Below are 72,089 nucleotides of genomic sequence, written 5' to 3' on the forward strand. Positions count from 1 at the left end.
TTGCCAGGCCTGGAACGCTTCCTGTCCTCACCTACCTCCTCTGCCTCGTGGAAGCCCCTTGTTTCTTCTAGGCGTAGCTTACGTGGTCCTTGCAGCGGAGGAGGCCTTTGCTAATTGCTCCTCTTGCCCCCACAATCACTTCTGTAGAGGTTCTCTTTGGGGTTCATGTCCCCCACCCAAGCCTCTACTTCACCTCAGGAGAATGTGAGCGCGTGCCAATAGGGACTGTTTCCTAGGGTGTGTCTTTGCATGCCTTGCGCCTGCACGGTATCTAGTATATAAGTAATGGAAATGAAGACTAGCTGAAGTACAAACTCTGCTCTCTTCTCGTGCTCACAAGCCTGGTTAGGACCGTGCGAGACACAAAAACTCCAAGATCAGACTGGTTTATTTCACAAGCCTCTAAGGGACACTTACTCTGTGAAAAGCTCTTGGCATGAAGCAGCTGGGTGGCTCAGTGGATGGAGAGCCAGGCCTGCAGACGGGAGGTCCTGGGTTCAAAGCTGGCCCCAGACCTCCTAGCTGTGGGTCAGTCACTGAACCCCCATTGCCTAGCCCTTGCCGCTCTTCTGCCTGGGAGCTGGTGCTTCATGTTGATTCTAAGACAGAAGGTAAAGATTTTTAAAAAGAAAAAGAAAAACCCTGGGCCTCACAGGCAGCAGGAGAGACAAAAGGATGAATCAAATACGGTCCCTGCCCTGGAGTCGCCCACAGACTGAATACATCCACACTCCCAAGCATCTACGCAGGTTATACGCAGGTTATCGTTCGGAGGGGGCGCTTTTAATTTTCTGGAAACTCAGCTATAAAACAGCCACAAACTCCCCTACAGTCTGGTGGGACAGGGAGAATCATGGAATGCATTGCTGCGAATGCCAGCGCCCGGAACGAACGTATTTCTAGCCTGATAAGCAGTCAAAGATCAGCTAGGTTCACTTTAAACACACACACATGTACACACACAAAACGACGTAAAATTCTTATAGGAAGTTTTCTCCAAATTATTTCTACCAACTTCCCTCTGCAAATAAGGAAGGTACAATCTATGGAACAGATGTTCTGAAAATGTACAGTTTCTTTTATTTTGTCTTCAGTTTTTTTAAATGTAAATGTATTTCTTTGTTAGTTTATTTATAAATTTATTTAATTTAATTAATTTATTTGCTAGTCTTAAAATATCCTGGTAACTTCCCCCCCTTCTGCTTTCTGTCCCCCCATTAGAGAAGGCACCATTTGACAAAGATATAAAAACACATAAAACTTTGTCTGGCTTATTTCTATTTATCAGTTCTTTCTCCAGAGGCAGACAGGCACAAGTCATTCTTGAAATGATATTTCCATGTTGGTTCTGCTCACTTTAGTCTTCACAGCTTCATATTTTCCAAAATTAACCTGTTCAGTATTTCTTATAGCACTGTAGCATTCTGTCACCATCATATACACAGCCAGTTTAGTCATTCCCTGACTGGTGGACATCCCTTCTATTTCCAGCTGTAATGCAATCAACCAACAAGCATTTTATTAAGCCATTATCATGTGCAAGGACCTGTGCTAAGGTTCAGGGATAGAAAGACAGGCGTGAAAGCAATCCCTATCCCTGCAGAACTTTCAGGCTAGTCCGGGGAGATGTTCATATGTTGTATAATTTAAATAGATTTGAAAGAGATAAGAGATCATTTGGAGGGAAGACTATCCACTGAGGGGGAGGAATGAGGAGGGGTTTCATGTAGTGTAAGTGATGCAGTTACAGTGTAAGACCTGGATTCAGGGAGACTAAGATCAAATCCAGCCTCAGATATTGGCCAAATGCGCTATTCTGGTCAGGTTACTCTATTACTGTCTGCCTCAGTTTCTCCAATTGTAAAATAGGTATAATAACAGCATCTCTCTCCTAAGGTTGTTATGAGGACTAAATGATGTAAAGCAGTTACTATAATGTGCACTGTGCCCAGCACACAGTAGGTGCTATAGGAAAAAATTTTAGCTCGTTTTATTATTATAATGTAGAATAAGAGTTCTTAGCCTACGGGTTATATAGATAGATTTCAGGAGATCTATGAACTTGAATGGAGAAAAAAAATTACATTTTAATTTCATTCTAAGTGGTTTTCTTTGTAATCTTACATCTTTTATTTTATACATTTAACGGATTCCAGAAGGGGTCCATAGGCTTGACCAGACTCTTAAAGGAGATCCGTGACACAGAAAAGCTTAAGAACCCTTGAGCTGAAATGCAATGATCCGGGACAATTCTGAGGGACTTGTGGCAAGGACTGCCGTCTATCTGTAGAGGAAAAGTCAGAATGCAGATCAAAGCCCACGCTTTTTCACTTTAGTTTACTTGGGTTTTGTTTAGGGATTTTGGTTTTCTATGAGTTCTCTCTTACAAAAGTGAATAATATGAAAATATGTTTTGCATAATTATACATGTATAACCCAAATCTAGTGGCTTGCCAGTTCCAGGAAGGGGAAGGAAGGGAGACAATTCAGATCATATAATTTTGGAAAATTTATGTGGAAATTTACTAAATGTAATTGGTAAAATAAAATACCTTTACCAAAAACAAAAAAGAAAAGAAAGAATTCATGAACTTATCTTTGAAGTCGACTAAAGCTTTTGAGGGACTGCGGAGAGCAGGGAGTGCATTCCAAGGAAGGGGGACAGTCAGTGGAAAGGTATGTAGATAGGAGGGTGGAGAAAACAAGAAAGCCCAATTTGTCTACACAGTGGAGGGGGGAGGTTAAGGGGGCAGTCTGTGAATGTGTGTGTGTGCATGTGTATAAAAAGGAGAAGTTTTAAGAAGATCAGAAAGATAAATAGGGTCCAGGTAGTGAAAGGCTTTAAATGTCAAACCAAGGGGCTTTAGAAACCATCTAATCCAACGCTCTCATTTTACAGATGAGAAAACTGAGGTTCAGCAACTTACCTAAAGTCAGACAGGAAGTAAGTGACAGAGGGAGATTTGAACCCAGAATCAGTGTTCTGTCCACGGTACCATATCGCCCCTCTTCATATATCCAAAACACAGCAATAGTATCCTTGTTGTTATTCTGGAATTTTTCATTCATGTCTGGCATCATGACCCTACTTGGTGTTTTCTTGGCAAATCCTGGAGTGGTTTGCCATTTCCTTGTGTAGCTCATTTTACAGATGAAGAAAATGAGGCAAAGGGGGTTAAGTGACTTGGGAAAGGTCATACAGCTAGGAAGTATCTGAGGCCAGGTTGGAACTCACAAAGATAAATCCTCCTGATTCTAAGCCCAGGGCTCTATCCACTGAGCAACCATGTTGCTCTAAGGGATTATAGCATCATAGAGTTGGGGCTGCAGGAGAATCCCTCTTATAGGCCAGGAAACAGAGACCCAGAGTGTTTGACTGACTTGGCAAAGGAACAGTTTGTAAGTACGGGAAGCAAATATTCCAAAGTGAGGTCTAGAGGATAGCATGCTGGGCTTGGAGGCAGGAGGACCTGGGTTAAAATCTTTTTTTTCCTTATATTTACTGGCTCGGTGACCATGGGCAAGTCACTTACCCTCCCTGATCCTCAGTTTCCTCATCTGAAAAATGGAGTAAAAATAACACCTACGTTATGATGATCATATGAAATAACAAACATTTGGTGCTTCGCAAAAACCTTAAAGCGCTTTATAAATGCAGGCTATTGTGAAGCCGCTAGCAAGCCCCAGAGAGAGAATGACTGATCTGGAATCAGAAAGACCAAGGTTCAAATCTTGCCTCAGATACCTATTAGCTTGTATGGCCCCTGGGCTAGTCACTTGACCTCCGTCTCCCTCTACGTCCTCATCTCTCTTGCCTTGCCCCTAGACTTTGATGACTGGAAGAGAGAATGAGGCTTTGGGCAGCTGTGCCTCATTTAAATCCAATTCATGTTCAAGGCCAAAGACATCTCCCAGTGGTGTCATTGGTCCTCTCGAATACGAAGGACAACGACCGAAAGGGGGACGATAATAGCGCCTCCCTCCCAGGACTGTGGTAAGGATGGAATGAGACAGGACGTGTGAAGTACTTTGCAAACCCCAAAGCGCTACATTAATGCTAGAATTGTGCTTCCCACCAGTTTTAGAAAAAGCCCAGGAAAACTGGAATGTGTTCAGAAGATCATAACCAGGAAATTTCATGAAAATCACAGAAAAATCCACTTGTAGATGCGTCAAAGGAATTGGAAAGTGCTTAGCGTGGAGAAGAAAGTAAGCTCAAGGGCTCAGTGGTTGGAGTGCTGAGCCTGGAGTCAAAGATGAACTGAGTTGAAATCTGCCCTTAGATACTTACTAGCTGTGGGACCTTGGACAAATCACTTACCCCTGTTTGCCTCAATTTCCTTATCTGTAAAATTAACTGGAGAAGGAAATGGCAAACCACTCCAGCTTCTTTGCTAAGAAAACCCCAAATGGGGTCTGTAAATGTTGTATATGACTGAATGACTGGACAAATAGGATGGAGAAGAGAAAACTAAGGAGAGACATTACTTCTACATTCAAGGATTCAATTGAATTCAATATTTGCAGGGCCATCTTGTGGAGGAGTGATCAGTCCCACATTCTCAGTCTTCGAAGGCAGAACCAGGAGTACTGACTAGAAGTTATAGGGAGGCAGATTTAGGCAGATTTCCTCATTTTTAGAGTGGTCTAAATAAGATCTCTCAAACTCTTCAAGATGACAGCCAGGGATCTTGTAATAGAAAAGATTCCTTTTTGGCCCTAGAATGGCCTGGAGGGGCTCAGAGGTCCAGCCCAGCTCTTACATTCTGAGATTCTGTGCCCTTCATTACAGATTCTAGATGCCATTGGTTTTGTCCTACATTAAAGCTTTTCCAAGAGCAAGCAAACATTTTTTAAATTTTATAAAACGAGGGGTAACTCCTTCTGGGTTCCCCCCTTTTATTCTCCCCTGACTACCCTGGTGCCCTTTTACTATGGGCAGATTACTGATAAAGCCTAAAGTAATTTCCTCCCACTGCAGCTGTTTTGAAGGCCTCTGGAAGGAATCTAATTCCAGATACTTCTTGCCTTTTCCTTTGTAATCTTTCCTCCCCAGCACCATCCATTAACCCTTCTTCCTTGTTTAGATCATAGTGGCATAGATGGAAACTCATATTGTCTTTGTGTTTCCTTGCTAGATGTATACGTATGAATATATTGTTGGTATTATTATTAATATTAGGTCATGCCATTTAGGTCATAATATTATTAATATTATTAAATTATAATTATTTTAAAATATTTAAATAAGTAAAAATCATTTTTTATTTTAAAATTAATTAAAATAAAATATAATTATAATAATTATTATAACACTAATATTAATTTATGACTTTCCATTCCATAGTTAATTATTTTTTAATATATCAGGCATTGTTATTATTCAGTCAAGTTTGACTATTTGTGGAGTTTTCTTGGCAAAGATACTGGAATAGTTTGCCATTTCCTTATCCACTGGATTAAGGCAAACATGGTTAAGTGGCTTGCCCAGGATCACACAGCTCATTAATGAGTGACTGATGTCAGATTTGAACTTGGGACTTCCTGACTCCAAGCCCAGCTCTCAATCCACCGAAACATCTAGCTGCCTCTATCAGGCATTTATTGGGTATTAGGGAGTGTTAATAAACACATTAAAAAGTTAAATGCCCTCCCTCCAGTTTTTTTTAATTAAAAAAATGATTTGGGTACAGAGCCAGTGGTTAAACAGTTATTGTAAATTGGTTTATGTCCCAGAATATTCGCTTAATATCAGGAAAGATAGCATTTCATGAAACTGTCATGCCTTTTGAAAACTTTTGTATCAATTTGAACTTACTTTAATTCAATCCAACAGACATATTAAACATTTACAATAATAAGCATCATCATATAGCTAACATTTACATAGTGCTTACTATGTGACAGGCTCTGTGTGAAGTGCTTTATAATTATTATCTCATTTCATCCTCACAATGACCCCAAGAGGTAAATACTATGATTTTCCCCATTTTATAAATGAAGAAATTGAGGCAGCTGTGGATTAGGTGATTTGCTCAGGGTCACACAAGCATAGTATCTGAGGCTGGATATGAATTCAGAATTTCCTTCAGGCTCTGCCCCACTGAGGGAAGAAAAGAAAAATCAGTTTCTGCCTTTAAGGAACTTACATTCTATTGGAAATTAACAAAGATAATGATGATGACAACATGATAACAATCACACTTCCTGATCATAGAAAGCATTCGTTTTGGGCTCTCACATCAAGGCCAGGATCACTGAGCAGTCTGTATTCACTCTTAATGATTAGGTATATATACATATGTGTATATATACATGTATACATATGTATATATATATGCGAAAGATTATATAATCCCAAAATCTCAGAACTATAAGAGATTGTAATGATTCCAAGTTCCACCTCTTCCTGAATAAGAATCCTCTCCGTAGTATCTCCAATAAATGGCCAATTAACTTTGACTTGAAGCCCTCCGCTTAGGTAGAGCCATCTTCCCAAGGGAGTTTACCCTCTTCTGGGATGGCTTCAGGGATCAGAATTTTTTTTCCTTATTTCAAACACCAATTAGCTTCTTTGCATCTTTCAGCCTGTGGGGGCCCAGAACACATCTGATCTCTCTCCCAAGATAGGTCTCCAATCACTTGGGATCAGCTGACGCCCCTCTCATCTAGACAAAACATCTTCAGCCCCTTCAACAGATCCTTAGATGGCGTGAGAAGGAGGAGCAAGGGTGGGAAATCTTATTGTGGAGCAAATGGTAGGACGTATGCTATTCAACAGTGTGGTGGAGCTCTGTTCTGCTGAGAGACGTCTGGCTGCTCCCTCTCCTTCCAAGGTTCTGTCACTGAGGTGGCTTCTGAGCCTAAACAATCTCTCAATAATAATTTGGACTGAGTAGTATGGTAGAGGAAAGACAACATGGCCTGCCACTGAGCTGTTTACCAGCTGTCTTGACTGTGAGCCAGTCATTGAAGTTGTGGGCCCCAGTTTCACCATCTGTAAAATGCTGTTGTTGTTGAGGTTCGTTCGTTTCAGTCACGCCTGACTCTTTGTGACCCCATTTGGGGTTTTCTTGGCAAAGAGGCTGGAGTGGTTTACCATTGCCTTCTCCTGTTCATTTTCCAAATGAGGAAACTGAGGCAAAAAGGCTTAACAGACCCAGCTAGTCTAAGACTAGATCCAAGACTAGATCTGAACTTGGGTCTTCCTGAGTGCCGGCCTGGCACATTCTCTGCTGTGCCACCTCACTGCCCCATGTAAAATGAAAGGGATTGGGAAAAAACTCTCAAAGGCCATTTCTTACTCTCTTGTTTTCATGCCTTTTGCCTCCTGGCTTTCTTGACTTCATTTAAGTCTTAAATAAAAATACCACTTTCTACAAGAAGCCTCTCTTGGTGCCTTTTAATGGTGGTGCCTTCCCTGTGAGATAATCTACAAAATATCTCGTAAGATGCCTGTATCTCATTTGTTTCTAGTTGTTAACAGGTTTTCTCCCCCTGAAGATTGGGGCTCCTTGAGATCAGGAACTGTTTTTGTTTGTTTCTGTCTTTCTTGGTATATCCATGCTTAGCACAGTTCCTGGCACATGGTAAGTTTTTAATAAATAATTGTTGCCTGGACTTGTAGAACAACAGTATGACTAAACGCAATGTTTTACTTCATATATTTTTTAAATGATCTCTGTACATAAAGTTCCTGGAACTCCAGCTGATCACAGAACACCAAATGTAAACTTAGACGTGTAGTCATAAGGACACAAGGTTCTTGAAGGGTCGCCAATATTATTTAGCACTCAGTTTGTTCAATGGCGTGTAGGCTTTCTCCTCCTGAATACAGGTTATAGTTGTTCAAGGACAAATTGCCTTCAAGGGAATTGTCAAACAGCATAAACACCACTGACAGGCCAGCACACGTACTAAGTGGCTTCTGGACAGCAAAGCCCCTCCTAAGAGATGCCATCCATGGCCAAGAAGAGTGGGGCCATCTCAGAGGGATCCTGTGACTTCCTACTCATACCATACTGGGTTTCTTCCCTCTTCCAGAGGAATGGAAGGACCCTTCTCTAATTTTGCCTCAATTTTTTTTTTTGCCTATCAACAATGGATGGTGATGAGCCCTCTTCTAGAGACATTCACTTTTTGCAGCACAAGATCTTCAGAGGAATTAGGTTTTCAGCTTTATTAATAAGAGTGCCTGTTCTTCTAGTACTTTGAAGTTTACAAAGGGTTTTGCAAACATTTGATAACACCCTCACAGCAACCCTGTAAGGTCCACAGATAAGGAAACTAAGTCTCAAAAAGATTCAATAACTTGCCTAGGGTCACACAAAAGTAAGTGTCTGGAATGAGATTTGAACCCAGATCTTCCTGATTCAACGTTCTATCTCTATCTCCTCTGTGTAGCAATATTTTATTTTTTAATTTAATTTAATTTTTAAATTTTTTTTCATGTTTACATGATTCTTCTTGTCTTCCTCCCTCCTCCTGGAATTAATAAGCAATTCTACTGGGAAAAATCTATTTCCCTATTATTCATTTTTACAATAGAGTAATCTTTTAAAACCAAAACCCCAAGTCCTATACCTATATAAACAAGTGATAAATCTTATGTTTTCTTCTGGATTTTGTGTAGCAATATTTTAGAGACATTTTCTTGAGCCATTAGAATAACTCCTCACGCATCTTTTTCTCAATGTTATCCCCAGTCACTTGGCTCAAAATTTGAGTTTTTTTAGTCTATGCTGGCCCCAAGGATTCAAAGAATTTTAAATTATCAGGCAGCCTAATAAATAAAATTTCAGGTGTTCCTTATTCAGCCCTCCCTTGAATATCCCGAGGCATCTTTTAATTAATGATAGCTAATTAAGAGATTAGACTGTGAGCAGTCTATCTGCCCACAGGTGAACAGGTCACGTATGCCAGAAAAGAACACTTGTCTCCTTCTTGTAATGAAAATATTCCTTGGGATTCCCAAGAACAAAGAAAGTGCAAAAAATAGCAGACTAGATGGTATCTCTGACCCAGATCCCAGACACAGGAATGCACAGTAATTATCCCTAATATTTAGGAATTAATCCAGTATATGAAAAATAAATTCTCACTCTAGGAAATAGGAATGAGAAGGAAGAGCATTCCAGGCAAGGGGAATAGCCAGCGAAAATGCCTGGAGCTGTAAGATGGAATATCATGAATGAATAGGGAGGCTAGTGTCACTGAATTTCAGATTAAACAGAGAGGAGTGAGGTATAAGAAGATCAGAATGGAGAACAGTTACAGGTTTTATGCTGAGTCCTGGAAGTGATACCACTAGAGTTTAATGAATAGGGGGGCAACATAGACCTGTGCTTTAGAAAGACCACTTTGGCAGTTGATTGGAGGATAGACTGGAGTTGGGAGAGAAAAGTCTTCAGCCTCTAGAATTGTTGTCAATAGCCATCATAGCTTAAGGGACTTTCTATACTAACAGTTAAAGGAAGGGCATTTACACCCTATCCACACTGGACAATTACGCCCATTGGAAATGGGACTCTAGGAAACAATATCACACATACCTTAATCAGAAAATATCCATTAATCAAGGAAGATAATAGACAATACGGTGGGATAGAACGAAAACCTCTGATTTCATTGGCATAGGGCACTGGTGTCAAATGCAAATAAAAGCAGATCCCTGCTCAGAAAACTCAGAAAAACATAAATTAACATAATCTATATTGTGTTTTAATTTTGTTAAATATTTCCCAATTATATTTTAGTCTGGTTCAGGAAGCACTCTTAAAAGTTTTGTGGGCAGAGAACTCCCAGATAAGGAAATTCTATTAACACGCGGCAACTTCTCTGCAACTCATAGACTTTGAGATTTGCCTAGAAAACTAAGAAGTCACGTCACTTGCTCAGTCACACAACTGGCATATGTCAGCGGCAGTCTTTCTGACTCTAGAGACAACTCTTTATGTATTCCCCAGAGGACAGTGTCTCTCAGTAAGCCATGTAGTAAGTGAAGTGAAATGTTTTTCATTTTCCTTGATTTTGTTTAAAATTCCAGAATATTTCTCTTTCAAATCATTTTCTAGCCCTCTTTCCAGATTTGCATTTTCTGAGTAATCTAAAGAGATTGTCTTGTTGCATTCCTATGATATTCTGGAATAAGGACACTTTGGATAAAAAGCATTTGTTTCTATTGCTGAGTGTTTTGTTGTTTTTCCATTAGGGAGGAAGTAATTTGGTGAGCAGTCCCAGAATTCTAACCCCAGGCTCCAATGGTGCCTTTATCCCCATGGACCTTCTTCCTTAGGTGGAGGAAAAGGATCAGTGGAAACCGGCAAAGCAGATATCAGAGCTACTCTCTCCCTTCTCCATTTGGACAGCTGGTAGGATCAGAAATGATTGGAGAAGGGTGGTAACAATCTTATTCTTATAAAACAAATATTCCATCTCAGTCACCAGAACTTCCAGAACTTTTCCTTTTGCTTTCAGTCAGAATTTTGTTTAGCTCAGATTTTTAAAAATACAGTTTGGGTTGTTTTTTTGTTTTGTTTTGTTCTGTTCTGTTTTTGGTCAAGGGTAACATTTGCAGAGAGGTTGAAGAAAATTCCTGAGCACTTTTACTTCCTGGCATTTCTTAATGTCAGGCTTCTCCTCCCATGAGAGTTATATCTTGATAAGGTGTGGGATAGTGTCAGATCTTAGAAAAAGGACTTTATGAAGCAATATGTTGTGATGGGAAGAGCACAGGGTCAGACAGCCTGGCTCCTTGTCTTATAACCTGCTATGGCTGATTATGTGACCTTGGACAAGTCCTTTAGCTTTATTAGGTTTCAGTTTCCACATCTACAAAATGAGAAGGAAGGAATAAAATTCTTTTTGGCACGAACATTCTGTGCTACAAGTTTCATTTTCAATTTTTGTGAAAAAAAAATTTCTGTCTGATTTATTCTAGGATTATTTATCTGCAGAACTGTTTAATGACAATAGAGGACCAAGGCATTATTATTATTGCATCTCTCTTGGTGCTTAGCAGCATTACCTGAACATAAATGCTTAATGAATGTTTGTTGAATGAATCAGTGAATACCTATCATATTCCCAACACAATTTCGGGGGCTACAGGGAACACAGAAGTAATAGGAAGGCCCTGCTCTAATATATTAGTCTACCCAACTACAGTTTATGAGCAAGTGAGTGAAAATTGTTACTACCTATTACCCAAGGAATGAACACCTTGGGAGACAATATCTTGAACTTGAAGGAAGCACTGGATATGGGTTGGCAAAGAGAAAATGGAAATAAATTAGAAATGGGAGAGAGAAGAAGAGGGAGGGAGACATCTCAAGAGCAAAGAGCTGAATGTAGAAATGAACTTTAAGTAAAGAGACTGACTTACTACTACTGCAATCTTCTACACCTTTTATGCTTTCTCTAAGGCCAAATTTAATCATCTCTTTGACCTTTTTTCTTTTCCTTCTTCTCCTACTCCATTTAAAAGATACTTATTATGGCTTCAGTCATTTGCAGGGTGCTATCACTTTGTGGATTGGCTTAAAGGAAGGGTCAATAGTCAATAGTGATTGACCTTTCCCATGTTCATAGAATATAAGGCTTTGGCACTAGTTTCTGCCATTACATTATACTGTTTCTTTACATCTCCCTCCTGCCCTACTTTCCATATAAAGAGGAAAAGCCTGATTTCCTTATCAGTGTTCCCCATTCCTCCTCCCTTAATAAATTACCTTGGCCTTCATGTAGAGCACTCATGGACTAGGTGGCAGATTTCTTGTTCCCGGGTACTTGAAATAAAGCTTTATTTATCTTAACCTTTTGTGCAATGTACTTACATTCACTGCCTTTCCTTCCTTATCATTATTTGCATTTCTTCCATAGCATTTCCAAACTCACAGTTCATTCCATGTGGCACATGTTGCTTCTAACAGTAAATTAACCTGGGTCTTGTGTCCCTCTATTGTTCCTCCATTCCCTCACCTGAAGTTCCTTTTCAGGAATTGCAAATTGAGTTTAGTCTTTTTTTTAAATGGCATTTGCTGTCGCTCAGTTGTTGTCAGACTCTTCATGACCCATTTGGGATTTTCTTGGCAAAGACACTAGAGAAGTCTGCCATTTCCTTTTCCAGATCATTTTACAGATGAAGAAACTGAGACAAATAGGGTTGTGACTTGCCCAGTATGTATCTGAGGTCACATTTGAACTCAGATCTTCCTGACTCCAGACCCAATACTCCATTCACTGCACCATCTAGCTTCCCATTCTATAATATGGTAGTGATCAATGGTGAAAATTTGATTTCTTACTCAATATTTCTCAGTAGATTTTATCACTTTTCATTTCACTGATTCAATTCAATAAACATTTATTAGGCACCTTCTGTGTTCCAGGCATTGTGCACAAACATTTCATTCACCTTTCTCATCTCCTCTGAAAAAAGAAAGATAACTGAGATTGAAGTGGCATTAAAAGAGCTGCTGATCAGGCAGAGACATCTTGAAAGTTTAATATCTTCATAAGACATTGCTCATATCTGAACTAAATCATCTAATCAGAATGGATTAGATATCCAGGGTGCCAAGAGGGGTTGGAGACCCCAAAACTTGCATATCTACAAGTGTGTTTCCATTTTCCAGTGTGTTTAGTCTAAATACAGTCAGAGAGCTGTTTCTGTTTAATGGTGTTATTCCCCCATCATATGTTTTCCTAAGAATTAAGGTGGATCTATTTCCCTCCCTGATTTATGGACTCCAAAGAGGCTTTCCTATTTCTCCCTTTATTTTTCTTCAACTACAGCTTCCAGATATAAGCCATGGTCTATAATACTAATAATCTCAATGTCCCCATTGTGGAAGGCACGTCCTATCCTGTCATGCCCTAGTCTGGTGCATTCTCTCCTCCTTCTGCCTGTTCACCCCTGCAGGGGACCTTTTCTGCATTCCCAGAGCCATGTTTACTCAGTACAAGTTTGTGCCAGTTGACACAGAGTCAAGAAACTTCTTACACAGAGGCCTGCTCTGTAGAGACTGGTGGAATAGGCTAGACTTAAAAGGCTCTCTTGCACAGTTTCCCCATGAATATGAAGATTTGAGAAGGGAATGTTGGCTATAAAAGACCTCTTCTTCCTTCTCCCAACTACCACGTGAATTAGCAAAGTGATAACAGGTGGGCAGGTAAGGATGCTAGAAGTGACATATGCAGTCTTTTACTTTCTTGTGTCTAGTACTAACAGTAGCCAAGAAGGAATCTCCAGGTGTTTTTTTTTTTTTTTCCGGGGAGGGGGAGTGGAGGGTTGTCATAAAACTGCTACATAAGTTCTCCATCTTGTCCTCAATGTCTAATTTCTTTCAAGCACTGCCTATTGACCTTGACTACCTTCTTCCAAACTCTGCCTGTTGGCCTTGACTACCTTCTTCCAAACTCTGCCTGTTGGCCTTGACTACCTTCTTCCAAACTCTGCCTGTTGGCCTTGACTAGCTTCTTCCAAACTCTGCCTGTTGGCCTTGACTAGTTTCTTCCAAACTCTGCCTATTGGCCTTAACTAGCTTCTTCCAAGCTCCTAGCTTTCTGCCTGTTGGCCTTGACTAGCTTCTTCCAAACTCTGCCTGTTGACCTTAACTAGCTTCTTCCAAGCTCCTAGCTTTCTGCCTGTTGGCCTTGACTAGCTTCTTCCAAACTCTGCCTGTTGGCCTTGACTACCTTCTTCCAAGCTCCTAGCTTTCTGCCTGTTGGCCTTGACTACCTTCTTCCAAACTCTGCCTGTTGGCCTTGACTACCTTCTTCCAAGCTCCTAGAGTTCTGCCTGTTGGCCTTGACTACCTTCTTCCAAACTCTGCCTGTTGGCCTTGACTACCTTCTTCCAAGCTCCTAGCTTTCTGCCTGTTGGCCTTGACTAGCTTCTTCCAAACTCTGCCTGTTGACCTTAACTAGCTTCTTCCAAGCTCCTAGCTTTCTGCCTGTTGGCCTTGACTACCTTCTTCCAAACTCTGCCTGTTGGCCTTGACTACCTTCTTCCAAGCTCCTAGCTTTCTGCCTGTTGGCCTTGACTACCTTCTTCCAAACTCTGCCTGTTGGCCTTGACTACCTTCTTCCAAGCTCCTAGTTTTCTGCCTGTTGGCCTTGACTACCTTCTTCCAAACTCTGCCTGTTGGCCTTGACTACCTTCTTCCAAGCTCCTAGCTTTCTGCCTGTTGGCCTTGACTACCTTCTTCCAAACTCTGCCTGTTGGCCTTGACTACCTTCTTCCAAGCTCCTAGTTTTCTGCCTGTTGGCCTTGACTACCTTCTTCCAAACTCTGCCTGTTGGCCTTAACTAGCTTCTTCCAAGCTCCTAGCTTTCTGCCTGTTGGCCTTGACTACCTTCTTCCAAACTCTGCCTGTTGGCCTTAACTACCTTCTTCCAAGCTCCTAGCTTTCTGCCTGTTGGCTTTGACTAGCTTCTTCCAAACTCTACCTATTGGCCTTGACTAGCTTTCTGCCTGTTGGCCCTGGACAGTGACATATTAAAGACAAATGTACCTTATTGAAGGCAACTGGGCTCAGAGATCCCCATAATGAACTTGGGACCTTAAGTTTGTTTTCCTTCAGCAAGCTCCATTAAACATGATGCTAAAGTTACTTTATATGGAATGCCATGAAAAGGTAGTCATTATTCAGCCGGGGTATCAGAGAGGCGAGTAGAGTTCATTCACTATTAGACAGTATCTATTAGATTATAATCGTCTCTATCTCCCTTCTCACCCTTTCCATCTCCTGTTTCTCCATGTGTACACACACCAATACAATCACCTTACTTTTAGTCTTACCATTTTGATATATGTCCTTCTACTGATTTGCAATCCTCCTATAACTTAGAAGACAGTTCTCAGGCTTTCTCCGTATCCCCAGTTACCAGGTGGGGGCCAGCTTTCTGGAGATGAATCTTTGCAACCTTGAACTAGGCCAATCCTCCAAAAAGAGACAAAGTCCATCGTTATTGTCATACCCAAAGCCTTTCCAGCTTCATAAAATCTGCCAAAGCTTTTGCTTTGCCAGAGTCACCTCAGCACCAAGATGAAGTATGAGACATTATATAAGTCCCTCTTCTACTCATTAATGCTTTTCCCAGCTGTGCAAGTACTGAAGAAATCATGAATCCATGAAGCATTGATAATATATGTATTTATATGCATATATATAATTTTCATTCCAGGTTATGGAATGGTTAAACCATGGTTAAACCATGAAGGTTAAAAGAATATATATTTACATATAATATACAATAATTCATCAAATAAATAATAGACCAATTTGCACATATGTATATGTGTATTAATTACACACACATATATGTTAATTATTTCATATTTATCCTGAATATAGCTTGCTTTGTATATATTTGTTTGCATGTTATCTCCCTATTAAATTGAAAAATAATCTATCAGTCTTTGTTTTGGCCCATTTGTAGAAGACAAATAAAGAGATTATATTTGGCTATATATTCCCTACCCAAATACACCAAACCATTTAGTGATATTCAAAACCAAAATGTAAGTAATCTTTTCTAAAAGGGCTTATAATGAAGACCATGGCAAGTTTCCCATATCTTATGGTAAGCCTATTTTTTTTAATCAAAGAATTCAATCAAGGACAATTATGACACATCTAAACTTTGAGGACTTCAATAACTTTTAAAATTAGTGCCCTGGTAGTCGCTGTCTACTTTATTTATAGGATCTAAGAGTTGAAAGGAACTACAGAAGTTACAAGTTCAAACCCTGTATGAGTAGGAACCTAGAAAGTAGTAATGTAACCCCTTAAAAGTCTCCAAGAATGGTGAATATGCTACCTTCCAAAGTAGCTCACCCACATTTGGACAGTTCTCAATTGTTAGGAAGTTGTTTTTCTTTTCCTTATCTAGTTGAAATCTGCTTCCCTACAATTTCCACACATTGCTCCTAGTTCTGCCCTCCAGTGCCAAGCAAAACAAGTCTAAAGTGACAGCCTTTCAAATATTAGAAGACAGCTTTCACTTCCCCCTTCTGTCTTCTCTGCTTCCTCCAGTCTAAACATTCCCAGTACTTTCAAACAATTCTTCTGTGACATGCTTCCCAGGCCCCTCACTGTGTTAGACTCCTTCCTTTTGGATGTGTCCATTCAGCTTGGTGCTGACCTTCTTGAAATGTGGCCCCTGTAGCTGAACTGAATAATGGTCCATTTATTGCAGAAGAGAACTGTCATATCCTTTTTTCTAGATGCTAAACTACATTAACCCCTTTGAGCAACATGTGCCTCCTTGGCCATCATATCATATTTTTTCTAGTCAAATTTTCCTACATTCTGCATTTATATAAATAATTTGTTCAACCCACATGTAGAATTTTAAATTTTTTCCTTATTAAATGTTATTCCACCTTGTGCTATTGTCAAGTCCCAATTCTATCTCTGATGGTGTTAAATATATATTCCAGCTTCTCCACCTTATCTCTAAATTTAAATAGTCCATCTATGCCTTAGTCCAAAAAAAATGGTCCAAAGAGGATCCATGACCTATGCCCTATGAGAGACTTCCCAGTCTGTTAGCCAATATTTTGTTCTGCTTACAAATCCTTCATTTATTTTCTGGATCTAATTATTTCTTGGAATTAATGGTCTGTGCCATTATACACAGACTCTGGCAGTACTATCCACTGCTGTGGCCTCTGCCTCTGATTGGCTGGTTCCTCCCAGAACTTTCATTTTAAAGAGGATGCCCAGTCAAACCAAGTCTTCCTCTCCAGGCTGTAATCCTGACTCTCCTGGACTTTCTTTACAATTATCCCTCCTTCAATTTGGAACTATGCCCAAATGGTGCTAAAAGGCTGTCTTCCCTTTGATCCAACCATACCACTGCTGAGCTTGTACCCCAAAGAGATAATAAGGAAAAAGACTTGTGCAAGAATATTCATAGCTGTGCTCTTTGTGGTGGCCAAACATTGGAAAATGAAGGGATGCCCTTCAATTGGGGAATGGCTGAACAAATTGTGGTATAGGTTGGTGATGGAGTACTATTGTGCTAAAGGGAATAATAAAGTGGAGTAATTCCATGGAGACTGGAACAACCTCCAGGAAGTGATGCAGAGTGAGAGGAGCAGAACCAGGAAAACATTGTACACAGAGACTGATACAGTGTGGTACAATTGAATGTAATGGACTCCTCCATTAGTGGCAATGCAGTGATCCTGAACAACCCGGAGGGATCTATGAGAAAGAACACTATCCACATCCAGAGGAAGAACTGTGGGAGCAGAAACACAGAAGAAAAACAACTGCTTGATTACATGGGTTAATGGGGATATGATTGGGGATGTAGACTCTAAAGGAACATCCTAGTGCAAATATCATGGAAATAGGCCTTGATCAATGACACAAGTAAAACCCAGTGGAATTGTGTATCAGCTATGAGAAGGAGTGAGGAGAAATGAAGGGAAAGAAATATGATTCTTGTAACCAAGGAAAAATATTCTAAATTGACTAATTAAATAAAATTTTCAAAAAAATAACCATTATCCCCGCTTTAGGCTTCCCTTACCCTTTATAGCTTCTTTTAATATGATATCTTCCCCCAAGAGAAAGTAAACTCCTTCAAGGCAGGACTTTTATTTTTCTGTTTGTATCCTTAGGACTTAGCGCAATGCATGGCAAATAGTATGTTCTTAAACAATGCTTTTTAATGTAACATACCCCTGCTACAATATTATCTCTGTCTTTCCTTCCTTTAATCGTCACTGCAAACAAATGCTCAGTATTTGGTAGTATTCCTCAAAGGTATCAACCTTTCTGATGTACAATACTATTTTGACATTTCTTTTACCTGATATTTTCCTTTTAAATAAAGTATGTCCTCTTATTGCCGTATTCTAATCCTGAGTTGTATTCCACACAGCTCAAGGATACCCATGAGCTTGAATTTACCTCCTTGTATCAAGAGCTCCAGTTCACTTAGATCTGTTTTGCTCTAGTCAGAATAGACAACTTCAATATTTTGATCTTGACAAAAATGAAGTTTTACAAAATTTGGCAGAGCTCATTGAATCCTCTGAATATAGGAACAGTTCTCTGTTAATGGACAGATTTTGATATACTATTGATAACATGTATTAATTACTCAACTATTAAATTCTTCATTAGTAACTATATATACTCTTCATTTCTTTCTGCCTGCTTTGTTTTTACTATAGAATTATTTGGTGATATCTTTGGCACCTGGTCTTCTATAGAGAAAGAAAATAATTAAAAATTCTTGTAAAGGGCCTAAAGATATAAGGCTGCTCAGGGTTCCTAGACCACATAATAATAGAAAGAAATTCATGCAATAATATGTTTTTTGTTAAAGATAGAAAAGTGTCATCATCAAGTCAGAAAGATGACAGTTCCTGTATTTTTAAATATTTTTGTTTTATTTTATATTTTACATTATCGCAACTTCCTCTTTATTATATGATCACCCCTCTTTCCTTCCTCTCCTCTCATCTCATATTGTCCCCTTTACACTGAGCCTGGCTGCTAGGGAAGCTTGAGTCAGCAAGCTAAAGGCTTCATGCTGAAAACACCTGGGCATATGCCCTTGGCATGTGGATGGAAGAATGTTGGAAGAGGAGGAGATATCAGAAGTAGCTGTGCTCCCCATCATCAGTTAACCTCACTTGCTCCCTGGGACAGGAACAGAATGTCCCTGCAAAAAGACAAGAGCTTTCTCACCAGAGAGGAAACCAGAAGCCTCCCTGTTTCAGGAATTTAAGAGACGTAAAAGGCAGAGAAGATCTGGCCTACCTTGGCCCCAGAGGGCATAAATGTGTCTTGAATCTTGAGCCAGAAGGCCAGTGGCCTGTCATCCTTGGTGGTGTGGTTCAGGAGTAGTGAGGGGGAGATGAGGAAACATGGCAGAAGTATGGGCAGGCTAGAAAGGAAGAAATGGAAAAATGTGTTCCTTCTGTCATCATGACCCCTTCTCATCATGAACCCACAGAACCCATTTTCCCATAAAAACAATGTCATAAATGGTAGTTAAGATCCTGAACCAACCCACAGAAGTCTATTTAACCCAGCAGTTCTCAGCCTGTGGGTCGCGACCCCAGTGGGGGTCAAACGACCAAAACACAGGGGTCTCCTAAAGCCATTGGAAAATACATATTCTGATGGCTTTTGCCACTGAGAAATCCCCCTACTTTACAGCAAGATCTCAGAAAGAACGGGGACCCTGCTGCTTGCACATTGTACTAATATTAGTTACCTATCAGCAGCCCTCCCCTTATGAGGGGCGATGGATTTACCCTGTTGCCTGGAGACCGGACTCAAACAGAGACCCAGAGAGAGCATCCGGGCGCTGGCTCTGGAGGGGTTAAGAACGAGTCCTGGAGTGGATAACGGAGCCGATAATGGAGCCGAGTAACCCCAGCAAAGTGAAGCCTCAGCTCAAGCTGAAGGGAGATGACAGGAAGAAGAAGGCAGTGTCTGCAGACCCCCTCCCCAGGCAGGACTTAGCTCCTGCCCCAGCGCTCAGGCTGCCTCCTGCTGGATTAATATTTCTCAACATATAATTAAATATTGTTTTTGTGATTAATCACTGTTTAAATTATGTTTGATTTGTAGCCATGAGAATACATAATGCCATTCTGGATCATAACTGTAGCAAAATTACAGTTTTGAAGTAGTCACCAAAATAATTTTTTGGTTTGGGGTCACTGCAACATGAGGAACTGTATTGCGGGGTCATGGCATTAGAAAGGTTGAGAACCACTGAGTTAACCCATAATGTGGCTGCAGTAATGTTATAGCTCAACTACATTATGGGTTAAACAGACATTTGTGTGCTGGGCTGGGAAGCTAACCATTATTTCTAAAATTGTTTTTAATAGGAAAATGAGTCCCACATTTCAAAGTGAAAAGTGAAAACAACCTATGTAGAAATTAGAGACTGTCTATACCTCCTTTATATTCTGTATTGTATCTAACATAAAGCTGGGCATATAATAGTTTCTAAATAAATATTTATTGAATGGAATTAAATGAGTTTGAACAAAAGAACAACAATTCGATCTTTTAAAGAAAAAAAGGAAAAAGCATTATAAAAGAGAAATATTGTTCATGATGATCTGCAGGGGTCCAGCAACTGAAGCGTTTACTCTAATCCAGGCTAAGATTTGTATCAAGACATTTTTCTTTCTTTATTTCCTTATTTCTTTATTTCTTACAACCTACTTCTTTCCAAAAGGCAGAACTTCCAAAAATGTGTGGTCTTTGACAATTTGGCCTTCTATAGGGCATGGTCTAGTGAATTCTTGATATTCCAATATTTTGTCCTTTTAAAATATTGTCAGGAATCAGAAAATAAATAAGAAAGGATTCTGGGCAGCCAAACTAGATATCACAAAGTATTCAATGAACTAGAGAGGTCCCTAGACCCTCACATGTTCTGTTACTCAGCAAAATTCTAATAGGTTTAGTTATCTTATTTCTAAATTCAATACAGGTTAGAATCAGACCATTTGACCTGGAAGGAGAAGTTTCTTTAAGCAGGCATACAATAGCAGTAACTGACAACTGATTATTTAACAAAAATGGAGAAAATAAAAACCATAAAGAACAAATAGCAGTCTAAAGCCATGTCATATGAGGCAAATCACCATATATTCAACATTCAGTAGGCCTAAAGGGCATCACTGTATTAAAACACATAATAATTTACTTATGATGATAACCGTAAGAAGTCAAAACAGGGCTAAAAATGTTCAGTATTCTCTGTTTAAGAAACCAGGGGAGTGTTCTACACGTCTTCAAAAGATTTCCAAACACAATGTTTCCAACATTTGATGATATAGTTCTCACCTATCTGAGAATGCTACTATCCTGATTGTCTCCAATCACAAAATTGAAGTTATTAATTTTGTGTCCTTAATGTTTTATATACAAATGGTTCCTCTTTGTTAAGAAGCAATGATGAGATGTGGATATGGATTCAAACCTTGTGCAGTCATGAAGCATAGTGGTCTAGAATTGGTGTAATTTAGAAAATGAATAAAGCTTCCTACTATTACCTTCAGCCATATCTGAGGGCTTAATAGGTGAATGAATGAATGAATAAATAAATGAAAATTTATTAAGGACTTACTATGTATTAGGCATTCTATTAGATATTGTGAATATAAATACAAGAGTGAGATGACCTCTTCCCTGAAGGGGTTTATAGTCTAATAAGAGAACAGCAAATGTATTGGAGAGTAGTTGACCAGGGACTGAAATTTCAGGCTGGTAGTTCTGATTTGAATATTAGCAGAAGGTAGGAAAGGGGGAGAGAGGTGTGGAAGAGGGCCTGTAGGGCAGAGGGCAAGATGACTGGAGGGGATGTCTTGGGCTTGTTAGGTAGCATGGACAAGATAAATTTATATTCGTTTACCAATCAGATGGTCATTAGTCAACTCATCCCCAGAGGAGGTCCAATAAATATTCTATAATTAAAAAGCAATTGTAGGGGACATTAGATGGCTGAGTGGATTAAGAACCAGGCCTAGAGACAGGAGGTCCTGAGTTCAAAAATGGCCTCTGACACTTCCTAGCTGTGTGACCCTGGGCAAGTCACTTAACCCTCGTTGCTTAACCCATACTACTCTTCTGTTTTTGGAACCAATACACAGTATTGATTCTAAGATGGAAGGTAAGGGTTTGGGGTTGTTGGGTTTTTTTTAAGCAATTATAAAACCAAATAGTGAAATTTGGCAGGATTATAATATAGTTCAAAATACTCTCTCTCTCTGTTGCTAGTTAATAGAAGCTGGCGTATATAGTATTCATGGTTTGTTAAAGTGATTTATATACTTCTTTTATTTGTTCCTTACAATTTGGCAGAGTCAGTAGCTTCAAAGACAAGAAGGACTGACATATTCTGGCTCTGTGATCCAACAAGTCCCTTAACTTCTCAGTGCTCTGGAAAGCTAAAACTTTATGTTTCCCTGAAAGTGCCAATCTGCATTATTAGAAGGATTTTCTCCTTCCAGTGAAATCATAGTCTCTAATCCCACACTTTCTCACTGTTCTGCAAGATAAGTGCTGGTAGTGAATCAGTGATGAAGCATGCTGTCTTTTAATAGACTGATGATGAACTTGGGGTGCATTGAATATTTTTTTGAAACTGCTTTGCTTGACTGTGCCTATTAGTTTCAAGAGTTTTGTTTCTCGTTTTTCTTTGTACAATGGGGAAAAAAAAAGATGAGGAGAGAAGGTAAATTGTGTTAAATATAAAAAGAAATTTAAGGTAGGTATTATTATTATCCCAATTTAACAGATAAGAAAAATGAAGTTCAAAAAAGTTTAAAAATTACTCTTCCAGGATCATACAACTAGCTAATAAGTGGCTGAAATGGAATTCTAAGCCAGATCTCCCTAATTCTGTATCCAGTGCTCTCCCTAGCCAACAAGTAAAGTCAGTTGACAAACCTTTATTAAGCACTTCTTTGCTTCAGGCACTATGCTAGACCCTAGGGATACCAAGAAAGACAAAAACAAAAGCAAAAACCCCAAATGAAAAACATCAATTCTTGCTCTTGAAGAGCACACAACCTCATGGGTTAGACAGCATGCAAACCGCTACATACAAGACAAACTGGAGATAATATCAGAGGGGAAAAGCCCAGGATTAAGGAGGCCTGGGAAAGGTTTTTGGCAAAAAGTGAGAAATTAACTACAGCTTGACAGAAGCCAGGAGGCAGAGATTAGGAGGGAGAGCATTCCAGGCATGGGGGGATGCCAGTGAAAAGCTCCAAGTAGGGATTTAGTGTTGTGTTTGAGAAACAGCAAAGAGGCCAATGCCCCTGGATCTTTGAGCATGTGAAGGAGAGAAAGGTGTAAGAAGACTGGCAGTGTAGGAAGGGGTCAAGTTATTAAAGGGCTTTAAAAGCCAGGGGTATTCTATTTGAAGATAAGATGTGGCACCAGATTAGAATTGGGGGAGGATGGGGAAGGAAGTGAGAGTAAGTGAGGAGTCAAGGAGGACACAGAAGTTTAAAGTTTCGGAGGATGAGTTCCCATAGGAACATGGGGGCAGCTAGGCGATTTACTGGCTTAAGAACCAGACCTAGAAAAGGGAGATCCTGGGTTCAACTCTGGCCTCAGACACTTCCTAACAATGTGACCCTGAGTAAGTTGCTTACCCCCCATTGCCTAGCCCTTTCCACTCTTCTGCTTTGGAACCAGTACCTAACGTTCATTCTAAGAGGGGTTTTTTTTTTAATATTAATGAAGAATTTAGGAAAAGAAGAGAGTTTAGAGGAAAAGATAATGAGTTCAGTTTTGAATATGTTGAGTTTGACACGTATACAAGATATTTGGTTTAAGATGACCAATAATGCATTTGGAAATACAAGACTGGTCAGAAGAGAGGTTAGTGTTGGACAAATATACAAGTATCTCTTGCACATTGAGGGGTTTTAGGGTGCAGTGTGGTACGATACCATCTCCCCCATCTCAAAAAAAATTTAGCCCTCCCTTTTTACTGAAGAAGTCTGATTTTTTTTCTTTTTCTTTTATGGGGTGTTTATAGTACCTTATATACCAGTGATAGTGAACCTTTTAGAGATGGAGTCTCTACTCCATCTGGGTCCCACCCCCAGACCTAGTGGCCCCACCCCAGACAGCATGCCATGCCCCCACCCTTACCCCACTCAGGGGAGGGAAGAAATGCTTCTATTGGGCTGCTGGGGGGAGTGGAAGGAGAAGAGAAGAATGTCCTCTGCCAGTACAGAGAGGGCAAGGGGAATGGCACGATTACTGTGCTTCCCTCCAGCTCTGCTGCCTGTGAGCTACCCACCTTACCCCCTGTGCACTCCCATTGGCTGCTAGGCAGAGGCATGGGGGATGTGAAAAAAAGTCATCAGGCACAGTGGAGTGGGGGTGGGGAGTAGCTTCCACTCCAGTCCCTCTGCCTTTCTAGTAATGAACTGGAGGGAAGGGAGGATGGCCACATCACCACAGAGAGCGCTCTGCATGCCATCCTTGGGACCCATGCCATAGGTTCACCATCACTGTTATATACCTTTATAACTTACTAAACTTTTAAAGATATCTCTACATTTCTAGCCTTTGTGTGTTACCTGCTGGCTTTCATATTCTTTTTACAAACTGACTTATTACTTATTTTCATTTTGAAAAAGAAATTGCATATATGTATGGTATTAAAACATAAAATATTTTAATATTATATAATTCTACACAAATATTTTCTGTATTTGTGAGGCTTGGAATTCATCTGCTGGCCTTTGCATGTCATTTGCAGCTTCTGCAAAACTTCCCAAAATTTCTGATTTAATTTCTTATGCTGATGCATGATATATTAAAATCTAGATGAGAAAAGTCACAGTGTGGAAGGAATAACTATAAATGAGACTTATCAGCACAGAGATAGAAATTGAAATCATGGTTTTGAGTGATAATATATGTATAACCCAGTGGAATTGCTTGTCAACTCCAGGAGGAGGGAGGGAAAAGGAAAGGGAAACAACATGAATCATGTAACAATGGAAAATTTTTTTAAAGAAATTTTAAAAAAGAAAGAAATTGAAACCATGGGAGTTAATGAGATCATCATGTGAAATAGTATAGAGCAGTGTTGGCAAACCTATGCCACATGTGCCAGATCATGCTAGAAGGGTTCCTACCTTCCCCCTCTCCACACATACCTGAGGACATTTCTTACATGATCCACACCCCTCTGCCCAGCAGGCCAATGGGGGAGCTCTTCCTCCCTCCCCTGTAAGGCAGGGGCTCACATGCAGTGTGAGGGTTGTAATTTGGGCTCTCATTCTCTTAAAGGTTCGCTATCACTGGTGTAGAGGGTCAGAAGCCAGATTGCAGAGAGTTGAGAGGAAGAAGAAAGAAAGCAGAGGTATCTCTTGTGAATGGCCTTCAAGGAACTTAATCCCCCTAGGAGCTCCTGGAGAGAACTGCTGTTTTTTGGCTTTTTGCCTTTCTTTGTATCTTTAGTGCTTAGCACAATGCCTTCAAACATAGTTGGTGCTTAAAAAAGGTTTGCTGACTCACTGGTCTTGAAAATAATATAGGACAATAGCTAAAAGAGACAAATAGATCAAGTAAGGGTTTTTTGAGGAAAGGGAGAGAAGGACTTTTTGTAGACAAGAAACAGCCAGTGGATAGGGTGAGATGAAGACTGGTTGAGAGAATGGAGAGGATAGAGGAGGCAATCTATAGAATATAGGATAGAATTCATATTCCTCTCTTAGTTTGAACCACTAACTAGAGGCAATCAGAATTTTTATTTGGCTTTTAAAAAGTGGCTTGCCCTTGTTCTTCTGTAATTCTTGGTTGATTTAAAGGTGAAAGAGCAAGACAGTGAAAAAAGTCAAATCAGACAGCAAGCTGTATGAAGGACACCACAGAAAGAAAGATACAACAGGTTCATTTGATAAATGGAAGTTGTGATCCCCCAATCCCCTTTGCCTAAAAGGACTTTGTGAACTCTCGAGTATCAGTATTAAAAGGAATCTGAGAAATCCTCTTCCTTTTGTAAATAGCTTAACTATTTCTTGCCAGCAGTCTGGTGTATACCATTTGTTGCCAATCACTGCTTTTTTGGCACGTTTGTTGAGGATGTATCTCAGGATTGCCAAAAGCAGATAGTAGTAGTGGCAGTAGCAGTAGGCAGCTATTTATAGTACTATTAATATTTATATTTATATTTAAAGTGCTATTTATATAGTGCTTTACGGTTTACAAATGCTTTCCATATGTTAACTCAGAAGGTAATATGAGTAAGCTCTGGTCTCTTGTATTTTTCTCCCAGATAAGGTCTGAACTCTTGAAACTCAGTCTCAGTTTTCCTTGTCTCTATTCATTGTAATTGCTGACTGAAATGCCCAGCTTCAGCATTTGAGGATTACTAAATTCCTCCTCATGAAGAATGCAGTATAGCCACCTGGGCTAAACAGATGACCTAACCAAAAGTTCCCAGAGATGCAAAGCCACAGAGAGGTTGGGCTATGTCAGGACTCAAAGGAGGAGATGCATCCTGCACATCCTCCTCAAAGCCTCCATCGGAAGCCAGGTGCTTCTAGGGGCTAGCATCAGATGGAGACTTGGAAGGAGACAGATTGCTTTTAATAGGGACCACATGAAGTAAGGCAAGACACGTGTGACCAAAGGAGTTCAAAATCCAAGGCAGAAGAGGAGCCAGGGGTCCCCATCCTCACTTAGATCTGGAGAGAATTCTTCATTACCCCAAAGATTTTTCCTCTAAATGATAGGTTCCAACAAAAAAAATATGTAACAAGGAGCACCCAAAACCCATGCCCTCCCTGTTATTCTTATGTGGTCATGTTTAAGAGAGAAGGTGGGACCCATCAACCAATCAATCAAAAGACTTTTATTGTGTCTACTAAATGCCAAGCACTGTGCTAAGCATAAAAGGGAAAATTACAAGAATTGTCTGCTTCTTATGCAAACTCATTCTGTGTTTCTATCATGTTAATAAAACTTGTCCTATAGCTAGTGGTGTTCTAGTAAATGTTTAACAACCGGCTCTTCAGGGGAAAAAACACCTGTGACTTGTTTAAATTTAACCTGCATTATTAAATTTTCTCCATCACTTTCCTAAGTAAAAACATCTCTAGGGAGGCTATGATTCACCCCTTTATAGGGAACAGAAGAGCAGTGACTAAGCATTTAGTCCTTCATTATTCTATCTCCATAAGAATGTTGGGCTAGAATTATATCTTTCTTACAATACATAGAATTTTTGCAATTTAGGGATACAGAGGTTTTTTTGAGGGGCAGTGGGTTGTGTTTTATTTTTATCACTCCCTCCATAGAAATGAACATATTCTATTCCTCGGTTATTTTTTGATACCCAAGTCTTTCACATCTGGCACAGCTCTGGAGACCCAAGATTCCCTCCATCAATATGTGTAGGTCACTTCAGTTGCTCTTTATTGGCATCTAACATCTACTGAACCCATGAGAAGTAACCCAAATCTTTTCTTAAAGCAGAAACACAAGAGTTCTTAACTTTCCTCATCTGTAAAAGGGGTTTGCATTTGGATTATCTTTAAGAGCCTTTCCAGCTGCAACATCTAGGATTCTGTCTCAAAGGATATAGAAATGAGATTCCTAGAGATCATACCTTAACCCAGAGGAAAGCCTGAGCAATTTCGGACTCTTTTCGGTCTTAGAGAAAATATTTGGAGTTGAAGACTTCCTGACACCCTTCAATCACATCATTATATAAATAACTACTTATTCTTCCTAAGCCATAACCCGCTTTGGATATACATCAGAGAGTTCATGGACTTGAATTAGAAAAAAATGTACATCTTTATTTTTACTAACCTCTAAAATTAAGCATTTCCTTTAATTAATTAAAAGCATTATTCTGAGGTCAGTTGGGTGGCTCCATAGATTGAGAGCCAAGCCTAGAAATGGGAAGTCTTGGATTCAAAAATGGCCTCAGACACTTCCTAGCTGTGTGACCCTGGTCAAGTCACTTAACCCCCATTGCCTAGCCCTTACTGTTCTTCTGCCTTAGAACCAATACACAAATTGATTCTAAGACAGAAAGTAAGGGTTTTAAAAAACAAAAACAAAGAACATTATTTTGTGGAGGAGTTCAAAGACTTCCCCAGACAGCCTAAAGATTCTATGTAAAAAACAAGATTAAGAACTCCTGCCTCAGAGTAAGGCTGAGCCTTTTTATGCTATAAATCGCTTTGCTGATTACGGGCTTGTCTAGTTCCTAGTCTCTCCTCGGCAGTATTCTTTATAACCACCAGGAAGTGAATTCAGCCCAGTCAGCTTGGTTATTTTTTTAGCAGCTCTGATAAGAGGAGTAAGGGTTGGGGAGATGGTTAGAGAGGGAAAGGAATGAGGTTAAAACTATTGATTAATGAAGTTTGGGAATTATCAGCAATTTTCCTTTACTTGTGCTCTCTCTGTCCTCCATTTCCTGGTGTTAGTTAGGAGCTGGCTCTAAATCTTAGCAGGGATTACGACTAAACCCTTCAATATATGCTGAAAACACTTGAGATCAAAACCAGAAACACATTTTTGCCTCAGTTTTTTTAAACTATTAACAGTGACTGCAATGGCTAGAGCCACTAACGTGTCTTTGGGCAGCTCACTTCCCAATGAGAGCCTCAACCCTCAGCTGTCATACAAGGAGGATTTCTAAAGTGTCTTCCATATTCTGAGGCTGCCAGTTAGTAAAAAGTACAGCAGGCTGCCTGCTTCAGGCCGGCCGAGTCACCTTTAGGAGAATTTTACCCCTGAATTTTGGAATGGGTCCAGCCTGCCCATATACAATGAATGCAATGATGCAGTTCAAAGGATTGATATTGGTCTGCAAATATCCTCCTTCACCCAAGGCTCAGCTTTATCCCCTGCATGTCCCGAGTTATCAGAACTCTGGAAAGTATCGCCTCCCATTTGGCTCTGGCATTTTTTCAGAAAACAAAAACAAAAACAGCTGTCTCCTCCCTCCTAGCCCAGTCTTTTCCCTCTAAGAGGCGGCCTATATTCACACCTACATGGGAACATAGGCAGGGACATAGAACCCTATAAGGTCCCAAATTGAAAGAGAGAGATAATCATGGAATCAAGCAGGAGATGACGAAACCAATAAATGAAGAAATTAAATAAAACATGAAATCCCACCAGAAATACATTCAACCAACATATACGTAGAGAAAAATGGCTTTGGAGACTAAAAATAGACTGGAAATTTTATGAAAGGAGGTGCTGAATGAGAAGGGAATCAGAGAGAAGAAGGCCATGGACAGAGTTAATAAGAAGATGGCTTGGGAAACTGGTAGAGAAATTTGTAGAATGAGGTATAGGGAGAGCCTTGTGACTCACTTGTGAAAAATAATATAGTCATTGTTGCTTCAGAGGACAAAACTGTGACTCAATGGCTCCCCCAGCTTCTACTTTACTCACCTTTTAAAAATATTTACCCACATATTCTCTGCCATTGGGTTTAAGGACTTGCAATGAACGTCTTCTTGAAGAGGATTTCTGTTTGCCTCCCTATGTTCTAGCCATTCTATTTCTTTCTAATAAAACATACTTTTCCATGGCCATATTCCAACCACAAGTGCCATCCCGTCAATCTCAGTGATCTTTGTGAGACCCCACTAGCAATCTGGGGTTATGACATCAAGTTTATCTTGTTTATTCCTTGTACTTTTTGAAGTGGACTATAGGTAAGGTGGCGACTTCAGCTCTTCATCCTTTTTCCTTATCTTTTCATCTGAATTACTGAGCAACTTCACTGATATTTCTTTTTTTAGCATGAAAGCTACAGTATTTTTTAAATCTAAGGATTTTGTAACTTTCTTAATGTCCCTCAAATTTCAGTTTAAATACAAAGTTAATAAAGAAGTACTTCAGAAGTATAAATGATCCAAACTACCAGAAGACTAGAAAAATCCTATGTAGCCCAGTCATATAAGATGAAATAAATATAATTATAAAGGAACTACCAAAGGAAAAAAATCCTAGTTCTAGAGATACATAGGAAAATTCTATCAATATTTTAAAGGTTAGTGCCCATACTTCACAAATTATTTTTTAAAAAAGAGAGAAACAAAATACCCTAAAGGAATCCTTTTACAAAACAAATATAGTCCTAAAAACTAAACCAGGAAAAGATAAAACAGAAAGAAAACTATACGCCAACACCATTAATGAACATTGACTCAAAATTTGAAAAGAATATGCTTTTAGACTTCAATGATTTACTAAAGGAATCACTCATTATGATCAAGTGAGATTTAAATCAAGGATGTAAGAAATGTTCAATATTAGTAAAACAATCAACAAACATCCAAGACCATATGTTCATTTCAATGGATGCAGAAAATGCCTCTGACAAAATACAACTCTCTTTTAAGCTGAAATCCCTTTTATGATATTGAAAAAGCATCTATTTCAAACCAAAAGCAAGCATCAGATGTAATGGAGATACATTCAGACCACTGAGGGCAAGGATGCTCTCCCTCCACCCACCCACCCCCAATTATATATTTTTTTCTGGGAATTCTAACAATAACAATAAGAGAAGAGAAAAGAATTAAAGGAATAAGGGTAGTTAGGAGATAAAACTATTCCTATTTGCTAATGATATTATGGTTTGCAGACAAAAGCTTCAGAAAAGTTGCACTCTATAAAAATAAGCCTTCAAAAATCAATGATACTTCTATATAACAATAACAAAACACAGAAATAATAATAGTAAGGGAAATATCATCCTATAAAAAGCAAATGCAAAAAAAATCTGAAGATCAACCTACTAAAACACACTAGAGACTTGTATAGATTGAGTTACAAAATGTTCCTTAAAGAAATAAAGAACAATTTAAATAACTGGAAGACTATTCAGTGTTCCTGACTAGGCCATGCCAATATTTTTAGTGTTATATCATTTAGTGCAAATTACCAAGCAAATGCTTTACCGAACTTGGTAAAATAATAACAAAATTCATTTGAAAAAGCAAAAGATCTAGAACAATGATGGCAAACCTTTTAGAGACCACATGCTGTATCTGTCCCCACCCCCACCAGGTGCTAGGCGTGTCCCCCCTCCCTCCCTTAACCCCACACAGGGAAGGAGAGTCTACACACCCATTGAGCTGCTGGGCAGAGGAGTGGGAATGTGAAAAAAATGTCATCAGGCATGGTAGAGAGGGGGAGGGGAGCAGCTCCACCTGAGTGCATCTGCCTTTCTAGTAATGAACTCAGGAGTAGGAGGAATGAGGAAGAGAGCAGTGTGTGTGCCCACAAAGAGTGCTGAGCATATTATCTTTGGCATATGTGCCATAGGTTTCCCATCACTGATCTAGGATATCAAGGAAATTATAAAAAGAAATAGGAATGAAGAGGGAATTCCAGACTTTAGTAGCAGCATAGCTATAAATTATAAATAAGAAAGATTCTTATTAATTGGGGAATGTATAAATTGTGGTATACAGCTATAATGGGATATTTCTATATAAGAAATAATATGTATGATGAATACAGATAAACATGGGAAGATCTATATGAACTGATAACAAAGTAAAAAAAAAAGCTGAGCCAAGAAAACAATATATACAGTAACTACAATGAAAATAGAAAGAATGATAGCACACCAAAAAATCAAAAGTAAATGTCACAATTATACAGATCAGGCAGGAGTCAAATGAAGAGATATAAATGAAGAGCCACAACCCACACCTTCAGGGAGGTGGGAGATCCACAGATATGATGCATTATGCGTGTTTTTAGAGTTTTTCCAATGTATTATCAGTGTTGCTAATTTGTTTCTCTTCCAAAAAGAAATTCTATTTGTTATATGAGATGGCTCTCTGGGAGGAGAAGAAGAAGGGAGACAGAAATTTGGAATAATCAATGCTGTAAGAAACAAAGATATCAATAAAATTTATTTTAAAATGAAAACCAAAGGACTCACAAGATATATTGCCCCCTTTCCAAGAGCCCATCACTTTGAAATGTTAAGCCATAGTCCTGAAAATTAAATGTTATGATCAACAGGGAAATGGTAAAACTAATCAGAAATACATTCAACCAACACATACTTGAGGAAGCTAGACCAGTTGTTTATTTTGGGGTCTTTTTTTCCCCTTCCCAAGTCTAGAAGCTCAAATAGAAGATTCTACCTAGAATCTTTTCTAGACCAACTCTGTTACAATATTCTATCTTCCATCTCTTGTCTTTGCACTGATAGTCCTCCATGTTGAACTGAACTCCCAATTCAAGATGTTACTGGGGGTATATCTTCCCTTTTCAAATCTCATTTCCTTCAAATGTCTACTCAAGTGATGCCTTCTACATGAACTATCTCTCCCACAAAAAATAAGCACTACTTTATATTTATTTTATGGGGCAACAAGGAGGTACAGTGGATAGCATGCCAGGCCTACAGTCAGGAAGACCAAATTATTGACCTCAAATTCTTCATCTGTCTAAGAAACTTGAAAGGGAAATGATAAGCCATTCCAGTATCTTTGCTAAGAAAACCTCAAACGGGATCAGGAAGAGGACGTGACTCAACGACTGAATAACAACTAGGATTGAGAAGAGAAAACTTCCAGGAAATATTATACTGATATGCAAGAATTTGAAGGGCCCTCTTATGGAAGAGTGATCAGTGGAATCATGAAGAGTCAGACATGACTGAAAACAACTAAAACAACTGAGCAACAAAGAAATTTGTTTCCCACATTTTATATCTGCTTATTTACATACATCTTGACTTCCCTCAAAACGCAAACAGTTTGAGGACAGAAACTATTACATTCTTGTCTTTATAACCCAGGCAGCTAGTAGAGTGCTTAATAAATGCTTATTGATTGATTGGTTGTCTATTGAAATCTTATCAATGCTTTAAGGTTCAGCTTCTGTTTCTTTAAAACTACCCAGGTCTCTTTAGCTTGAGATGCTCTCTCCATCCTTGGAACTCTAATAGCATTTTGTCTTTACCTCTATTCTAAAACTTATTCACATTCAGTCTTTGTTATCATTATTATTAATGCTATTATATTTATTGCTATTACAAATATTACTATTATATTTATTTCTGTTCCTGTTTTAAACAGTATTAATGATATTAAATAATAATTATAATTGCTATTGTTTACTTGTGTAACCATTTAAAATAGTGTACTAAATAGTAATTATAATTGCTATTACATTTATTTGTATAACTATTTTAAAGAGTTCAATAATATCAAATATTTATTTGATAAATAAAATGGTATAATAACTATCCAACCAGAGGATATGTAATATGTGAAAATAACACAGAACTAATTGGTAAATAGACCTTAGGTCTAATAAGTAAATCTGTCACTGATTTACTATGTCATTCAATCAAATGAACTAGAATTTATTAAGAATCCACTACTGAATATTATGCGACATCTGGCAATTCTGCCTCTCTGGGCTACAGTTTCCTGTTTACAAAATGTGGGTTTTGAAGATGATTTTAAAGAGTCTTCCCAACCCTAGTAATCTGTGCCTGGAAAAATAGTGGCACTATCATAAAAAGTTAAGGAAAAGGAAGTCCAGAGGAAAAGCTGGTTTGTGAAGGTGTGGAGATGCTGAGGAGATGTGGAGCTCAGTTTTTAATATCCCCAACATTTTTATATCTACTTCTCAGCTCCCACCCTCTCCAAAATGTGAATTTACATGATCCAGTCCCATTGATTGGTCCCAAAGCACAGGTCATGAAACTCTGGTTCCTTAATCAGAGGGCAACACGCATTATCCGTAGTTGCATCATCCAGTTGAAACCCAATTCTTTTCTCATTTAATGGAAAAATACATTTCAAGATGAAGATATCAAGAAGGCCAGAAAGAAGAAATGGCAAGCAGGACAGCTTTGAAAGCTACAAGTTGGATTTAAATACTTTAAAAGAAAATACATAATAGATATCTGCAGTTTCACATACAAAATAAAATACATTTTCTAGCATTGCCTTTTCATTGGTGAATATACCCAATAAGCAATATTGTCACACTTCCCAGACTTTGCCCTCAGACATTCAAAGAGCAATCAACTCTTGGGGAGTTATCAAATCATTATATTTGAACAGGAGTCTGGTGATCTCCCAGGTCAGGTAGGGCATTTGGGCACTGAAACCAGCAAAGATTTCAGCAATAAAGGTGCCACCCACCTTTTACCAAAAATCCAAACTGTCTCCAAACAAATGGCTTGTGCTTAAGAGTCAGGGAATATGATAGCCCCTTTCACATCAGCCTGGTGCTATTTCTGGCCATCCACATTAGGATGTGAAAAGTCATCATGATTCCAGCAATCTGGGGTGAGGGAAATTAGGAAAGTTTCATAAGAGATGCCTGCAAATATTGGGGGGGGTTACATAATTTTTTTTAAAAGTTGTATTGATACCTTTTGATTTTTATTGTTCTTTGTAAACACACACACACACACACACACACACACACACACACACACTTTTAAATCCTCCTTTTTAACAAAGGAAAACACTTCAGCCTAACTGAGCTGAACATTTCTTGGCCCAACGACCTATAACAATAGGCTCTAGGAGACCCCAATTCTCCATCCAGAAAAGAGCAAATAGATTTCATTATCTCTTTTCCAGGACCAAGAGGGGCCATTACCATTCATCTGAGTTCAACATCCTTTGAATGTTGCTTTCATCTCCATTTGTAGAATGTCCCTTATTCTCCTGGTTCCGCTTACTACACTATATCAGTTCACACAAGTCTTTGTGACTGTGTCCTTTACTCTCCTGGTTCTACTTACTACACTGTATTAGTTCACATAAGTCTTCTTATCTTTCTCCAAATGTTTCATATTAGGTGTTTATATTCACTCCCCAACCAATGGAGACCTCTTTTTTTTTGTATTTTATTTTATTTTTTTATTTGAATTAATTTATTTAGTCAATTTAGAACATTATTACTTGGTTACAATAATCACATTATTTCCCTCCCTCCCCTCCACCCACCCTCCTGGCAGACAACGCGCAATTTCATTGGTATTACTTATGTCCTTGATCAGAACCTATTTCCATGTCATTGGTGTTTGCACTAGGATGTTCATTTAGAGTCTACATCCCCAACCATATCCCCTCGATCCATGTAATCAAGCAGTTGTTTTTCTTCTGTGTTTCTGCTCCCACAGTGTTTCCTCTGAATGTGGATAGTGTTTCTTCTCATAGATCCCTCCGGGTTGTTCAGGATCACTGCACTGCCACTAATGGAGGAGTCCATTACATTCAATTGTACCACAGTGTATCAGTCTCTGTGTACAATGTTCTCCTGGTTCTGCTCCTTTCACTCTCCATCAATTCCTGGAGGTCTTTCCAGTTTACATGGAATTCTTCCACTTTATTATTCCTTTGAGCACAAAAGTATTCCATCACCAACATATACCACAATTTGTTCAGTCATTCCCCAAATGAAGGGCAGCCCCTCATTTTCCAAATTTTGGCCACCACAAGGAGCATAGCTATGAATATTCTTGTACATGTCTTTTTCCTTATTATCTCTTTGGGGTACAAACCCAGCAGTGCTTTGACTGGATCAAAGGACAGACAGTCTTTTAGTGCCCTTTGGGTATAGTTACAAATTGCCCTCCAGAATGGTTGGATCAATTCACAACTCCAACAGCAATGCATTAATGTCCAAACTTTGCCACATCCCCTCCAGCAGTCATTACTTTCCTTTGCTGTCATGTTAGCCAATCTGCTGGGTGTGAGGTGATAACTTCAGAGTTGTTTTGATTTGTATCTCTCTGATTATAAGAGATTTAGAATAATTCTTCAAGTGCTTATTAATAGTTTTGATTTCTTTAACTGAAAATTGCCTATTTGTGTCCCTTGTCCATTTATCAATTGGAGAATGGCTTGATTTATTGTACAATTGGTTTAGTTCTTTACAAATTTGAGTAATTAGACTTTTGTCAGAGGTTTTTGTTATGAAGAATGTTTCCCTATGAAGAATGTTTCCCAATTTGTTACCTCCCTTCTAATTTTGGATGCATTAGTTTTGTTTGTACAAAAACTTTTTAATTTGATGTAATCAAAATTATTGATTTTACATGTTGTGATTTTTTTCTAGCTCTTGCTTGGTTTTAAAGTCTTTCCTTTTCCAAAGATCTGACATGTATACTATTCTGTGTTCACTTAATTTGCTTATAATTTCAATGGAGATGTCTTTTATTTCGAGGGGCATCTTTGCTCCCATGAAAATTGCCTATAGATCCTAAAAGCAGTTTGTTTTATTGAAGAAAAGTTTGCTTTTCCTTTCTCAATTATTTTTGCCTACATGTACTAGTAGCTCCATGGTCCAGACAGCTACTGTTTACATTGTTTATCATGGGTTTGTTTTTTCCCTAGTCCAGGTGCCCTTTTGTTTTCCTTTCTATACCCACACCTTGTGTGACCTAGGCAATTGGGTAGTGGGATAAGCTTTGGATACCACAATTTTTTTACATTGTGCTTTTGAAAAGTAGTAGCTTATATGGCTATTCATTGAGGGGGGTTAAGCAGAATTGGCATTATTCTGTTTTCTCTTATAGTGAGGAGTGAGGGAAAGAGGAACAGATTGAGAATCTGCTCATTTTCAGGGAAGATTCCTCTGCAACTTTCATTTCCCATATTTTTTGTCTTTTTACTCTAGCTTACTGGAACTCCATCCTTTCTTAATGCCTTGGAGATGGTAATAGATGAGGAAGGGAGAAATTCACACTGTCTGGTCAGGGTTTTGTGGGTTATTTAATCAATAGAGCCCAGTCAGTATTGATTCTCATTTCCAAAGGGGCCACCAGAAAGAGAACTCTGACTGGTCCTTAGCTTTGGGTTCAATAATAGCTTAGGAAACAGCTCAGAGAGCATTTTGACTTTCAGACCTTCCAAGAGCTCTGCACAGTTCAATTTTGCCTGGAACATGTCTTTAGTTTAAATTGAGGCATGTGCTAATTAAAACCTCCCAATCCCTAAGGAAAATATTGTAACAATAAGAATTGTTTTTAATAGAGACAAAAAACTGGGGAGCTTGGGTCATGGTTGGGATGGGAAGGGGAGGTTTTTCTGGGTTGGTTGATTTATTTAATATCTGAAGCAGATCTCTCCATTTGGCCTTGGCCTCTCTAAAGATCTTAATAAGTAGGTAGCTGGAGGGGACTAGTGTCTTTGAAAAGAGTCCTACTCTCAACTCAGGCCCATCTGCCCTGAGTGCCTCTGCCTGTGACTAATGCCCAGCTGGATTCGAGCCCAGTCTTGACCCTGTCAGACTAATGCAGGATACTAGTCATTGTCCTTTAAATTGTAGAATGCATTGGCCATTTGAATTGGATAATTAAGAGAATTATTGCTGGAAGGAAGTTTAGAATCCAACACCATTCTCTACCTGAATTTCTTGATAAGAAAACGGGACCAGAGGTTAAATGATTTCTCCAAGTTATTGGACTATTAATACAACTATTAAATGGTAAAGGCAAGACTCAAAGATCATAGGATCCTGGATTTAAAGTTGAATTTTAGACATTGAATCAAACATTTTACAATTGAATAAACTGAGTCTGAGAGCCATACAGGTAGAAAGTGCTGAGACAGAATTCAAACCCAGGTCTTCTCCTGACTCCAGGTTCAGTCTCCAAGTCCCATCTCCAAGTCTCCTAATTCCTAGTCTTCTATTTTTCCTACTATAACACTGTGCCTCCTAAAGCAAAGTTTGTTTCACTTTTAAATAGGATTATTTGATTTCCTATGTAGTATTCAGCTGCTGATTATTTCTTTTAAATATCATTTAGATTCAGCATATCCTAGCAAAATGAACCTGGGCATGTCAGAAACCCTCAATGTTCTAGACTGCTTGTGTCAAACCCAAATAGAAATAGATCTCCCTGTGGGCTATGTATTGACTTAGAAAACCACAAAATCATATTATCTACATTTTATTATATTTTTATTCATTTTGTTGAATATTTCCCAGTTACGTTTTAATCCAATTTGGGCCAAATGGATAGCATGTTTCATGCTATCCGAGTGTCAACTCGGTCTTAAAGAAGGTGCCAACATCCACTGAGAGAGGGAATCCCTCTCCCCATAATTCCTTATATCAGTGAAATCCCAGGTTTTAGTCCCTAACTTTGCCATTTTAAAATGGACTCTACAAAAGATTATTCAGTCCTTTTCAGTTGTGTCCAATTTTCATGACTCCATTTGGGGTTTTCTTGGCAATGATACTGGAGTAGTTGCAAATTTCTTTCTCCAGTCCATTTGACAGATGAAGAAACTGAGACAAACAGGGTTAAGTAACTTGTCCAGGGTAACATAGCTATTAAATGTCAGAGGCCAGATTCGAACTTGGAAAGATGAGTCTTCCTGCCTCCAGGTCCAGCACTCTATCTACTATTCCACCTACCTAAAAGGATTAGACTCTGTTAAATTATGAAATATTTGAAAGTACAATATAATGAAGGAATTGAGCACTGGAATGGGAATGAGGAAGACCTGAGTTTAGAATCCTATTACAGACACTAACTGAAGAATCCTGGGTAAGTCTCTGGTTTAAAGCTGGAAGAGACCTTATTAGGGACCATCTAGTTTTACCCTGCCATCCTCCGTTGCATATAGAAAGTAACCAAAGCCCAGAGAGAAGTTATGTGAATTACTGAAGTGTAATTCTAACCCAAGGTCCTCTGACTGTGTATTAACACACTTTCCACTGGACTTCTGACTTTAGAGAAGGGATCCCAGCTTAAGGAAGAGATGGCCGCAGTATCTTCTGACTAAGAACCCTTCCAAGGTGAAAATCCTGGGACTGAGAACCAGTAGACCCTTGACAGAATGTTGTGTTTCTGTTCAAGAGTCCTGTTCTACAAGATGTCCTTTTTTTCCCTTTTCCTCTCTCATGTAACATGACCCTCTTAGGTTACAGAACAGATACATGCTGAAGGACCGGAGAAGACTGGTTCATTCATTTATCCAACAAAGATTTATTTATATAGTTATGTCTTGGGGGGAGGAGTTCTGTGGGAAGTGGAGAGAAGAGGCACTTGAGAAGGATCTGAGAGAAGTTCCTGATGATGCCGATTTCTTCTGGCAGGACTGTTAATAATAGCTGACATTTTCATAACACTTTACACTTTCAAAGCACTCCTAAGTCACTAACTCATTTAATCCTCCCAACCCAGTGAGAGAGGTAGCAAGTGCTAGGATCACCAAGGGCACCCACACAATGATCTGGTACAATCTCTAGCTTTACAAATAAGGAAACTGAGATCTCAATAGGGTTCAGCCCCCCAGAATTTGTTGGGGTTTTTTGAGGTCTAAGGTTGTCATTATATTTTTTAAATGAATTAATTGATTTTTAAATATTTTTATTTATTTTATATATAATTTAAATATTTTTAATTTAAATTTTATTTATTTAAATTTGAATTTTAATATTTAAATATAAATGATTCATGTTCTCTCCCTCTCTTCTTCCTTCTCCTCTCCTGGAGCTGACAAGCAATTCCACTGGGTTGCACATATGTGATAACATATGTGATACCTAAGCCCCCCAGAATTTGAACTGAAGCCTTTGACTCCAAGTTGGTCTTTCTTTCCCCAGTACAAAATTGCCTCTTGCCTCCTATGCCTCGTTTTAAGGGCAAGGAGGCTATGATGTAGAAAACCTTAAGTCACTTGCCTAAACCACCTACGTATTGAGTGGCAGGACTAAGTCCCTGACTTAGCTTTTCATCAGCCTTCCACCTGCAAAGATGAGAATGTTTGGTGTCACCAAAGCAAATGTTATGATTTCCTTTTAGGGTTGTTGTTGAGTCTTTTCGGTTGTGTCCCAACTCTTTGTGAACCCACTTGAGGTCTTCTTGATGAAGATTCTAGAGTGGTTTGCAATTTCCTTCTCCAGCTCATCGTACAGATAAGAAAACGGAGGCAAACAGGGTTAAGACTTGCCCAGGATTACAGGGCTTGTGTCTGAGGCCAGATTTAAATTCAAGAAATGAGTCTTCCTGACTTCAGGTCTGACTGGCTATCCCCGAGGCCCCCTAGCTGCCTGCGCTCATAGGGGTCCCGCAGGGAATCAGATGAACTAGTTAGGGACTAGTACCCCAGGGCACCCAGGGAACACTGAAGGACTGTTTAAGACAACTCCCCCTACACACTGGGGAGAGATGAATCGTTTTGAGGGAGTAAGGGAGGGGGCAGGAGGAGGCTGAGGAAGGACAGGGTTGATCATTCACATGAAACTAAATTATTAGATTTCCAACCTGCCCTCTGGGAAAGTGAGGAATGAATGACTCCTCAGTGTTTTGGAAAAATTCAAATCCCAAGCAGTCAGAATTGAGATTTCCAACTGGAGCAGGTACAAAGTGTGAAGCTTTCCTCAGGTCATGGGACTTTTAGTTCATTCAGGGGGCCAGTAGGTCTTTGTGGTCTCATCTGGAAAGAGTCACTAACTCACTGTGTCACCTTGGCAAGTCAGCTGATTACCCCGTGTCTTAGCACCCAGCCCAGCTGCAGGAGGGGTTGAAAGCAGGACCTCACTGAAACCAGATGCTGCCTCTGTGCAGGGCTTTCAGCAGTAAATAATATCTTATATACTTTGTTCCTGGCAGCAGACACTAAAGTTTCATGGAGTATGAACTGTTATAACCCCCTGTTTTCACTTGCTTCTAAATTTCTGGAAATTTCTCCTTTGGGCTTGAATTTTTCCGTGCTTGGTCTCAGCCCAAAGCTTTTTGGAAAGTTTGATTAAAATCCACTCAGCTGTTTTTGCTGAGTTACAGAAGAATATGGGAGAATGTAGTGTTTTTCTGATCCTAAAAGCAACTTCAGATGCTCCTTGCCCTTATAGGCTTCAAAATGGTGGAAACAAAATGTTTCCAAATTTGACACAGTTTACTCTGGAAATTCATGGCATTTAATGATGCAAGGGACCTTTTTGATCATCCAGTCCATCTCTTTGCCTTCAAGTAGGACCACGCAGAAACCACACGAGAGAGGAAAGGTCCTATCTCATTTTAAAGACTTCTCATGGGAAGATGCCACACCCCCCCCTCAGGAATCCCTCCCAGGTTACTAGTAAGCAACCTCAGTTACTATAATTCCTTCAGCCTTTTTTGGCACCTGGCTGTGTGTTTTCAGGCCCTCATCCAAACCATACTTCATGTCTGGATGTAGGCATGCACCTCTTCTGCATTTGGAATCAAGGTTGACCATGAATGCTGATACTTGAAGATCCGCCAACAGCCCATACACTTTTGATCCAGAGGTGTGGTTATTCTAGTTGGAAATTTTCCATGTTGTGGTTGGGCCTCGAGTTATCTTTTATTTTAGAGAATGTACAGAAGTTCTTAAGGAGTAATCCCAAACCAACTCAAATAATTCTTTCCTTGGAGTTTCCATCTACCAAGGTTTAGACTCTAAGTGGACGACAGACTCCTGCACATGGAAGACTTAATTCAAGCAGTTGTCAGCAACTATTAATTAGGCTCTCCTGGGGCATCCTGAGGTTCTGTGAGTTGGTGATTGAGCATTGTGGGTGTCTCAGTGTGAGGTCTGGCTCAAGGGAGCATGTTTACGATGCTGTGGTTATTGAGTGAGAAAAGTAGAAAGGGGGTTGAAAAAAACAGGGGTTGGATCACGTCCATGATATGGGAAAGAAGGGGAGATGGGAAGAGGAAGAATCATCGGGGAATAAATATCTGGGAGAAAAAGTATTCCAGCGCAGACCTTCTGAGCCAATTCTTTGCTTAGAGTAGATACAAGGAAGGCCTCTATGTGTGCAAACTTGTGGCTCATCCTTGGATCTATGGAAAGTGGGCAGAAGCTGAGGCTCTTGCTTGTATAGACTGGCCACAGAAGGTATGGCATGAAGGGGTATTAACATTTGGGAACTGTGATGAAAAAGCTTTGGCAGCTCTGGATATCAGATGGGCACCGTTCTTTATAGTGGTCTTTTATTATAGTGGTTATAGCGGTGTACACACGGAAGAAGAGTGTGCCCAGGAAGTGCAAATAAAACCACAGTTTTTAAAGGAGCATAATAAGGGTCTGCCTGTGTGGGTTCCTATCATTATTGCTGTATCACTAAAGGACTTATTGGCTCAGTTAGAGCATTAATAAGGCCACCATCAAACATCCAGTAACTTTCTGGGTTGGTTGGCTTAACTTCCTCCAAGAGCTGTAGACTGGACTCTTCACCCATCCCGCGCTCTCCGAAATAGTTGCTTTTGGTCAAGAAGAGACAGTCAGGAGAATATGGATTTCAGAAAGTGTCTTACCACTACTGTTGGGAAAACAATTCAGTGTGTATTTATTGTTCATTGGGGATCATAAGCTCCTAGCTTTAAAGATAGAAGGGAATTAGGATTAGCTGTTAGGGGTCTGGGAAGCTGAGAAATGGGTTATTTACAGTGAAAAGAGGACAGCCATGGCATGATACTAATCACAAAATCATATTTTATTTTATCCTCATCTTTCCCTGATTTTCCCCAGTTCCTGATAGCAACAAGACTTGATGGAAAGACTACTGGGCTGAGAATCAAAAGACTCAAAGCTGAGTCTCTATGGACATTGCCTTTCTGTTTAAGTGATGCTGAGCAGGTCACTTATCCTTGAGAGGTTAAACCTCAGTTCTCGCCTCTTAAGATGGAGGTCACACTGGCCCTGTTCATCTCACCAGCTTATCATGAGGAAAGTGTTTGAGGGGAATATAAAATTGGGAGCTATTATTGACATAGTAGCCCAACACTGTAAAGGCCTGAAGGAAGCTTCTAGGCAGGTTTCCCTCCCTTTGGTTTTTTCAGTTACTTTTGTGGTTGTTGTTATTCAGTCATTTCGATCAGCTCCAACATTTCCTGACCCCCTTTGGGTTTCTCTCGGCAAAGTTACTGGAGTGGTTGGCCATTTCCTTTTCCAGTTCATTTTACAGATGAGGACACTGAGGCAAATGGAATTCAGTGACTTTCCCAGGGCCACACAGCTAGTGTCTGAGGCCAGATTTTATCTAGATTAGTCTTCCTGCCTCCAGAGCTCTATCCACTACACCACCCAGCTGCCCTAGGTTACTTTAGCAAATGGTGGTTATGCACTTACTGTTAAGTGCTTGCTTCATCCTTGTTTCTGTACTTTAAAGGGCTATGATCTTATCAGTGTGAATATTCCTTTCACAAATGAAGTCTACATCTCCTTAAAGAATGAGTTGCTAGTGGGGGCAGCTGGGTAGCTCAGTGGATTAAGAGCCAGTCCTAGAGACGGGAGGTCCTAGGTTCAAATCTGGCCTCAGCCACTTCCTAGCTGTGTGACCTTGGGCAAGTCACTTAACCCCCATTGCCTAGCCCTTACCAATACACAGTATTGACTCCAAGATGGAAGGTAAGGGTTTAAAAAAAAAAAAGAATGAGTTGCTAGTCCCTGAATGTTGCTGTGACTGAAAACTCTGTCATCCTGGGGGCAGCAAATTAGAGTGGGACCATGGGTCCATACCACAAGCCTCTTCAGCTTGTTCATAGCTCCCAAAGCCTGGGCTTTGTTAACACAGCCTTGAGGAGCTCATGGTAACCTTCAGCCCTTGCTGAGGGATCAGAATAGTGTGTTAGAGCAGCTGGGCGAGCAGGAAGAATCTAGACAAGGTTTATGTTCTCAGTGAGTTTACAGGCTGTCAGTGAGGCTGTGTCATGAGCACAAAGAACAATAAATAATACAGAATACTAGATGTAAATGCATTAGAAAGATGCAAAATTAGATGGAGTAAAGAAAGATTAGTGGAGAAACTCCTGTCCACCCAAACTCAGACAGTTTGACAGCAATGTGACTCCCATCCTTAATAGTCAAAGAAAGACAAGATTTCTGATAGACCGAGAGATCTGTGAATCAATAACATAATGAAGTTTGCAGGGGAAAATCTTCAAAGAAAAAGTTAGGAAGAAGGTTCTCAAATATTTGTTCATAGACTCCTTTGGCAGTCTGATAAAGTTTCCTCCTTAGAATAATGTTTTTAATGCAAAAAATAATTTATATTGAATTATAAAAATAATAAGTATAGTTGAAAGATATATTTGCATATTAATATGATATATAAATATATAATTATATCATAATATCTGCGTATATACTATATGTGCTATCTTTATGTATATATATACTATCTATAGTATTTATGGTATGTATGTATCTATAGTATATCTATCTATCTAGATATATTCAGCCCTAAATATATTTATATCTAGTTAGATAGATGGACAGATGAACAGACAGATGGATGGGTGGTTGGATAGATAGATAGATAGATAGATAGATAGATAGATAGATAGATAGATAGATAGATAGATAGATAGATGGATAGATAGATGGATAGATAGATGGATAGATAGATAGATAGATAGATAGATAGATAGATAGATAGATAGATAGATAGGTGGATAGATAGATAGGTGGATAGATAGATAGATAGATAGATAGATAGATAGATAGATAGATAGATAGATAGATAGATGGATAGATAGATGGATAGATAGATGGATAGATAGATAGATAGATAGATAGGTGGATAGATAGATAGGTGGATAGATAGATAGATAGATAGATAGATAGATAGATAGATAGATAGATAGATAGATGGACAGATAGATAGGTAGGTAGGTAGATGGTGTGTGTGTGTGTGTATTCCCAACCAAATTCATAGATGCTGAAATCTCCAGGTCTCAAACCCCGACATTAGAGTGTTTGAGAAGAATTCAGAGATCTCCAATCAATCAGAAAAGAGTTTCCCTCTCCACACTTAGCTCATTCCATTATTGTTCCTTGGGAAAATCACCTCAGGCTTGGGCAGGAGGGTGATTCCACTGACTAGATGGATGAGAGAGGCTTTATCAGGATATTTCTGCCTCAGCTATAGTTCTCAAAGCTGCCCCACTAGTGAGACCAAGACTGTCTTTTCCAATTTACTTTGGACAGATTATCTCACCACTCTTCTCCATGGTAGGATTTTGGTATTTTGGCTTCTTCATCTTCCAGATTAAATGTTCATATTCAGGAGTAGCTAGATGGTTCAGTGGCTATAAAGCCAGGTCTGGAGAGGAGAGGTCCCGGGTTAAAATCTGGTCTCAGATACTTCCTAGCTATGTGATCCTGGGCAAGTCACTTAATCCCAATTGCCTGGCCCTTGCCGTTCTTCTGCTTTGGAACCAGTATTTCATATTGACTCTAAGACAAAAGGTATAGGATTTTTAAAAAGTGTTTATATTCAACTGAAAGAGTCTTCCTTTAATCACTGCCATGAAGCTCTCCTTCCTTCCAGATTTTGAAGCTGTATCATCCATGGAAAGGCATGATCTGTCTCTAGAACCATGAAATCATAGAATATTTAAGTCAGGAGGAATCTTAGGAATCATTTGGTCCATTGCCTTCATTTATTAGGAGATCTGCCCCACTGTTTCCCATCCAGCACAGTGTCTTGCTTTTAGAGATCATACTTCCTTATCAGAATCATCTCCCGCAGATGAAGAAAACAGTTCTCTGTTTGCTCTTGTTAATGATTTTCATCTGCCCCTGGTCTGTTTCTGCTCACCGAGTAGATTTTGCTTGGTTAAAGTAGAGAACTAAAGATTTAAAACTTTTAAGTGCATCATTTTCACATGGCTTAAAGAGAGTGGTTTCTTTTTAAGTAAAATGTCTTCCCTTCTTCGGATTTGTTGAGGAAATCATTTATAGATGAGGAGGAAAAATTGATGTCTCCTTTTAGCCAACATATGTGCCAGGCATTGGGCTGAGTACTTTATAACTTATTATCTCATTTAATATTCACCACAACCCTGGGAGGTAAGTGTTATTATTATCTCTATTTTACAGATGAGGAAATTAAGGCAAAAACAGGTTATATGACTTGCCCAGGGTCTTACAACTAGGAAGTATGTGAGATTGAATTTGAACTCAGCTCTTTCTGATTCTAGACCTGGCACTCTATGCAGTGAGCAATCCTAACTACAGAAGATAGCACTAAACGTATTCAGAATTTAATTACACAATCGGCTTTGTCCATTCTAAGCTGTCAAAACTTTGCAAAAACAATTTCTCTTTGGAAGTCTGTCTGGGGAGGTAAGAAAAGAAATGTCAGCATGACTGCCATCTTTATCATTTTAGACACTTGATTGTAGCCAGGTCTGAGAAATCGTCGCCTTTATCAGAAGATATTTTCAAAGGGGAAAGGTCCAAGCCCCATGTTATTCCCTGAGCTTGACACTGGGCATTATGAATTTCCAAAAAGCATTTACTATAGAGGGAGGGTGGATGGAACATTTACAAAAAAATTCCAGGGCCAAAATAAACATCCTATTATTCCCTAGTTTTCTATTGTGCAAAGGAAAACATCCCTGCCATTATTGTACTAAGGGGACCCATATTACCAGCTCTGGAAGGAGAAGCCAGTGACTGATGAAGGCACATTGTGACAAGGGTGGTGCAAAGTTTACAGCCAAAATTCTATCAACACAAGGAAAAAAACACATTTATAGGTTTTTTCTTGTCTCCTTTTTAAAAATTTAATTTAAAAAACTTATAATAACTGGAAGGCGGCATGGCATAGTGGAAAGAATGCTGGATATATCCGCATTCATATCCTGACTCAACCTTACAGAGATGGAGTTAGAAATCTCTAGCCATTCTATTGTTGTTCAATCAATTCTGTCATGTCTGATGCTTCATGACCCTATGGGGATGAGGTGGGGAGATTCTTGTCTCAGTTTCCCCATCTGTCAAATGAATCAGAGAAGGAAATGGCCAACCTGCGGTATCTTTGCCAAGAAAACCCCAACAAGAGTCATAAAGAGTTGGATATGACTGAACAACAATTCAAAGGTTTTTTTAAATAATTTAAGCAATTTACCTATGATCAGTTAACTAATAACTAGCAGTGGAAGAATCTGAATCCAGGTCTCTACTCCAATGCTAGCCTTCATTCTACCATACCACTGATAATAATATTTACACTATCTCACAGGATTTCTTAGAGGAAAACATCAAAATAGAAGCTATTTCTGTTTGGGGGTCAGACTTCCTTGTACCAAGGCAGGAGGAGACTTGCTCTGCAATTTATACTCTCAGAGCAGAAGTTCTGAGTTTTTCTTGGGTCATGGACCTGCTGAAGAGGGCAGCTGTGTGGCTCAGTGGATAGAGAGCCAGGCCTGGAGTGGGGAAGACCTGGATTCAAATCCTGCCTCAGATCCTTCTTACTGTGTGACCCTGGGCAAGTCACTTAACCCCAATTGTCTAGCCTTTACTACTTCTCTGTCTTGGAGCTGATATTTAGTATTGATCCCAAGATGGAAGACGAGTTTAAAAAAGAAAGATGCCTATGATGACGAAGGGCATCAATTACCTTGAAATATGTTTTAAATAGAATCATCAAAAATAGCCTCTAAAAGTTCCTGGGCCCGGTGGAAGACCCCCTGGGTTGGCATTCCTCCAGGCAGGTGCGTGGGACACGTGGCAGCCGGCTCTGTCCCCTGCCTGCCTCTCCTCCCATAGCAGAGGGTCCTCCTGAAAACACTGTTGAAGGCTACGGAGGACTCCTTGGATTCTTCTATTGGATCCTGTGAGGTCAGGCGGCCAGTAATGAGCAGAGATTGGACTTGAACCCAGGTCTCTGGCTCCAAGGCCACGGCGCTCAAGAGTACTGAAACAGAAAAAACAGTAACACCTCATTGCTTCACATTTTCCTGCTCTGGCCACGTCCTCTTTTTAAGCCCTCCCCTTCCATCTTGGAGTCCACACCGCATAGAGGTTCCAAGGCAGAAGAGCAATGGAGGCTGGGCAATGGGGGCGAAGGAAGGGCCTGCGGCCAGAACTGAACCCAGGCCTGGATGTCCATCCACTGAGCCACCCAGCTGGCCCACTTGGTTTGCATCTTGGTCAAAGCAACTGAGCACCGCATCCAAACGCACTCAGAGTAAATTTCAGAACATTCTAATTTAAACAACATCAGGCCTTCCCCCATTTGGTCTTCTTTTCTCCGTCCCTTCCTTCCCTTTCTTGGCCAATAAGAACTTAGGTGATAACGTGTGGAGGCCGGTTGTATGGAGGAAAGGGCCCGGATGGGGTGCTGTAGGGAGGACCTGGCCTCCGCGCGGGCGGCCAGAGGCAGAGGGGTAGTAAGACGGACAGAAAGCTCGGTCTAGAGGGGGAGACGCGCGTTCAGATCTAGCCCCAAACGTGCTGCGTGGCCTTCAACGAGTCATTTCGCCGCTGCCTCCTAATGTAACACAGAGACGAGCTGGAGCCCCTCCTAGATCAAACGTAGTCATGTTTTCATAGTGCCTAGAGAAGGGCCTGGCCTCCCTCCTGCCTGCCTTGTCTGTCAAGGGAAGGGTCTGGACTCTGGCTCCCCCCCCCCCACACTTTTATACATGGTGTCTCCATCCTCCACCCATGGCATCCTGACCCCCGGGCCAAACGGCAGCTTCTGCCCTGATAGGACAGGAACCAAATTAAAATAAAGCAAGTGACGTCAAATTCATTCATTGAAATGAATCAGAATCCCCTCCTCCCCAGCGCTCTGCAGGCCAGCCTAGACGGGCCTCTTCTCCTGCCTCCGCGGCTCACCTGGAGAGCGTCCTCCAACCGAGGACGCGCTGGTGAGCTCTTGGCTGCTTCCATCCACCCCAAGACGCGTGCACCAGAGGGAAAAGGTTAAATGTCTGCCAGCGATAATTACTTAAACCCTGACGGGGACCCAGAGCCTGCAGAGGGGAGGATCCAAGGAAAGGAAAAAAGGCTCCCTTCAAGGACCTTACATTCTCATTAATATAACAATGCACCATTTAGAGATAATCTAATGATAGAGAAGATACGACCATCTATTATAATGTAATATATAATAATAATATAATCCATTACAATGCTACCTAGAGCTTTAGAGTTTGCAGAGCCCTTCCCAGATACCGTCTCATTTTTTCCTCACATCTAGCCTAAGAGAGAGGTGCTATTATTATCCCCGTTTTATAGATGAGGAAAATGAGGTAAAGCAGCCTGCGTAGAGTCACACAGCCAAAAAGTTTGTGAGTCACATTTGAACTCACATCTTCCTGACCATCTAGTAACACGGTAACCGTGGGGCAGCGAGGTGGTGCAGAAGGTCGAGTACCGGACAATTGCAAACTGTGTGACCCTGAGCAAGTCACTTCACGCTGTGTGCCTCAGTTTCCTCCTCTTTAAATGAGTCAGAGATGGAAATGGCCAACCACTCTGGTGTCTTTACCAAGAAAACCCCACATGGCATCATGAAGAGTCAGACAGGAATGGAAACAACTGAACAGCAACCACAAAGTGACGTCATGTACATTATGCCAGAGAGCGACGTGGGGAAAGCAAAGCCTGGAGGTTGGGAAGACAAGGAGATGCCCCGACCCTCCCTCCCTCCGCTGTGCCGCATGCCCTCCCGACCCACCCAGGGATCCTTCGGGGGGCGGCAGGCACCCGAGTGCAGGTATCCATGTGGAATCGAGCCGTGTTTCCCCAGACTCGGGGGCCGCCAATTCCGTGGCCCGGGACACCTGGGGAGGCAGCAAGTGGCAGAGCGTGGACAGAGAAGCCGGAGGCGTGTGGCTTCTTAGCCTCAGTGGGCACACGAGGAATAGATTGCCAGAGGCGCTGAGCAGAAGGCTGCCTCGGGCGCTGGTAAGCTGTGTGACAGGGGAAGCCTCATTCACCTCTGAGCCTCATTTCACTGAACGGACACTTCTGCAGTCATTTTTAGGCTTGTCTGACCTTCTGACCCCATGTGGGTCCTTTTTGGAAAGATACCAGAGTGGTTTGCCTTCCTTCTCTAGCTCATTTTACAGGTGAGGAAACTGAGGCAAAAAGATGTTTAATGACCTCATTTGGAGTTTTCTTGGCAGAGGTACTAGAGTGGTTTGCCATTTCCTCCTCCGGTTCATTTTACAGTTGAGGAAACTGAGGCACACAGGGTGAAGTGGCTTGCCCAGCGTCTAAGATCGGATTTGAACTCATGAATATGTGAGATTTCCTCAATTCCGAGTCCTCTTGCTGTATTCACTACACCAACTAGCTGCGCTGTGGACTGACACAGCGCGGTCCTTGTCAAGCTCTGCCTTGTATGCTATTGATTCGGCCTCCTCGCGATCGCAGCATCTAGAACTAGAAAGGGCCTCCGTGAAACTGAGAAGTTAGCACACTCTGCAGGTGTGTTCATGGACCGGCTCCACATCCCCTTGTCCCCCAGGAACTTGGCTTGTCCTGTCCAGCCTCCCCCCGGTGCATGGCAAGCTTCACGGGGTGGTGGGGAGGCTCGGAGAAGACAATTCATGCAAAGCATTCTGGGTAAAAATGTGCGCTATTATGACTGTGGCTGGTCCGTCCGTGCTTCGTTAGCCAGATGGGGGCTGTGAGGAATGTTTCAGACTAAATGGAGCATCGCGCGATCCGGTCTGGCATCTCGGACGTTCTTGGAGCTCTGTTGAGCTGCCTCCGCGCAGATCTGCGTGTAGCTGACCGAGCAGATCTTCAAGAGGACGTGCCTCCTCTCTGCATAAGCAGCTCCCTCGCTGTTGGCCTCTCCGAAAAGCTCTTCTCGGGGAAGCTCCATGGCCAGGCTGCTCAGTAGAGTGCGTGTCGGCACGGCGCTCCTCGGGACTTGGCATAAATCGTGATCGGGCTGCATGGCTTCCCAGGGCTTCCGCTGCTGGTTAATGGCAGAGGCTACAGAATAGAGTCAGGCATAAGTTACTGTCCCCAGCTCCGTTTCCCAAATCCCTAAATGGCTGTTTTGATTTCTCATCTTTCTAAACAAGGAAGGGATGATGAAATAGAAGATTTCTGGGTACCGCGTTATGCTTCTCTAGCCTTGCCAGGCTCAAACTCCTTGGGAAATCTGTGTTAAAGAGTCATTAACTCGCATGCAAAGTAAACACGAGGCAAAGTTCTTTTAAAGAGAATTCACCACATCTTAAGAGCACCAGTTTTAGAAAAACGATACACCGTGTTTAAAATGCCATGAATTCATGAGTTTTTCAAGTAATTTTTTTCTGATGTGCTTTGATTTTATATCGCCCCATCTATCCAAATATGTCCCTACTTTCTTCCCTTCTGAGAGATATCCATCATACTCTCCACTGCCGTAGAAGGAACTGACAGTCTGACTGTAGATTGAAGCATACTATTCTTCACTTTATTTCTTCCATGAGCTTTTCTCTAGCATAAGCAAAAAAGTGTCTTGTTTCACAACACGACAAATGTGGAAATATGCATTGTATGCTAACACATGTGTGACATATCATATTACCCTTCCTCTTGGAGAATGGGAAGGGGGAGGAAGGAAGGAGGAAAAGAATATGGATTACATGTCAGAAGACGATTATTAAAGATTATATTAAGGGAGGCAGCTGGGTGGCTCGGTGGGTTGCAAGTCAAGCCTGGAAACAGAAGGTCCTGGGTTCAAATATGATCTTAGACCTTGCTGTGTGACCCTGGGCAAGTCACTTCAGCCCAATTGCTGAGCCTTTAACACTCTTCTGCCTTGAAACCAACACTTAGTATTGATTCTTAGGCAGAAAGTAAGGACTAAAAAAAAAAAAGCCCTGCTTTCAGGAGAAAGTCTGGTGTTGTTAAAATCACTACGGAATTTTCCCCGACTTCCCTGACTGTATCATATTGTACTTGTCATTTCTTATAGCATAATTATATTCTTTTATATCTATATTCTATAATTTGTTCAACCATTCATCAATTGATGCACACACCCTCTTTGTTTTCGGTTCTATGCTAAAACAAAAGTTCTGAACTCTTTTTTTCCATCTGGGCACTGTCCCACTGTCTGATCTCTGAGGTGTATCCTCAGTAGTGGCGTATTGCTGCACCAAAGGATAAACAATATTTAGTGACTCTGGGGATATAGTTCCAAAATACTTTCCAGAATAGTTGGCCCCATTCACAGCTCCATCAACAATGCATTAGAGTTCCTGTTCTTCCCCAGCCCCTCCAGCCATTGTCATTTCCCTTGTTTTTCATCTTAGCCAGTCTGTTGGCTGTACAATAGAACCTCAGAGTTGATTTATTTTTTATTTCTCTAAGTATTTTGGAGCATTTTTTTGCATATTGTTGTTGATGATTTGGATTTCTTCGCTTTAAAGTCTTTGTTCATTTATCTAGTAGGGTTATATATTTGTAACACTTATTTATCTGTCTTGCATATTAGTCCTGTAGCAGACAAGTGCTGTAAAATTTTGTTCATATGATGTATTGACCTTTCTTGCTTTTGTTTGTACAAAACCTTTTCAGTTTGACTGAATCAAAATTGTTCCTTTCATGTCTTGAGACCAACTCTGATCCCTGTTGGATCAAGAACTATTCCCTATGTACAACTTTAAGGAGCATCTTCTTCCATTTTCCTCAGATATATTTAGATAAAATCTTTTGGATGTTATTGTAGTATATGTCAGTTCATTAGTTATTAATCATTTTTAAGTAGTCTTTTTTAGGAAGTCTGTGATTTTTCCCTCAAGCTTTTAAGGTATCCCCATCTTACAGTTGTCTTGAGAGGCTATCCCTCAAAAATGTGTCACTGGGGTCAGTGAGGTGGCTCAGTGGAGTGAAAGTCAGGCCTAGAGACAGGAGATCCTGGGTTCAAATCTGGATACTTCCCAACTGTGTGACCCTGGGCAAGTCATTTACTTTCTGCCTTGGAACCAATACATAGTATTGATTTTAAGACAGAAGGAAAGGGTTTTTAAAAAACTGCCACTATCTATGTGGAGCTTCTGTGTCTGTCACCATCATTGTCCATAAGATTTTACCCACAGATCTATATCCTAAACCAGTGGGGTCATGGACTCTTACATCTTTTCCCTTTGGCAAGGAGATGAAATATTTGCTGAATAGGCACCAATTGACTTATAATGGTCTATCTTCCTTAAGAAATGGTGAAAAAATGCTCATTAATGATCATGATTAACCATTAGCATTTATATAATGCCTGTTATGTGGCAGGCATTCTGTTCTGTGCTTTACAAATTTTATGTCATTTAGTCCTCACAACAACCCTGGGAAGTAGATGCTATCATTATCCTCATTTTACAGTTTGAGGAAATGGAAGCAAAGAGATAAATGGGTTTCTAGTGAGTGTCTGAAACTGGATTTGAACTCACATCTTTTTGACTTCAGGTAAGGGTTTAAAATATATATATATACACATATATCCGTTCTTTGTCATAATTATTAAGAACATGATTAATAAATTAATTGTATAACAAAGTATTTTGGGACACTTTCTAAAACCAAGTTGTCCAGTGGACTACTAATGTTACCATCTTTTTGATGTCATTAATTCGGTGATAAACTTAATTATAATGATAAAAATAAATTCATTCTGAATCTTTAAAAATATAGTTAATACAATGTCCAATAGTTATGAATTTGACTTCTTTACCTTTCAAAATATGAAACATCTTTCCTAAAAATTCATACAAGGCAGTTTTCTTTTTTAAAAACATTTATTTTTATTATTATCTCTTCTTACCACTGCTCCTTTTCCACAGTGAATAATTAAAAAAAAATAAAACCCTCATAATAAATATGCATGGTCTAGCAAAACAAATTCCCACATTGACTGTGTCCAGAAATGTAGGTCTCGTGCCGTTGAAGTCCATCCTGTCTGGTAGGAAATGCCAGATGAACCACATCTGTTTCATCTTCAGTCCTCTGCACTCGGGGTTTATCACTGCATGGATCAGAGTTCTAAAGTCTTTCAGAGTTGTTTTTCCCTACAACATTGTCCTCCCAGTGCTGCTCACCTCTCACTGCATCACTTTCAAAGATATTCCCCATTTCCTCTGAAAGTGTCTGTTTCATCGCAACTTACGGCACACCAAAACCTGACTGGCCATTGCCCAATAAGAAGACCTCTCCTCATTTTCTAATTTGGGGATAACTACCCAAAAGAGCTGCTCTAAGCAGCTTTGTCCATACTGATCTTTTTCGGATTTCTTCTCTGAAGCTCTTCTGATGCACGTGGCATTAGCATCCCCGGACTTGAGGGATCTCACATTCCACCGGGAAGATGGGACATGTATACATGGAGGTAGACTACAACCTCTAACGTGGCTAAGACACAGATCCACGTTCTCCTGGAAAGCTGGAGCCCAAGCCTAGCCCCCGAGACCCCTTAACCCTAATAGTCACACTAGCAAGCATTCAGGTGCACCTAATTAGAGTGCAGAGAAGCCCTCCCATAAAGGAGGTACTGGAGCCCGCTCTGAGAGAGAGCCGATTGTTAAATGTTCTGTGTGAGCATTTAAACCTTGGAGGACTGCAAATGCTCTAAGTCAGGACTTTATTCATTCTTCTGTTGAATGTCTAGCCTTGGGAAAGGGATACAGAAATGTAAAGAATGCAGATTAAACTTCATTTGTTGTGAGTACTTTTTTTCCCCCTTCCCAGAGAGCAGACCATTAAAATGCTTACCAGCACACTAGGGGCAGCCATCTCTTCCTGCGATGATGGAGGGCCTCTCTTTCACCCCCCTTGACATGATTCCACAGAGTATGAGTGTGAGGGAGAGGCATTGAGAGCCCCTGCTCCATGGAGGTCTTGATGTTGATTCCCCAAGGGGTTTGGCCTGGGATTGTTCCCAGACTTCTGGATCTGACTGTGATGGGCCTGAATTTGGGCTTTAAAAGGCTCTGAGCCCGTCCTTCCCACCCCACTGCCCTACCACCCATCCACCCAGCTCTGTGCTTTTAAAGTGGGTCATGATTGGGGGCAGCAGGGTGGCTCAGTGGATTGAGAGCCGGGCCTAGAGATGGGAGGTCCTGGGTTCAAATCTGGCCTCAGATACTTCCTAGCTGTGTGACCCTGGGCAAGTCACTTGACCCCCATTGCCTAGCCCTTACCACTCTTCTGCCTTAGAGCCAATACACAGTATTGACTCCAAGATGGAAGGTAAGGAAGGGTTTTTAAAAAAATAAATAAAGTGGGTCATGATGCTACTGAGCTGAGTGAGTCATCAGGGCTGAGGGAAGGAAGAGAATGCTACCCATGCATCTTTGCCCATGCCTCAGGAGCTTAAGGATCAACCTAATGCCCTCTCAGGCAGTCAGGGAAAGGATTCACGTTTGAGGGAGATGGATGCATAATTAACTGAATCTGTTAGACAGATATTAACATGGGCTACCTGTATGTCTTGTATGTGCAAAGTGGGGAAGCAGCTACTCCCTTACCAAAGGAAAAGTGTTTCTATTGGACTCTGCTAGCATCCACTACATGAAACCTGAATTTAATTTGGGGGCAAAACTGTATCAAAAGCAAAAAAGTTTTGGATCCCCTGCAAAGTGACCTGATGTGGTGGCTAGCCTTACCATGCTGGATATTTCATACAAATCAGCAAACCGTGAACCGAGGCACCGATTGTGCGCAGAGCACTGTGCTAGGCACCTGGGGAACCCCAGATTGTGATGATCCCTGCCCTCGTGGGGCATCCTAATGGAAGGCTTAGATAGCTAGACTAGTTTTCATAATGCATATAATTACATAAATGCTTTGGATAGGCAAAAACACTGGAATGTAAGATCCTTGAGGACGGGCTTCACTTTTGTCTTTTTTTGGATCCAGATGCCTAGCACAGAGCAATGCTGGATAAATAGAAGTTGTCAATTGATTGCTTGAGATCCAAGGGAGTTCAGGCGATCAGGAAAGGTTTCACAAAGGACGTGGCTAATGAGTAGGATGGGGAATAGATTCCAAGCATAAAAATAAAAGCAAACAAACAAACAATCCAGCTTGATCCATGATCACGGAGGTGAGGGAGGACTGGCTCTCTAGGAAAGACCCGCGCTCCAAAAGACCAACCAAATCTACCGTCATGGAGAGTTAAAGCCTGTCAGTGGCCAACAAGGGAGGCAGAATAAATGCTTAGAAGCTCCCTGGAAACCCTACTTTGAACGACGTAGCTATGAAGCTGTCCGAGAACAGAGAAGGAGGCTGTCATCGGGTCACTGAGCACAAGTCGTGTCTGTACTGGTAAAAAAGAGGTTAAGAAGGAAAAAGCAAATCTTAACTTCAGTCAACTCAAAGTTATTTTGAAAATAGTTGGCTGAATTCAGTAAATTAACAGGTTATTAACTAACCTGGCACCTGGTCTTGGAATCCCACTTTCTCCAAAATTCTGTGCAAGCGTCACCCTCTGTATAGGGTCTTTCCTGATCTACCAACTCCTCATGCCCTTTCTGCTGGCACTCCTCTTGCATATGCTTATATATGTGTATCTAATGTCTTATGGAAAGGAGCTGTGGGTCAGTGGTAAGAGGACTGGGTAGAATGGAAGCTCCCCAAGGGCAGAATTTGTCTAATGTTTGTCTTTAGATCCCTAGCACTTGGCCTAGTACCTGACACACAGTAGGTGCTTAATGAATGCTTCTTGCTTGGTTGATTATTTAAAGGAATTCACCATTCATCTCCCCTCATTTGTTGTTCGGTCATTTAGGCAGGTCTGACTCTTTGGGACCCTTTAGACCACACTGTCTATGATGCTGGAGTGGTTTGCCATTTTCTTTTCCGATGGATTAAGGCAACAAAGATGAAGTGACCTGCCCAGGGTCACACAGCTAGTAAGTGTCAGAGACCAGATTTGAAATCAGGTATTTTCAGGGGGCGCCAGGCCAGTGCTAATTACATATGTGTACATACAGTCACAAAATGTCTCATTCTGAAAAGGGTGTGGGTAACCCATAAATCAGCTAAAGAAGCATTGCTTAAAAACAAAAACAAACCAAAAAAAAATCTGTCGGTGGCTGGAGTCACAGATCTGAGAAGCCATCTTTTGTTTACAAGCCATGTTTTGTTTGCTGCCTACCTTTATCAGCAGCATGTGCCCAGGGTGGCTACACAATCCCAACTTAATGGCAAATGTGGTCAGGATAGAATATCAGGGCTGGAAAGGACCGTGGAGATCCTACGGTCCACCACCCTCCTTTGAAAGAACCAAGTCTAGATTTGCCTGAGGTTCCAGAGGGAGTTAGGCAGAGAGGCAAGACTAAAACTCGAGTTTCCTGATCCCCAATTCAGTGCCTTGCCATTCTATCACACTGCACCATGTAAAATGTGAAGAAGTGACTTTCCTAGTACAAACCATCATGAAAAATGAATGTGTGGGTATAAGACCAAAAGGTAATTTTTTTAATTGTATCGACTTGAGATCCCTTTTTTTTTTTAACTTTTTGAGACTTAGTCTTCCCCTGTTATAAATTAGTGGCAAGTTAACCAGCTGAGGGATCAACAAGCAGTTACTGTGTCACTGTGCTCCAGGCACTGTGCTAGGCATTGGGGATACACAGACAAAAATGAATTTGTCATCCTTTAGTCATTCCGCCGTGTTCAACTTCATGACTTCACAGAGCCTAGCAGTTCCTGGCAAGGAGACTGGAATGCTTTGCTATCTTCTTCTCCGATGGTTCTTCACCTTCAAAGGGCTTGCCTTCTGTTGGAACAAAGCCTCAAATGCGGTTCTGGTTCTGTAGGTGTCTGGGTAGGGTGCGTTCTGTGGATAGGTTTCAGGAGAAGCCAGGAAACCTCAATGGGGAAATTTTTATATTTTTATTTTCATTCACCTCTAACTGAAACTTAGCATTTATTTTACTTGTGGACATAGGCAACAAATATTATTCTGAGAAAAGGGAGCATCGGCAGCAGGTCCGTGACGCACAAGAGACTAAGAACCTCCGAACGAGGGGGAAAGCATGCACATAAAGGAACAAATAAGTACAAAATATACCGAAAGTGATTTCCTAGTTGGGGGGAACGATTGATGAGACCAAAAAGACGTCACAGAGGAGGTGACTCTTGATCTGACCTCAAAGGAAGCTGGGAATTCCGAGAGTGAAGAGAGAGCGTTCTAAGCATGAGGGACAAGAGGGTCAAAGAGGCACCGTATGATTCGTCCGAATTCTGACTGGCCCTTTATATAAAATAGCTGCAGTCAATCAAAGCCCGTCAAAGTCTACTCTGCCCGCGACATTGGCGGTTCACTCGCCATCCCAACTGTAGAGCTATAAAAATGAAGCATTCTGAGAAGCACACAGCAAGGTGAGGCATGTGCGGACCCAGAGAGGCTCCGTGTGACGCCAATTAGCCCATGGGATAATAGATGGCCCGGCCCCGTGACAGGACCGTGTCCGTCTCCCCGCCTCTCAGATCAGCTTCCTCATTTGTAAAAGGGGTTGGACTCGATGTTCTCTCTAAGCTGTTCCAGCCCTCAAGGCCCAGATGCACAGATTGTGGTCAGTGTTCATTTCTAGAACTGGATCCCCTGGGCTGACCTGGCTGGCAGCGAGGGACCTCCGGGGAGAGTCCCGCTTAGCCTTGGGCTGCGCTTCAGCTGGCAGGGCACGGAGGCTCGATGGGCAAAGGTTAGAGGGCTTGTTTTACATTAGGCAATGGCTTGGTGTGCTTCCTTTTACTTTTCTGGTACCAGGGAGCATCAAGGACATAAGCAAGAGGGAAACGGCAGGAGCAGGGACAGCCATCACCGTAGACCACGAGTGGACTGGACTTGGCCCACGTTCATATAGCAAAGCCACCAGGTGAAGAAAGCAGGGATCAGGGCAGAAGAGTTTGGCGAACAGAAACCTTTTGCCCCGATTCCAACCCAGCCGTCCCTCCGTCTCCTCCAAGTGGTCACCAAATGATTATCATGTGGCCTGTGGAACAAGTCTGAAGGAGAGAGTAATGGGAGTGTGTCATGAAGCCTAATGGACACTCTGGGACCCCCCAGCCTCTATTTCAGAGAGGTCTGCAGGACTGCTGGTCAGTAATGGCTTCCTTATATGATTGCTCTAAAGGCCAAAGGGTCAAATGTCCATATTTGTCTTTCTGTTTGTTCTATTTGGAGCTCTGATTTGGCAAAAGAAAGGCGTTTTCTTTCTCCCCTCCCTCGTCTCTAACAGAGAGGACAGAACTTGAAGTGAGAGCCTGAATTCAGATTGTAGCTCCCTGACATCTGTTGCCTATCTGACCACCAAAAAGGTGTTTTCCTTCTATGGATCTCATTTGAGGGGAGAGAGACAGAGAGACAGAGAGACAGAGACAGAGACAGACGAGAAAGAGGAAGAGAGAGAGAGAGATAGAGACAGAGAGAGACAGACAGAGACAGACAGAGAGACAGAGAGAGACAGAGAGACAGAGACAGAGACAGAGAGAGACAGAGAGAGACAGAAAGAGAGACAGAGAGAGACAGAGAGAGACAGTGACAGAGACAGAGAGACAGAGACAGGGACAGAGAGAGACAGACAGAGAAAGACAGAGAGAGACAGAGAGACAGAGAGAGACAGAGAGAGAGACAGAGAAAGACAGAGAGACAGAGAGACAGAGAGAGACAGAGACAGAGAGACAGAGACAGGGACAGGAAGACAGAGAGACAGAGACAGAGAAACAGGCAGACAGAAACAGAGAGAGAGAAGGAAGAGGAAGAGAAGAAGAGAGGAGAGAGGGATGGAGATGAAGAAAAGAGACAGACATTTAGAAAGAATCAGATTCATAATCTGAATCTCTGACTCTATCACACAATGCTATAAAAAAAAAAAAGATAGGTCTCTCTACCTCTATCTTTCTGTCTCAGAAAGAGATTTGGACGAGTTAGCAGGGTCTCTAAGATCCCATCTACCTCCACATCTGTGTTCCTCTGCCTCTCCATTCTTGTACCTATTCCCTTTTTCACTTTACTGTTCCTTACTCTCTTCAACTGACATTGCTTTCTCTCTTTTCTTTAAGCCCTTTCCTTCCTTCCACATTAGAATCAATACTGTTTGGTTCCAAGGCAGAACAGCAGTAAGGGCTAGACAATGGGGGGGAGGGGGCGATTAAGTGACTTGCCCAGGGTCACACAGCTGGAAGTATTTGAGGCCAGATTTGAACCAAGAAATTCTCTGGTCTCTGGGCCTGACTTTTAATCCAATGAACCACCCAATTGCCCCACTTCTTGCTTTCTCTTTACATAGACTTCCGCTTAGTGGTTTTAAATGTTCGTTAAAGGAGGCTTTAGACTCCCTCTCATCAACCCTGATACATCATTTGGATTTCCATTGCTTGTTGTCTGACTTAAGGGCTCAGTATTTATGGAGAGGGTACAGTGTGTACAAATCAACTGAAGTTATAATTTGCCTTCAGAAGAAATTGCAAGCTTTTCCTTCTGGGCCTTGTTTTACATCTGAGCTCTCTGTCCGTGCTTAGAGAAGCTGGTGAGTGGAAGTCCTGCTGAAACCATAGCGTGTGGGGTTGGCAGTCTCATCTCCCTTAGTCCCAGTCTCCTCAACAAAATTGAGTTGTTTCTAAGGTGATTGGGCTAAAAGTTGTCATGGACCATAAAGTCTATCTTTCATTTTGCAGATAAGGAAACTGAGATCCAGAGATGGTAACGGGTGCCCAGCATCCTTTCCACATCTAGAATTCTGTGATTTGATCATTTTTCTGTGGCCTTGCCCATATGTTGGACCCTCTTACCTAGAAAAGGGTATTCCTGTGGCAAATAGCCGTGCTTTGGTAGTTCACCCCATTTCTTAACTTTCTTCCCTCCGTGACTATCCAGAATGTGAACTCTGGCTTGGGTTTCCCCAGCTAGCCAGATGCTGGTAAGAATTAGTTTATTCATATTCATAATTATCTAATGAGTTACTAAAAACAAACAGTGGAGCATTTCACCGAAGCACACTCCTCCTCCCTGTTGTCCCCAGTGCAGAGCCAGCCCTGGGAAATGGGTATGGTGAGAACAGAAGTACCGCAGGCTTTCATGCTCTGGTCCCAAGGGTGGGGCCAGGCCCCAGTCACCCACCGGGCTGTTGGGCTTTGAAGGAAATCTCGCAGAGTCCTTAGCGCAGACCACCAGGCAGCCTCCCTCCATCCTACTGGAGCCCCACAGGACCGGCTTCCGGCCAGGGTTTCTCCCCAGACCAGCGTCCCCACGGACGGCGTGAGCCCAGGGCCGAGGCCTTTCTGGCTTGGTAGGACGAGCCAGAGCCCTTATCCCTGTTTGAGACGCCAGGGTCCCGCTTGGAGGGGGATGCGGCTGGCTCTGGTACTTAGATCTTAGGTATCACTGCCATGGCCAAGCATCGTCCTGAGCAGGAAACAAAGGCCGCCCCGGCTGCTTCTGCAGACATCCACATCCGGGCGGCTCCGGGGCGAGAGCGGCTCCTCCAAATAGGACGGCTCCTTTCTGTGCCAGGAAGCTGCTTTCTTTAGAGAGAGCTGAGCCGGGCCTCCGTTTCTGGGCTGTAGGTGCTTGTCCCAGAGAAAGAAAGGGTTGGGGATGGCTCCGGGCCTTGGTTCCGCCTCTTTTCTGTACACTGAGACTCCTCTTCCTCTGACTTCGCTATCGTGGGCGTGTGTAAGGCAGCTAGAGGCTTGGATTCTGGAGGTGGTCCTGCTTCTAACCAGCAGTGGGGCCTCGGTCAGGTCACTTTCACTCTGGATCTCCCCCTCAGTGGGCGCAGCACTGGGTCTCTTCGGAGTCCGGTGGCAGAGCTCAGACTTCCGGGCTTACGTCAGCTAGAGCAGCTGGCTAGCGCACTGTGGTCCGGGGCTCTGCCACACGCCCTTCCGAGACGTGAAATGAATGAAGTAGACGAAGGATCCTTCCGCTTCTGGAAGTGTGTCTCCGCGGGATCTCCCCCTCATCGGCTATGCCTTGCTCCTCCTAACGCCGCCAGCGGGGGCCTCTTCCCGTCTGGCGAAAGCTGCCAGGCCCCTGGACTCTGGCTTCAGCCACGGGCCATAGAACTGCACCTGGAGAGTCAGAAGGCTCCATGGAGCGACCCCGGCCAAACATCCTGTTGGTCAGGTGAGGCACGTGAGGCCCAGAAAGGAGGAGCGGCTTATCCAGAGTGTCTGAAGGGTGCGACTAGTTCTTCCTGATTCCAAAGCCAACGTCCGCCCAGGGTACCACACTGCCTTGAAGAGCCTACTCTAAATGGAATCGCGACTTGTTGGGAAAGCTGTGGCGTTGAAGCGTTCATTCAGTGACGCTTGTGAAAGGCTATCCGTTTGCAGAGAGAGCACTGAGCTTGTGCTGGGCTTATCCCATGTGGAGATAAAACAAGACCTCTGCCTTCACTGAGTTTCTGCCCTTGTAAGAGAATAAATGGCATTTCCTCTGTCTTTTTTTCCTCTTATAAGTGATATGTATTTTTCACAAAATAACAAATATGGAATTTGGTATTTCCTGATGGCACACGTACAACCTGTCATATTACCTGTCATCTCAGGGAAGGGTAGGAGGGAGGAGAAAAATGGATTGCAAAATGTCAGAAAACAATTAAAATTCTATCTAGGGAGAAGCTTGGTGGCTCAGTGGATAGAAAGTCAGAAGGAGAGACAGGAAGTCCTGAGGTCAAATCTAGCCTGAGATACTTCCTAGCTGTGTGACCCTGGGTAAGTCATTTAACTCCCATTGCCTAGTTCTTACCAATCTTCTGCCTTAGAACCAATGCACGGTATTGATTCTAAGACAAAAGGTAGGAGCTAAAAAAAAGTTATATCTGCAAGTAATCTGGAAAACATACACACACAGAAATTATATATATATATATATATATATATATATATATATATATAATAAAGGTCATTTCCAATAGTAAAAAAGTACATTAGAGAATTGCCTCCTCAAAAGGTACTCTATGAGTTCTGAGAAAGATTGTTACAAACAAGGGCTTCAAGAAGGGAGTTGCATTTGGATTGGGTTTGTTTTTTTAAACCCTTACCTTCCATCTTGGAGTTAATACTGTGTATTGGCTCCAAGACAGAAGAGTGGTAAGGGCTAGGCAATGGGGGTTCAGTGACTTGCCCAGGGTCACAGAGCTGGGAAGTGTCTGAGGTCAGATTTGAACCCAGGACCTCCCATCTCTAGGCCTGACTCTCAATCCAATGAGCCAACCAGCTGTCCCCCATGGGTTGGGTTTTAAAGGACTGAGAAGAAATAAAACACGTAAAAAGAGGAAAGGAGGATATTCTGGGGAAAAAAATAGCATAAATAAAGTAATATAAGCAGGACCACAGGGCACATTCAGAGATAAGAAAGGAATCTAATTTGACTAGATTGTATGTGGAAGTAAAAGAGAAAAATGAGATATAGTTATAAAGGTAGAAATGATGCTAAGTTGTGAAAGTTCTTGAAAGCCAGGCAGAGAAGAGAGTGATCTTAGTTTACAACATACATAAGAAGCAACAGAAGCTTTTTAGCAACAGGAGGACATGAGTAAACCTGTGAAGGATGACTACCCTGGAAGTAAGATGAAGTCAGGAAGATCTGTCAGGGAGTGATGCTGAGTCCAGACAGGTGATGAGGATGCCTGTACAGGATCATGACAGCAGGAATGGAGAGGAAGGAGGAAAGAGGAAAGACACTGTGCAAATGGAACTGACGAGGAGAATGAAAGAGAACCTTAAAATGTTCACTATGGGAATCTGGATGAATCATGAAACTCATGAATTTAAATAGCAAAACCAGAAAGAGAAATGGATTTGATTTTGTTTGTTTGCTTGGAAAGAGATGAGGAATATTTAGTTCTGTTTTGAACATTAGTGGTTCAGGTCCCATTCAGAAAGATCTACTGTGTAGGCAAATAGGAGATGGGAGTCTGGGGCATAGAAGAAGTCAAGACAGAAGATCTACCTTTGGGGTTAATGTTCACAGAAGTCCAGACAAAGCTCTGGTAGTGAATGAGATACCATGGGAGGAATACAGTAATCCAGGGACAGACTTTTGTGGAACATCTATATTATTTGGTCTAAATAAAAGAGCCAATAAGGGAAATATAGAAGATATAGTTAGAAATATTGGGAAAAGGGGAAGCTAGGTAACATAGTGGTTAGAATGCCAGACCTGGAGACAGGAGGTCCTAGGTTCAAATATGACCTCGGCCATTTCCTGGCTATGTGTCCCTGGGCAAGTGAGTTAACCCCCATTGCCTAGCCCTTGCTACTCTTCAGTTTTAGAATTAATATTAAGAAAGAAGGTAAGAGTTTAAAAAAAAAGAAAGAAAAAGGGAGCGAGGGAGAGAAAGAAGGAAGGAAGGAAGGAAGGAAGGAAGGAAGGAAGGAAGGAAGGAAGGAAGGAAGGAAGGAAGGAAGGAAGGAAGGAAGGAAGGAAGGAAGGAAGGAAGGAAGGAGGGAAGGAGGGAAGAAAGGAGGGAGGGAGAAGAGCTAAGAGAATATAGTCTTAATGGATAGATGATGGAACCTGGACCCAGCAAAGACCTGCCTTGGACATTTGCTAGCTGTAATGACTTTGGGCAGGCTATTTAACCTCTTCTAGCTTCAGTGCCTGGCAGCTAGATGGTGCAGTGAATCAAGCAAGGGGCTTGGAATCAGGAAGATTCATCTTCCTGATTTCAAATCTTACCTCAGATGTTTAGCTGACTGTGTAATCCTGGGCAAATTGCTTAACCCCTGTTTGCCTCAGTTTCCCCAATCTGTAAAATGAGCTTGAGAAGGAAATGGCAAACTATTCTGGAGTCTTTGCCAAGAAAATCTCAGATGAGGTTACGAAGAGTCAGACACGACTGAAACAACAGAACCACAAACCAAACACAAAGCTTAATTTCATTCTCCATAGGGCCTGGACCTATCATTTCATTGGCATGGGGTGAGAAAACTTCTCCCAGTCCAGGTCAGCACCTTCTCTATGACTTAGAGTCTTAGAGATAAGTTTAGTTTAAGTTAGAATGCATTCTCATCTGACATGACTTAAGATTAATGAAATACTCTTTTTATATCACATAGCTAAATAAAGCATGTGGGTGTAAAGATTTGTCTGTTTATTATTCTGCCTACAATAAGCAAATCGTTGCCATTCATGGAGAATAGGTCCTTCCAAGTTGGGCCATTGCAGAAATATTTTATCATACTATGGTGCTAAGTAAGAAAAGGAGCTAGGTCATAAAAGCTGGTTAGCATATCTATGTATCTCTTATAATTGCTCTTTCTCTGCCCCCTTTCCTATTTAGGGGATGGAGAGGCTTTGGATGTTAGACTCCAGTGTAAACTGGATTGTAAACCTGGCTGGGAGTAGCCTAGATTTGGGAGAGGACATTTGATCTGGAGGGGAACTGAGATTTGTAGCCCAACCCATTAGACCTTCTACCTTAACTGGAGCAACAGCAGCCTACAGGACGGTTTCTGCCAGGTTTCTGCCAGAAAAATACAAAGTCGACAAAATCTAACTTCAAAACATTTTGTCTTTGTCATCTGTTTCCCCTCATATGATCCCTGGACTTCCAGTGTCTTCATGCTATCTTATAACTGTCTGTCCAGACCCGTCACCTAAATTTCCTCTCTTTCTTCCCTACCCCAATCAAAATTCCTTTTCTCACTGGTCACTCTCTTTTGGTTCTCAGTTAGGTGTTGATCGGTTTACTTATTAAAGTCATTCACACTAAGGTGTGAAGGAAACCTCCCTGTGAAGGGGCATTTGCACTGTAAAAGCAGACCTTGTTAATGCAGTTAATCCTATAATTTGTGGGACAATCTGAGAAGTTATTGGGGCTGGGCTTTAGGCACTCTTGGTACTCTTTAGGACCTTTTCCTAGTCTATACACATAGCAAAATAAATGGGGGTCAGCACTGTGTACACTGAATAAATCTATTTACATAATAAAGCATCCAATGGGTATGTTTACTAAGTAAGGCATACAAGTATGAACAATATGTGTATATACACTTTTTCCCATTCATCTTTGCAAAGAAATCCTAGTAATTCAATATATCCAACAGCAAGCATTTGCGGAGCACCTACCATGTTCTCAGAACTGTGTTGTGTTGAGCTCTGATGGTACAAAGGTAAAAAAGGAGAGTCCCTGCCCTCAAGGGAGTGAACTTCTAAAGGGAGAGAGATGAGTATATGCATTTATACGAGCAAGAATACAGAGAAATACAGAGAAAATGAATAAAAGGGAGTACTCTCAGGTCTTATGACTAATTTGCCAGAGAAACAATGAGTCATTATTTTAGAAGTAATTACAATTTATCAGAAATCACAGATACAGGGGGCAGCTGGGTAGCTCAGTGGATTGAGAGCCAGGCCTAGAGACGAGAGGTCCTAGGTTCAAATCTGGCCTCAGACACTTCCCAGCTCTGTGACCCTGGGCAAGTCACTTGACCCCCATTGCCTGACCTTTACCCCTCTTCTGCCTTGGAACCAATACACAGTATTGACTCCAAGACACTAGGTAAGGGTTTTATTTAAAAAAAAAAGAAAAAAGAAAAGAAATCACAGATACAGTACCATAGAGGAAAGGATGCTGGGGTTGGAATTAGAAGTTCTGAGTTCGAGTCTAAGCTCCCCCTGCTTACTAATTATCTGTGACCTGGCCAGTTGCTTCAACTCTCTGGATCTTATTTCTCTTGTGTGTAAAATGAGACATTGGGAAGATTCTTTCCAGTTCTAAATCCTATAATACTATGATCCTGTGAAATCATCTATAATGGGTCACTCACGGCTGGGAAGACTTCCACAGGTGGCTCATCCCATCTATTTATATGAACTATTATTAGCTTCAATTTAGAAAGGAATTATTTTTTTGACCTTGTCCCCAGTTCCAGGGTTACCAGGCACTATTCAGATCTAGTCATTGACTACCAGGCCGACTGTAATATCCTAGTTTAGTTTGTTCATGGCAACAAAGATGCTATCCTGCCTTTTTGTTTTTTAAACCCTTACTTTCTAGGGGATACTAATCCATTCTAAGACAAAAGAGCAGTAAGCCCTAGTCAAAGACTTGGGTTAAGTGACTTGTCCAGGATCAACCAACCAGCAAGTGTCCAAGGCCAGATTTTAACCCAGGTCCTCCTAACTCCAGGCTCGACATTCTCTCCACTGTGCTACCTAGATGCCTCTGCAATTTATAGTCTTCAGGGGGTTACCTGGGTCCCTCAGAAGTTAAGTAAATTGTCCAGGTCACACAGGTAACTGCTCCACTTTCTTATCTTTTTGACAAAAACTATTTGGGACCTGTTATCAAGTAAAGGAAATAAATTAATTATTCAGCTGGAAGGGACCTTTGGCATTATCAACTTAATTTATAGATGAGGAAACTGGGACCCAGAGAAATTCTTATTAATAACTCAAATTTACTTGGGCCTTCATGGTTACAAAGCAATTTCTTCACAATTCCATGAGGTAGGGAGTGCAAGTATCATTATTCCCATTTTACAGATGAGAAAACTGAGGCTTCAAAGTTTATTTTAGGGACACTCACTGGTATTCAAGGAAAGGCTAGATGAATGTTGCAGCAATGACTTTTTCCATTTGTTGAGAGGTTGTACTTGAGGGTGTCACATATAGTCTCTTCTGCATCTAACCTCTATGGTTTCAAGTATCAAAACTAGTACTTAAACCCAGATCTGCTAACTTCAAATCCAGGGTTCTTTTCACTGCATTATAGTGCTTTTCAATTAGTTAAGTGGCTATTTGAAAGCAAGGTATTGTAGTTTCTAAACTTTTTAAATCATGTATTTTAAAAGGGAGGTTAATTTGTACCCCAGTGGGTTAAGACTTTCAGTATTGAGGGGGGTTTGAGAGGAGAACCTTCCTTCTCAAAAGCAAGGTACAGGGGAGACAGCTGATGTTTAGGGTTGGCTCAGAGAAAGGAGAGGAGGTTTGAAGATTTTCCCCCATCTGCCTTCCCTCCTTAGCTAAAGCTGCTCTCTCCAATTTGCTCTTGTCCCTCTTGTCCCCCCTCTACTACTAGAGACCAAAGGGTCTCCCCTTGATCTGTTCACTCACACTCAGCTTGGGGAACAGATAACTTTTCATGTCAACTCAATCAGGTAATACAAAAGGAAAAACAGGTAGGGAAGAATGGGAAAATAATGCGGGGAAAACACTTTCTCCTCCCTCCTTGAGTTTGGGGGGGGGGAACCTCAGGCCTTGGCAGCCTGAACCCCCTGAGAGAAAGTCAGATTGACTCACCCCTGGGCAACAGGCACTGAGGTAAAGTCTGCTCAGGTTTCTCTTCAGAAAGTCCCTTCTATTTGGGAGTGTTGGGGGGAAATATTTCCAGTCACCAGCAGGAAAAAGTGGGTAACCCTTGGGAGAAATTCTTTTCCCACCTACTCTCTTTGGCTTCTCAAGACTAAGAGCAACCAACTCCTCTACCAGCTGGAGTCTTCTCCTCCTCCAGATTCCAATCCCTTGGGGCCCCTCCCCCATCTAGGTGATCAATTTCACACACTCCTCAGCCTGGCACTTTTTCTTTAGTGCCAGCCTCTGTCACAATCATGCACCCCTATCAATAAATTTTTGTTAGGCAAATAAATCTAAATTTACATGTTTATAAATGATATACAAATATGCCTGTACCAGTAGTTGTGTGGGTTTTTTGTTTTTTTGGGTTTTTTTGCCTTATAAAACTTGAACATCAGTAGAATTTTTTAAGTAGAAGATAAAGGCCAAATAACATTTCATCCTAGAGTCAGTAGGGAGCCAGTGGAGTTTATAGAGCCAAGGGAGTGATATGGCCAGATCTGTGCTTTAAGAAAATCACTTTTAGCATCTCTGTAATAGAGGACATTTTGGAGAAAAAAAGAGATGTGAGATAAATTAGGAAATTGCCACAATAAGCCAGTCAAGAGGTGATAAAGAGCCTCAAATAGGGCCTTGTCTGTGAGAGTAAAGAGGACAAATATGGACAATGTTGTGGAGACAGAAATGTTCAAATTTAGCATTTATTTGGATATGTGGGATGAGATTGAGGATAACACTCAGGTGGTGAATCTGAGTGATGAGGAGAATGGTGGTCACCAGTTTTCCAAAGTCACAGAGGAGTCCCATAGAGGAACGGCTTTGGAGAGAAAGACTTAACAGGTTTTGTAATGCACAGAACACCCATCCATGCCTATTCATCTGGTGCCCCTAAAACATAAAGGGAGAAAACAGGGCTCTTCCTCATCACTTCTCCAGAGGATAGAGCCTTCTCCCTCGTGTCCTCCCAGAATGGCTGAAGCCATGAGCTTGTCTGAAGAGCAGGGGGAGGCGTTTGGGGCAGGAGATAGTGGGGAGGGGAAAGTGATTTTCCCAATAACAGCGGAGCAGCAACAGCTACTTCACTGGGAGTCTTGGGTAGTAGTTGGGCTATGACTTCCCTAATGGACCTCTATTTGGATTAGAAGGGGAAAGAATGAGGACTTAAACTACAGAGAGATGCGGCAGAGTGGAGAGTGCAGGGAGATAATATTTCCTATGCAGGTGTTAGAAACAAGTCCCATTATTGACTTTTTATATGGGCCAGTATATGGTCCTTATAGGATGGTATATAATATTATATAGGATGATATATAACATATAGGGCAGTATTTTTCCATTCTCTGATTAACTGTTCACATACTCTTTGGGTTCAAGCCATGACTCTCTTGGGGGTCATACCCTGGCTCACTTGAGAGACATAGGGAGTTAGTGACTGACGTGAAATGTAGACTTTTGTCCTATTTTAATCAGCATTATACTCGATAGCACACTGGATAGAGTGCTCCTTGGCCTGAAGTCAGGAAGACTCACCTTCATGATTTCAAATCTGGCCTCAGAAAGTAGCTGTGTGACCCTAGGCAAGTCATTTAACCCCATTTGCCTCAGTTTCTCATCTATCAAATGAGCTGGAGACAGAAGTAGAATACCACTCCAGAATCTTTGCCAAGAAAACTCCAAACGGAGTCCCAAAGTGTTGGATGTCACTGAAAATGACTGAACACTTTTTATCTTCCCCCATTGCCTAACAAAGCACTGTGTACTGAGTGTTTTTTAAATGGATGTATGAATGACCAGAACCCAAGTCTTCTGACACAAATGCTATCCGCTGGATTTAGAGTCAGAATACCTGGGTTCCCCCCTGCCTCTGCCCCCTTTTAACCCTGAGTCCGTTCTGAGAGTCATCATCTGGGCAGTGAGGAAGTTGCTACATGTCCTCGACAGTCCCTTCCAGCTCTGAATCCTGAGATACCAATTCAATTCACTGTGTACCAGGTATCAGGGACACAGAGGAAGAAACAGAGACCTCATCTTCAAAGAAGTTACCTACAACCAGGAAGGGACAACATAAGCACAAATAAATACAAAATTATGCAAAACAAATAAAAGTAATTTTAGAGAGAAGGGAAGAAAGGATCTCAATAATTGGGGAAATCAGGGAAGGTTTTGTGTAAAAGGTGACACTTGAGCAGAGCCTTGAAGGGAGCCAGGGATTCCAACAGGCAGAGATAAGGAAGGAAGACATTCCAGAAATGGAAAAGAGCTTATAAAAAGATTCATAAAGAGAAAACGGAATATCATCTATGGGATCTGGACATTTTGGCTGGAATCAGTCCAGAATGGTGCAGCCAGATTGTGAGAGGTTTTATTGCCAAGCAGAGGAGTTTGTATTTTGTCCTAGAGATAGTAGGGAACTGCTGCAGCTTCCTGAGCAGAAGAAAGGTAGAGAGAGGGGACAGATTGTTTCTCCCCTCTCTTTCCCTAGTAAACCCACACAGGCTGTCTTCAGATTCACAGACTATAATTATTTCTTAAACCCTTACCTTCCATCTTGGAATCAATACTGTGTACTAGTTCCAAGGCAGAAGACTAGTAAGGGCTAGGCAATGGGGGTCAAGTGACTTGCCCAGGGTCACACAGCTGGGAAGTGTCTGAGGCCAGATTTTAACCTAGGACCTCCCGTCTCTAGGCCTGGCTCTCTATCCACTGAGCAACCCAGCTTCCCCCAGACTATAATTTCTTGAGTGGCTGGGAATAAAATCCAAGACTGAACTGCTTCTTCTTCCTTGGAGAGGCAATACAGCTCTCCTGCCCAAGCTTCAGGTTCCTCTCCCTAAATATTATGAGCAGGCACTTGATCTTTAGAAACAGCTGTTTATTCTTGAGGGACATACAAAAGGCAGGGTAAGTGAGATTGTGGGATAAGGTAATGGGAAAGCGGGAAATAGGAAGCCCCTAAGGATTAACAATTGAACCCCTTCTCCCCGGATCCTTCAGGGTCAGGCCTTGCCTTCCTGGCCCTCTGGGGTCAATTGTGAGAGCTGTCCTGACTTCTACCTGTCCTAGTTATGATATCAAGTTCAGGGACTGCTTTAGAGGGAGAGAGGAAATGTTCCTGGGATGGATGGCTTTATGACAAAGTCCTGTCCACTTCAGGGATCTGGATTCACAGAAGGATGATCAAGACTCAGAGGTTCTCTCAGACCAACCTCTCTGGAGGGCTCCCCAAAGAGAAGCGAGTTAACTGCTTGGATCTTCTCAGTTCCTCTGTTCCTTCTCCGGAATTCTCTGTTCTTCTTGCCCTTCCAGCATGATGAATCTGCTTTCCTCTCTTACAGTAAGAAAGAAGACTCTTCAACCAATGCTCTTTTCACCAACCTTAAAAATTAGGAATTTGTAGCATAATGAGTGCTGTTTAATAACCATTGGTTTGGTTTTTATTCAGCAAACATTTATTAAGTGCTATGATGAGAGTAACATGCCAGGTACAAGGTACCAACAGATCATTCTGCTATACAGGATTGTATGATGAATATAGTATAGAGGTCTGCAAATTGAGCATCTTATTGGAGTATGCCCAGTGTTTCTTTTGTTAAGCTATAGGTAGTAATGCTTCATTAAATAGACTACTGGCTAGTTGATTAACCAGAGCACTATATTCCTAAAGCATACAATATTAAAAGATTGTGTCAGCTTCTAAGAATTTAACAAGAACTATACAATTGCCTAATATTTCCTAAAATCTATGCTGATATTTATGCATGCCAGACATCAATTTGGTTTTTATAACAAGCAGTACTATAAACTCATATTTACAATGTTATTATCTTTAGATATTTTACCTATGGATCTGATCCTACCCCCTCTAAAACCCTTACATTATATTTCTACACATTTAATTCTTCATCATTCTGTACTTATCCATGTACATAAATACTCTGATTTTATTGAAGAGAAATTTATTTTACTTCCTTCTTTATTTCCTTCCATCTTTCCTTCATTCTTTTCTCCCATCCCTCCCTCCCTACTTCCCTCTTCCTGCCTTTCTTCTTTCTTTGCACAAATGTTACAGAAAGGCAACAAAACACCTTATTTCCCTTATTGATAAGACCTGCTCATTTCTGAGCTCCTAAGAAAACATCTATGAGAATGAATGGCATCTCAGCAGCTAGGATCTCCTTGCCTCCTGAGTGGCCATAAACATGAATGCCTTATTCTTGTTGACTGAATGGCTCACCACATGACCCTCTGCACCCTTTGATCCATTTCAGAGAGTGGCTACCCTTACAGCTTTTAACAATAGATGGACAACATCCAAATTGTCATACCTCCTGTCATTTATCAGGGGTAGGTGGTATGCCAGAAACTTCCTGGAGATGGGATGGGACATTGATCTGTCTTCATCTGGCATTTCCCCGGCAGCCAGTCAGTCTAGCCAAGTATATGTCATTCTATTTATGGTCCTTGAAGTAGAAGGTAGTATGGCTGCCTTTGTCCTGGAGAGATCCACACCTCATCTCTTTTACCATGTTTGGCTTAAAGTAGAAAAAAACCCTGTGAGAG

Source organism: Monodelphis domestica, chromosome 3 (assembly GCF_027887165.1).
Source record: "Monodelphis domestica isolate mMonDom1 chromosome 3, mMonDom1.pri, whole genome shotgun sequence".
Classification (NCBI taxonomy): Eukaryota; Metazoa; Chordata; class Mammalia; order Didelphimorphia; family Didelphidae; genus Monodelphis; species Monodelphis domestica.